This window comes from Engystomops pustulosus, chromosome 7, assembly GCF_040894005.1.
Source record: "Engystomops pustulosus chromosome 7, aEngPut4.maternal, whole genome shotgun sequence".
NCBI classification, from domain to species: Eukaryota; Metazoa; Chordata; class Amphibia; order Anura; family Leptodactylidae; genus Engystomops; species Engystomops pustulosus.
The window spans coordinates 145,813,205-145,869,390 of NC_092417.1; the positions used below are offsets into that span (position 1 = coordinate 145,813,205).

The 56,186-nt window shown below is 40.1% G+C and overlaps 1 protein-coding gene across 1 annotated transcript; it reads left to right on the forward strand.

Moving 5' to 3' along the window:
* Nucleotides 1–562: 562 nt before the first annotated feature.
* LOC140070974 (uncharacterized) lies at nucleotides 563–50,797 on the forward strand. Its single transcript, XM_072118128.1, has 40 exons — nucleotides 563–684; nucleotides 804–836; nucleotides 1,332–1,376; nucleotides 4,206–4,467; nucleotides 5,402–5,516; nucleotides 6,148–6,238; nucleotides 6,961–7,067; nucleotides 8,720–8,936; nucleotides 9,398–9,523; nucleotides 9,994–10,111; nucleotides 11,620–11,758; nucleotides 12,939–13,049; nucleotides 13,133–13,202; nucleotides 13,881–14,018; nucleotides 14,260–14,424; nucleotides 14,696–14,790; nucleotides 15,294–15,420; nucleotides 15,853–16,108; nucleotides 17,261–17,310; nucleotides 17,754–17,854; nucleotides 19,840–19,991; nucleotides 21,772–21,910; nucleotides 21,997–22,107; nucleotides 22,215–22,394; nucleotides 22,507–22,746; nucleotides 23,711–23,867; nucleotides 24,111–24,239; nucleotides 24,574–24,724; nucleotides 25,923–25,963; nucleotides 26,985–27,374; nucleotides 29,205–41,303; nucleotides 42,773–43,096; nucleotides 43,216–43,314; nucleotides 43,932–43,972; nucleotides 44,927–45,055; nucleotides 45,386–46,009; nucleotides 46,269–46,397; nucleotides 46,758–46,812; nucleotides 48,615–48,747; nucleotides 50,271–50,797. The coding sequence occupies exons 1-40, from the start codon at nucleotides 612–614 to the stop codon at nucleotides 50,440–50,442; spliced, it is 17,934 nt and encodes a 5,977-aa protein (XP_071974229.1). The 5' UTR covers nucleotides 563–611; the 3' UTR covers nucleotides 50,443–50,797.
* The last annotated feature ends 5,389 nt before the right edge of the window (nucleotides 50,798–56,186 follow it).

The following is a 56,186-nucleotide window of genomic DNA, read 5'->3' on the forward strand; positions in this document are numbered from 1 at the left end:
GAGGTCCTCCCACTGCCATAGACCAGTGTAGCTGCATTGTTTGCCCGATAGTTAAAGTGACCCTAAATATGAGAGGCGTTTACAGAGAACGACATTATGGGAAGAATTAAAACAATTCCTAATTATGGATACATTGACTGGTGACAAGGACGTGTTCACACTCATACTATGTGCATGGCACTGGCCACTTGAGTCTCTCCGGCAATGACCTGGATCCTTCCTTTCAAGATGGTTTTATAGAAAGAAAAGGAATCTTTACATAAAAAGACTAAACATAGTCTGCTCATTTGTAATACAATGTCACTGATCCATTGTCACCTCCAAGACTTTCCTTGTGAAAGTAAATTTCATCCATCCACCAAAGAGCAAACATCCTGGGTCACAATTCTCCATGCTCCCATAGGGTGAGAAACATGCGTGCACAGGTTGGTCCACACGAAAAAAAAAAAAAAGTCCACCCACAAAGCTGTTTACATCCTCTATGATGTAAAAGTGACCTAGGTAGGGATACGTTTTCTCTATAAAAAGGCAGCGCCGAGGTGTTGAGGAGTGTCACCACCTCTGAATATAGTCAAGTTCAGTACCTAAAGTGGTCACTGAACTCTGCAGAAATGGGGACTTGGAGGGGTATGGGGTTAGCAACATGCACCCTAATAACGGTGCTGACCCAGTTAAGTGTGCAAGGTGAGTTTTATCCTCAATACAAGTAGTACTTACCCCATCCGTCACTTTCTCTAAAGTAAATTTTTTGTTTTACTTGCTTAATTCTTTAGAATGATACTTTATGTTTTTTTTTTAATCAGGTACAATGTCCTCTGACTATTCAATGCAATCTGGTAAGGATTTCAATCCTCTATTAGGATAAGAGAATATACAAATATAATCCCCAAAATGGCATTTGATTGTGTGTATATTAATTCTTATTACTTACAACAACCTTATACAAAATGTTTTCTTAAAAAGCAGCCAAAACAATATGGAAACTATGTAAATGTTACAATTTTAACGAATTCTCCCATATTTCAGATATGTACTCTAGCTCTTATTGACCTTATTCCTAAGAGCAAATATCTACTTTCTCAGTTGAACAGCGCAAATTCAACAAAACAGGCATACAAAACACTTACAGTAGATTCACACCGTTCTGTACTGACAAAGCAATATTTGCAGCTTAGATAAGGGTCACATTATGGTTTACTGACATAGTTATTCATTTATTAATCATGAATTGCAATTGTTAATTATCTTGTCTTTGGCAACGTTAATTTTTAAAATATATTTCTATAGTTTTTTTTTTCCAATCAAGTGAAAATTTTGATTTTTTTCTATAGGAACACAAATAACATACATTGGAACTCAAGCTCCAGTTATGAAAAGTAAGTACATAACATGAATTCACTCAATATCCAACCTCTACATACACAACAAAACCTCTATATACAAAAAGAAACTATAAATGGCTGTGTATAGTACAATAAGATACCAACTCTGTTGTAAATGTTATTTTCTGAATGTTATAATTTGCTGATTTTGATAGAATGAGTAAGATAGCTCAAAATAAAGAAAATATAGTTCTAGGTGGGAATGCAACCTAAGAACCTGTTACTGTGCCCCTGATATTGGCCCATGTATTTATAATCTAGAGGCTAAGGTATTAGAGATAAATGTATGGTTACTGTGGGTATTATGAATACACAATATTGCTCCATTCATGGCTTCTTGGACACATCGCGAAACCCTACACCAACAGCCCAATATAGAAAGTGTAGCCAAGGGAAGCCATAGGGAGACTGTGACCCAGTTCTAATAACTGGTGATGCTCCCAGCAGCAAGGCTCTGATTATTTACTTCCTATACTAATGAGAGATTATGTTTTACATGTTTTATATTTAAAGGCGTGTATGAAATTAAAAATAGTGGTTGGCGGGAGATATTAACCTTTTAAAACATATGTATGGTGGGCATTTGTTAACTCTATGTGGAGAGGGCGCACAGAAAAAAATTATACCATAACCGGTTCCGTACAAAGAAGTGTAAAATTAGGGGTATCAGAAAATGATAACATGAGCCAAAATAAAAAATAAAAAATGGATAAACTAGGGACACTGACTCATAGATCCAGGCACTGTGACTGTGGTAATATTCTTATATGTGTTATCCATGACCTCCTTGCTTCTAAAATAAACTTAAAGAATGCTAATGTACATCACCAGTGCCCCTCTGTGCTGTAGGGGAAAAAGTGTAACAGCCTATGAATTTACAGCACAGACGGGTTTAGGCAAAGTTCCTTGAGCCCTACTGACTCATTAGCATAATTTTAAAAGTTGATTTTAGAAGGGCGTAAGTCAGTTACAAATATAAGAACATTTTTAGTCATAGTGCCTCAATCTATGATTAAATGTTTTTGGTTTATTGATGCTTGATTCAGAAGGTAGTTTTCCAAGTATTAAAACATAACATTGTTCTGCTGTCCACTTTCTCTCCTCCGACATATGTTATCTGAGCTGTTGATTCATGCTGTGTACTGTGGATAATATGCACTATGATATACATATTATGCTGTAAAATATGCACTATAATATGTATATAATGGTGCACATTCTCTATTTTTTAGTGTGTCAGATCGGATGCCGGGGCCCCCTGACACTATAGGCCCCATAGCAGCTGCTTTGGCTGTAGTTACTCCATATAAAAAACTTGAATTAATTTAAGGGTACCATTGTGGCTTACATTAGATATACTTTTATTAAGCCTTTTGATTTATTATTTTTTATGCAAAATGATTGGAAAAATACAATTCCAATGTTTATTTTAGGTTTTAAATTTTCACCATTGAATTAGTTTGAAGTGCCAAATTCTTTTGATGAAAACACTCTCCAAAAAACCCTTTTTTAAAAAAATATTTCCACAGTTGCAGACTTACTATAATAAGCTGTCCTGGGTCTGGTTGATTCCTCTTTTGCCTTCTGGCACATAAAATGACAATGCAGTGGAGGAAAACAGCAGTTCTGTAGGATGAAAGAATTATATCAATGACAAATAGTTATATTTTATATATGTTACCACAAGATAATCTGAACTTTAAATTAGTATTATTTTTTTTTACATCAAATTACCCTGTTAAATAATTCTTTTTTTTCAAATTTAAATGTAATCAAAAATTTTTATTGGATTTTTCAAATAAATTCCCTACTAACATCAAAATATATGTCTATATATATATATATATATATATATATATATATATATATATATATATATATATAAAGTATGCCTATACCCTGCCTATTCTTATAGAATGCAAGCTGTAATTTTTATTGGTAAGGTTTTACAAAATCAAACATTTTTCATTTCATCATTTAGAAGTTGGAGAAGAACAATAATATTAGTTGACATTTTTGGCAGGTTCTATAAATGAAACTTTTATTATAAATTTTTCATTAGTTTGGGTGACCCTGCTGGAGACCCACATAACTCATATTAGGGAACAGGATGTCTTAGTTTCAGAATTTTTAATGCTGCCATGCGAGTTTACTGCAAAGGGGCCCACTGAGCTTCTGTCGCCCAGGGGCCGACAGAAACCTGGTGCCGACCCTGGGTTCAATAATATAGATATGGATATTATATATGTTTATAAGCCTAACAGATATGGCGTAAACGGACAATAATGGAATTAATCAAAGTCCATTAAAATCAATTGGCATTTTATCAGATCTGATAGGCTCCTGTTACTATTTCACATACAATTTTTGTCCAAAGTGAATCAGATAATATTCAGATTCAATTTGGTGCCTGAAAATTGCCAGATTCATAGCCGATCTAGAAATTGACGTAGATATTCACTCATCACTAATCACATTATAAGCCCAACTTAGCATGGTAGAATTATGAGCCATTGGTAAACCTTCAACTGGAATAACAACTCATTGAAACTTCAAAAACGTTCGTACCATGGGCCAATGATGTTTATAAGGCATCTCCCCCATCTGTCAACCAATCGATTAACCCTGGAAAAAGAAACACAGCCATTAGTAGTAACCTTAGCCATTCAATTAGGAATTACAACAGTAAAATATATCTCAAGAATTTATTGCTTTTCTGTACAAAATAATATTGTCTTTATAAGCATCTCATTCATCATATTACACTATACAATATTGTAAATATCAGATGAAAATTATTTACTTGCCCCCTTCCACCACCAGGTACTCTTACAGCCCACAATGGACAAGTTTGCAGCACCTGGGGCAATAACTACTTTAAGACTTTTGATGGTGATATATTCTATTTCCCTGGGACATGCAACTATCTCTATGCCTCAAACTGTAAGAACAGCTTTGAGGACTTTAACATTCAGATGAGGCGATCCATTGTAAATAAGCTGCCAACCATCAGCCACGTCACCCTAAAGATTGACGGAGTTTACATAGAACTGCAGAGTGGTGCAATTACAATTAATGGACAACCGTGAGTAACCTGATTTGATCTTCACTTCATTATGTAGCTTATGTTATAGCTATTTACACGCTTTAGGCTGGCAGAGATTTTAGAGCCAAAGTAGATACATAATAGAAGACGTGAACCGGTATTCGCTCGTTCTTTCACTCGATCATGTTAAAATGTGTATGAAAAATTGCCACATACCGTATTTTTCGGACTATAAGGCACACAAAAAATCCTTAGATTTTCTCAGAAATCAAAGGTGCTCCTTATAGTCCAGTGCGCCTTTTATAAGAACTGTACTTACAGACAACAGCTGCCTTGAACTGTGCACAGGTCTGCCACCTGCTGTTCATTCATCCTTATAATCCGGTGAGCCTTATATATGAACCTAGACGTTTTAGCAGGCATTTATTGATGGTGCGCCTTATAATCCGGTGCGCCTTGTAGTCCGAAAAATACAGTAGTTACATATATCATATTGGGAAATATTGATAACAACAGAAAAGAGGGGTGGGGGGGTTGTTGAAGCGCCGGACCCTGATCTGGATAGAATCCAGTGGAAGTATATGCAAATGGTAAAAAGGACGTGACGCGCTTTCACCAACAACGCGTTTCAATAGCAATTTAGCGTCATCAGGTCAAATATACAATCCAATCCAATGGAGTGGAGCCGTTTGGATGTCGGATACCGACATTCCAGACGGCTCCACTCCATTGGATTGTCGTTGTATATTTGACCTGATGAAGATGCCAATTCAGTGTTGAAAACGCTTTGTCCTACAAAATGGACCAATAATAAAAAAGATTTTAATATGCCAACAGTGTTTCTTGTAGAAAGTCCCTGATTTATCCATGCTTTATTTTGATGGTAGATTTCCTTTAAGGAATGTAATGTAATATAAAGTAATGGTTAGCAGAGAATAGGGGACACTCATGTGTTCCTATCTGTCTTTCACAGGGTGGACATCCCTTACAGCTATTCTGGAATCCAGGTTGGCAGGTCTGGGATGTACATTAAGGTTGCAGCACGTTTAGGTATCCAGCTGTTGTGGAACGAAGATGATGCTCTCTTGGTAACTTTTTTTTGTTATTGTGAAGAAAATACAATAAGCTATGTGCAAATTTGGGTGGAGCTTTCATTGTTCTGCTCTATTCTAGCTTAGGGAAACCTTTGGTGTTTAAAAGGACATAAACCAATAGAACACAAACAATCCCATTGACAATAACAGGGTCTATTGAGCCTCCATCCAGGTGCCCTGCATGCAGAATTGTTTGGTCCGGGATTTTGGATACGATCTGCATTAAATTCTCCTAATCGAACGTCAAAGAAAGACCTGAACCTAGTCTTGTTTTAAAAAATGTCACTTCTGGGTGGTCCTTGATCATTCTATAGAGCAGGAGAGAAGAGCTTGACTCTTTTTCTAACCGATTACCCCCAAGAATGTAGTAACATTTAATGAAAAGAATAGCACATCCAACACGGCACATTATTCTTCCTGTCATAAGTAATTCTTCCTGACATACTGAAAGCAATAGAAACCAGGAGAAGCTGCATTTTGTAACACACTTTCCCTCTACTATATATATGACCCCAAAGGTTAGCGTTGTGGTTCTTCAGAGAACCCCCATAACCTGCTTCTTGCATATATTCTCCAGAGAGAAGCTCAATACAATTTAATTTTCATCTTTTAATTTTTTTTGTAGTTGGAACTGGATCCAAAATTTGCCAACCAGACATGTGGTCTTTGTGGGGATTTCAATGGAATTCCTGTTTATAATGAGTTCATCACCAACAGTAAGTTCTTTATGATTCAACAATTCAGAAAACAAATTTAACACTGGCCTTTAGTGATCTCTTCGAAATAGCCGTTTAAACCCCCAAAGGGGTTGCGAGCCATGGGTATAGGACCGTTGATTTAGAGGCATATTATCTTATCGCATCTTGTGTCTGTGCACCAGGATTTAAACCTCTCCTAGCTAGGAGGAGCAGATTTCCGATATAATTTGCAGGGCAGTACAATTTTTCCCAGATAATGGTATATACATTGTGTGGTGGAATTAAATATGGTCATGCATCAAATTTATAATTTTTTAGGCATTTTTATACCTTACTCAACCATTTTAAAAGTAGAGTGCACAGTTTGTATGTTCTCTCCGTGTTTGCGTGGGTTTCCTCTGGTTTCCTCCCACACTCCAAAACATACTGGTAGGTTGATTATATTGTGAGCTCCATTGGGGACCGGGACCGATCTGGCAAGCTCCGTGCAGCACTGCATAATCTGTGTGCTCTATATAAATTAAGGACTTATTATTATTACAGCTAATATGTATAGGCATCAAGTAATATTTTAGGGACAGATTATTAGTGTTTCCCCTCACCTGCCTTGAAGTGCCATAAAATTTACCACTTGAATTAATTTGGTAAATTTGCATTTGATCCAACCCTTCCTATCATGTATTCTCTGATTCTATTGATAAATCTTCTCAGATGTCTTATTATTATATAATGCTTTGCAGATGTTCAAGTGACTACAAATCAGTATGGAAATATGCAGAAGCTGAATGGACCACGGGAATCTTGTCAGGATGTGACTGAAATTGCTCTGAACAACTGCACGGACACGGTAAGTCAGCAAAACTAAAGAGGACTTCCCTAAAAACAGGGTAGTACATAGGGGTTGGATATGGAGTGGCTCTACTCCTTGCGATTTTGTCAGTTAATCGTCTGCCCTCTGCTGGTGATAGGTTAGCTTTACAGGGGATATTATAGCCCAAGAAAAAATAAATTAAAAAAGCCAGCATAGTGCCAGCTGCCAGCATAGTGGGGTAAATATGTTGAAGAATATTAATAACAAATGTTGGGTCACTTTAATTGTAATTAATAGACTACCTTCACCCACAGCAGATTTCTTTACGCCATTTCTGTTGCTGAATTTTACTTGTAAAAATCCCTCCACTTCTCTATAAACCCCAATTGTAGAAATCTCTTCAATAAATCTGGCAGCTAGTGAATACTGTTATAGTTATGTACCTAAGAGACTAAATAATTTGGTGGGAACTGGTTTCAAAATGTATAAATCTAATATGGTGACCTTTGTTGGACTTACCTGAACACCAGAAAATCTTTCAGTAGGCCCAAACTTTGATACAATAATAGACCCTGAAGCAATACATGTTACTCTGGAGAACAGTAGGTTACACAGACCAACACCACAACTTTTTCCCTTAATAAAGCAAACCTGACTTACAGACGACCCATAGTTACAGACGGACCCCTCTGCCCACTGTGACCTCTGGTGAAGCTCTCTGGATGCTATTACTTTTGTCCCAGGCTGCAATGCTCAGCTGTAAGGTGTCTGTAATGAAGCTTTATTGATAATTCTTGGTCCCATTACAGCAAAAAATTTTGAAAATCAAATTGTCACTGGAGCAAAAAAAAAAAATTGTCTGGAGATACAATTATAAGACATAGAAATTAAAACTAAGTGCAAACCTAAACAATCGATCCTGCCTGTAACCCAGGGACTGTCTGTATTATTATTAATTATGTATTATAGTGAAACTATCACCAGATTTTACTTCGTTACACTACCAAGCCCCTTGGGTATAGTATGAAATGTCCTTTCTAGAATTCTCTCTTTTTCTGTGAAAGCTCAGACTAGAATAAATGGAAGTATAAAAAAGTATAAAAAGTTATATAAAAATGGAAGTGCCCCTGTCATAATTTATATGGCCCTTTTTGGACTAGAATTATATAGATGTGTCCTTTCATATCTCTCCATCAAGCTTAACAAATTCCCTCATGTATGATGCCAGATGACAAGTTAAAGGAGATCTACCACGAGGATGATTGGTTGTAAACCAAGCACACTGACATGCTGGTGTGTGCCCCCTCTGGCAGGATCTGCTCTTCTGGCTTCCTATACTCTTGTTTTTCTGAAAAAAAACCCTTAAAAATTATGCAAATTATTATTATTAGCACCCATGGAGCTTGGAGACCCTCAAGCTCATTTGCCTACTTTTAAAAGGCTTTTTCTTTTGTAAAAACCAGGGCATAAGAAGCTTAAACAAGAGCAGATCCTGTCAGAGGGGGCACACCAGTATGTCAGTGTGCTTGGTTTACAATCCTTCATCCTTGTGGTAGATAAAGTTATAAAGTATATATGTCATGTGTTACTACCTAATGGTTGTAGTGTGGATGACTACCTGTAGCTGTGTATTGAATCTGTATTGTGTACATGTAATTCTCCTATCATACCTGTATTTTTCTCAACAGAAGAAAATATGTGAGGTGGTCTTGACAGGTTCAGCCTTTTCACAATGTAACACTTTGGTGAATCCAGCTCAGTACATTGATGCCTGTGTCCAAGATCTGTGTAGATGTGGAGAAGATGCCATAGGATTCTGCTTATGTAACACCTTTACTGAGTATTCCCGTCAATGTACTCATGCTGGAGGAGTTCCAGAGAACTGGAGAACTTCTCAACTTTGTCGTAAGTGCCAAAATGTCCTACTCTAGATCAGATGTACTAGTCATACCCATTGTATAATCATGGCGCACTAGAGTTATTAGCAGCTTTTATATCATTACTACTTAAGAATAAAATAAAAGGCTACAATATTGTGGATGTGTATATTATATTGTATCCATTGCATACGACTATAAGAAGGCTTTTTTCATGATGTGCCTGGGTATCACAAGCTATATGCACTTGATGGCACTTCTGCCTTAAGTTGAAATGGTTGTACCAAAATTACAACTTTTCACCTACATACAATTAAGGTTACAAGTGTTGATCACTGAAGAACCCTTCTCAATCACAAGATCAATTATCTCATAGATAGCTGATAAAATGTGATTCTATGAGCTATGGCATGGTACGCAGATGGAGGTTAGATTGTCATTGGTGAGGTTCTATACACTATACACATTAATATGTCTTTCTTTTCACAGCATTGTCATGTAATTACAACATGACATATATGGAATGTGGCAGCGCCTGTCCTAATACTTGTACCAATCCTGAGCGCTCATTAGTTTGTGACAGCCATTGCATAGATGGATGCTTCTGCCCTGCAGGTAAGTCCATGTTTGATGTTTAGGAGTTCACCACCAAGGTCAATCACTCTTTAAATTTTCCTGCCATGTTAGACTTTATTTGATTATTAATGGGCCGTACTATCATATGGTTGAAAAAAGACACTTGTCCATCAAAATCAACCAAGGAAGGGAAGGGATTGGATGAGGAAGGGATTTAGGGGAAACAATTCTATATAATATAACCATCAATATTATTTGGGTGTAAAAAGGCATCTAGACTCTTCTTGAAGCTCTCTGCTGTCCCCAGCACCTGAGGCAGGCTATTCCACAGATTGACAGTTCTCATAGTAAAAAAGCCCTTTCGCCTCTGGGATCTCTTCGATCCATAGATTGTGGTTTGGGTCCAAGTCATTCAGTTTAAATGGGAAATTATTCAATTATTACCTAGTCTTAAGAAGATAAAAGATGGGATTGAGAATCCAAATATCTATATTACTTTTCTCATGCAGGAACTGTCTTTGATGACATCAACAACTCTGGATGTGTTCCTGTACAGCAGTGTTCCTGTACTTATAATGGACAGGTATATACCCCTGGTACCGGATACTCCGCCCAGTGTCACACATGGTAAGGCACTTTTAGGTTTTTTATGACATTGATCTCATTGGATCTTTTTTGTGGAACTATAGACAAAGGTTTGATTCCATGTTTAAAGTGAAGATCTGGTTTACTGGATGTCACAGGATGCGCAAATGTGCCAAGTGGCATCACATATAGCAGGAATGTAGAATAATATTCAGAAAGAGTAATAAAACAGCTTTATAGTATAATTGTTAGGAAACCAAAGATGGACAAGACATCAGATACATGTACAATTCAGGTTCTTGTGGCCCCACAATCTCTTCAATTCTTCAAATAGTTATATCTTAAAATGGGAATAGGGAAGAAGGATACCAGCAGATCAAAAATCCTCACACTAGTTCAATTCTATCGAAGTTGTAAAAATATTTTTAAATCTGATTAATTTATTGTGGAAGTCATGTTCAAAGTGAATGTTGATTTTTGGAATTACATTTTATTATTTATTTATTGTTATTTATTTTATATGTAATACATTTATTTTAAATGTAATTTAATGTTCATTTTTCTATATTAATCAGTTAAATATACTATCAGTTTAGTGATGCCCAATTGGGAAACTGAAAATCGGGAAACTGAAGTTTCTGTTCTTTTTGGGGAGCTGTGCCAAGTATTGAAAAACTCTGAAATATTGATAGCCTATGCTTTGGATAGATCATCATAATACAGGATTAAAATGGAATAACCACATTAAAAAATGCCATTCTGGCATCCTACACCCACCATTAGAGGGAGTTTACAGAACCCTGACATATATTCAACACAATAATAACATAGATTGCAGTTAGTTAGTCTAAGCTCCCTCTACTGTTCACTACAGGATGTTGTGATTGCTGGTAATTTGTACATGTTCAATAGGGGCCTGGATGCCTTTCTGGAGAGCAAAGATATCAAATGGTTATGGGTAGTGATGAGTGGATACATTTGTATTTGGGTCTGGTGGACCAAAAGTCTCTTAAGTGGGTCTCCTCACCCACTGGGAACACATGGGTGTTATTCTTTAAATCTACCTGGGATGTCACAGGAAGCTACAATCCTCTAGAAAATGGCATGGGATCATTGTTCCCCTCAAAGGGCGTCTTCAAACGGGGCATGTAAAGGATAACCCATGCGATCGGTGCCAGCACAGGTGTTACCGTGGTGGGAGGGGGGTGAACTGATCCCGGACTTCTGACTGAACATTGCGATTTGAATCCGCCCATCACTTGTTATGGGAACATAACATTTAGTGGATGTGGATACAGAGTTATTCTCATTGCCATATTTGGGGTCTGAAGAAAGTTATTCCCAGTGATATCACTATTGTAGGGTGTTATTTGCAATCCTCTGGAACGACACTGTAAGAATCATAGGTTGGACTAGACTGACCTATGTCTTTTATCAACCTTAGCAACCATGAAATTTTGATTTTTAAAGCTTAAAATGAAAGCGTCACCAAAGTGGGACATTAAGTTTACGGGTTTGCTAATGTATAAACAATGTCCTTTTTTCATCAGCACTTGTTCAGCTGGCAAATGGAGCTGCTTAGAAAAGGCTTGTCCAGGATCCTGCTCAATCGAGGGAGGATCTCACATCACCTCCTTTGATCTTACACGTTACACATTCCACGGAGACTGCAGCTATGTTCTATCAAAGGTCAGTAGGAGACTATCAATTTATTGCTTGAAAGTGGGTTTTATAGGTTTTTGCAGAATATGATTACCCAGAAATAAAAAGATCATGCCTCAATAGTTTTATTTCTGAATTTCTATATTAGGATGTGTCTTCTATCCATCTATGGTATCAACAACTTATAGTTGTTTGGTGTTTTAATATGGCTCCTGCTCCATAGCTGACCCAGTATTTGGAGGAGAGGCTCCCCTTGACCCCTTATTCAGTGCTTTCCCCATGACATAATTGGTTGTTTTACATCCTGAGGACCACTTCCTTTTTGTAGTGAATCACATTATAGCAGAATTCTGGCTTAACTGCAATACTCAATGGAGGGAATTTATTAACCCTGGCATAATGTCAGCATTAAATTTCCTCCCATTGGCGCTCCGCTGCCCGGAACTAGTAAGACGCTGCAGTCTGATCTGGAGGAGATTTCAGCTATAGTCTCTGGGGTGTTCCAGCCCTGACCTGACACACCCAAAGTGGTGCGCAGACTTAAAAACGCTCTGAACCGACAGGGATGGGGAGATTTAGATGCCTTCTCTGGCAGAAAACTGGCGGGGAAGGCATAGTATATCCCCCCAATATATTTTCCCAGGAAATCATTCTTGATGGACTTTATCTATTCTTTTTGACCCCTTTTAGATTAGCCATGGGATACAATGTTGTCCCATGACTACAGTCCATCCTAATGTAACCAAAGCATTATGTCAATTTACAAACCATTGGGATGCCATGGCGCTATGATCTTGTTAATTCACTTGGAAAGTAACGTGAACACAAATAATGATTACCATAAATACCGTACCTAGCCAAATTACCATCGGTGCTGTCATTGCTAGATTTTTTTCCTGTCCTCCTGTTGAGTCTACTTCTAAAATTAGCCAATCCCGGGGATAAAATTGGACCCTGCGTGTCAGAGATCATCCTGATCATCCTTCTTCATTGCTTCGCTCCCATTCCTTCTCACAGCTAAACATCAATGATGCGCATCCTTTTATCTTCTGCAGGTTCACATAACCCAGAGTAAAGTGTCAAAGCTCAAAATGGGTCTGCAGTACCCACAATGACTTAATATAATGAACATTAAAGCAACTTTCATTACCTGTTTATTTCCTCCAGTTCTCCAACTTCGTGTCTTTAATTCTTTCTCTCCCACTAGACATGTTATAACACCACGTTCAGCGTTTTGGGAGAACTTCGTAAATGTGGTCTGACCAGCACTGAAACCTGCCTAAGGAGTGTGACCCTCATCTTAAATGATGGGAAAGATGTAAGTTTCAGCTACACAAACATATGTCAAATCATCATTGACTAGTCAAATGTTGGAATTAACAGGATATTTTGCTTTGACAGCTGATCTATGTGAAGCCTTGCGGTAGTGTCTATGTGAATTCACTCTACACCCAGTTGCCAGTCTCATCAGGTATGTTAGTGGCTTATAAATCAGGATTTGCATTCAATGTTGGACTTCTGTAATGCACACTGGCGGCTGTCAGCTCTGCATGGGAATTTTTACTGGTGGCCTTATGTCTACCCATTGAGTGAAATAGAGCAGAGATAAAGTGGTACAGCCATTGCCAAAGAGTATGTCTATACCATGACAGCCTCTTCATATTTCTTTGATTTATTGTTGTGACAATTCTTTAATGTGGAAGGCAATTATCATAAAATCCAATATTGTATTTATTAATGAATTTATTTATTATATTTAAGAATATTGAGTTTGCAAATCTCAGTCAGCTCCATAGAGATGAACAGGGCAGCCTGCACATATGCAACTGGCTGCTCCGGTCGCCTCGGGGTGCAATCGGAGACCCCCACCGATCAGCAAGTTAGGAAAACCCTTTACATATCAGTTTTTTGAGCTTTATTTCACCATTCTATATTTGAAAATTCTGAGATCTGCAGGTTCTGTGTCTACCATATTATATTAATTAAGTTTAGTAAAAGAGAAGAAGATTTATTGCAGTGCCACATATTTTCAGTCGATGTCTCTGTACAGATATTATAGTTTGGATGCCATTCTAACACAGAATTACCCATAGTATGAATACATGTATAATAACAACTGACAAAAATCTATGTCTTCCTTGATCCACAGCTAGTGTTACAATCTTCAAGCCTTCATCATTCTTCATCATTGTACAGACCACATTTGGGTTACAGCTACAGATCCAGCTGGTGCCCACTATGCAGCTCTACATCAATTTGGATCCATATTATCAAAATGAAGTTTGTGGTAATTACCCATTTAATATCAAATCCGTTTCACAAAGACAATGGAATCTTATTAATGAATAAGTACATTACTTGTGTACATAATGGGGGGGTAATAAAAGAAGGAATCAATTTGGTGGGAGAAATGGTACCAAAACTCAGACCCCATCACAGGCCCCCAATCACAAACACAAATTAAAAAGCCCCTATTCACAGCCACCCCCAGATCATACCCCTAAAAATACAGTTTTCTTGATTCACAGGACTTTGCGGCAACTTCAACAACATGCAATCTGACGACTTCAAAGTCCTTAGTGGTGTGATTGAGGGAACTGGGTCTTCCTTTGCCAACACCTGGATGACCCAAGCAGACTGCCCCACTATTTCAAACAGCTTTGAGAATCCATGTGCCCTCAGCGTTGAGAACGGTAAGATGCTCATGTCCCACACGTCAAAGAATACGGCTGAGAGCTAACGGTGTAGTTATAGAAGGTGAAATAAAACCTATTTCTTGGACAAATTCAAAAATATTTTTTAAGAATAATAGAAAAGTTTTTGAAAGACATTTTTCCATATTTATTTATGTAAAATAAAAATATAGATTAGCTTTTAATATATTATTGTGCAAGAACAAAGGAAGATAAATTAATCTATAGATTATCACTATATTAATACTACGTACTATATTTTCCTCCCCAGAACTGTATGCTAAACATTGGTGCTCCATGCTAACTGATACTGCAGGGCCCTTTGCCGAATGTCATTCTAAAGTGAATCCCGATGTTTACACTCAGGTAAATATAATATATCATAAGTTACAATCAAGTTAACTGGTTTAAAAAACATGAAAATGTATAAATGTATTAAATGAATAGTATATAATGTCAATTAAGGGAATCTAAAATTAAGGGAGTCTTAATTAAGACATCTCCCGAGTCCTTGCAGTGTGGAGAAAACCAGTGTTGCTTAAAGGAAATCTACCACCAGGATGAAAGATTGTATGCAAATGAGCCTGAGGGGCTCCAGGCTCCATTAACACCCAAGGAGCCTGGAGCTCCTTAGGCTCACTTCCATACAGTACTTCATCCTGGTGGTAGATGCCCTTTAACCTAGTAATGTCTGATCAACATGACTCATTTCAGGGTGTAGCAGTGCAGATCATCTAGAATCAATAAGCAAACACTAAACAAAATCCAGTAGTACTAAAACACATTACTTGGGACAGTAGCATATAATAAAGGAAGTCACCGGGTTCTATGTCTTCAAATCTTTCTAATTGATATCATTATTTCTCTAGAACTGTATGTTTGACTCCTGCAACTGTGCTAAGAGCGAGGAGTGCATGTGCGCCGCCCTGTCCTCCTATGTGCACGCTTGCGCTATGAAGGGAATCATTCTGCAAGGATGGCGTCAAAATGTCTGCAGTAAGTAAAATATTCTAAGATCGCCCCCTCACTGGGATTGACCGTCCTGCCTCCAGGGATATCACTAGCCATCAATCCTAAAGTTTGTTGAATAATGTTAATCCCAAGGAAGGGGCATTCTGAGGTAGGGAGTGGTTGACTTCATTGCTCAACCCGTCACCAGGTCTGTGAGCCAATTGAAAAGCATGTGTGGTAGCATTGAACCAATGGCTAGCACGTAGCCCAAAAAGGGGCTCATGTGCATGTATGTAATCTTAATGATCCCATTGCTTTGTGGTGCTTACACACCCGTCTATTTGTAGTAACATTTAGCAAGACAGCTTTCCCATAAAGTGTGAAACAATATATTAATGTTCATAAAAAGAAAATATTAGACTGTTTTTGTGATATGAATTGGAATATTTGATGGTAACATCTACATTTATATTCCAGGTTCATATATGTCATCCTGTCCTGCATCTTTGAGCTACAGTTACTCCATAAGCACTTGCCAGCCCACCTGCCGCTCTCTCAGTAGCCATGACATTACCTGTGACATCTCCTTTGTCCCGGTTGATGGCTGCATTTGTCAGAATGGTACCTACCTGGATGACAATGGTAGATGTGTGCTCCCATCAGCCTGTTCTTGCTACTACAAAGGCACAGCAGTGCCACCTGGAGAAGTGGTCCATGATAATGGCGCTATATGGTAAGAACCCTCTTTAATAATTGTAATAGGATGTAAAAGGCATCCATTGCACTAATATAGTCTACATTAAACATCAGTGTCTATACAGGGAAATCGATGGGGAACCTGTATCTTAAATCTCTGGCTTTGATGGTCTGTTTCTTGGCTTTTCTGCTAGTCACATGTATTTTACTAGTTATTGATACATGTGGTGTCTGGTCTTTATTAAATCTTGATTTTTAAAAAACAAAAGTTGCAAGAACTCGCAAATAGGTACTAAGCTAATTTCTATACCTGGTCAGGATCAGCTGCAGAGTTGTGCCAAAATCTGCGAGTTGCAACTTTTACATCTGGACTCAGGTGATAACTCAGGGAACACTGCAGAAAACCAGACAAAAGCGAACTTTGAAGGGAGACGATTTTAGGCGCAAAAAAAGTCACAAATTAAAGAAAAGGGCAAGCCAGAAGTGTGATACATGTCCCCCATAGTGTATGTATATAAAGTAAACTTGATCTCTTCTATGTTTATCAAAATGACATCTTTGGGTGAAACGTTAACAAACTCATACACCATTTTTAATTTAAAGTATTCGTATTTTTACAGAAACAGCACCACACATGTCCATGGACTTTACCTAATAGTAGGTGCAGTTTGCCAGTGTAGTTTGCAGGGTGCGCCAGATTCAGGATTTGTGGTGCACTTTCTTCATGAATCTTCATGAATCTCTGCACTGCTCCAACAGAGTGCTACAACTTGTTTTTGGTGCAGTTTTAACATAGGATGTGCGACAAAATACTGTTGGACACTGAATGATAAATGTGTTGCTGTGCACCAAAACGCCCCTTTTAGTGCAGAATTTTGTGTCATGTTGGGTATAGTGCAGCTGCGACACAAATGTGTCTCGGACACTTCTTAAATACATGCACAAGCAGTTTGCACTAAAAAGAATTTACAAAAATCTGCTGCAGGGGCTTTAGTAAATGTGGGCCATTGTGTTTTCATTGAATTTACATTGCGTTATAAACACTGTGTTTACACCATGTTAACACTGAATTTACATCAATACACCACGTCCGACCTGGTGTACTTTTGCGTAAAAACCTGAACATTAAAGTTTGTAGGTTTTTAAAAAGTACTTGTTAGATGTTCATGTTTTGCCTGTTATTTTTCAGCACCTGCTCCTCTGGAAGATTAGACTGCATTGGAAAAACAGAGATAACAGGTGTGTATGCAGAGTTTGTTTCCTAGAAAAAAGTAAAAAAACTGAGGATTATTTGTGTGTGGATATAAGAGAGGTCATTAGACTGTATATTTATCTCTTAATATACTTCGTATTATAAAGCAATTAATGAATTCTTACTACAGAATGAAATGGTAATGGTAACTACCGCGGTTGGTCTTGGCAGTGATTGGGTCAGTTAACCTAACAGTACTGCGTATGGGAGTTACCATCTTGGATGGCTGATAAGCGCCACCCTTGTGACATCATCGGAGAGCCCCATAGCTATTATTTGGCAATATGTATACAGGACTTCTTTTAATCTGTAATAGTAGATATTGAGATTCCACAGCTAAAAATGTCATTTAAACATATGTTCAATTCCAAGTTTTATACATACATTTTTTTTATAATAAGCTAATATAATATTTTGATGTATGTTATAGCGTGCGCATCTCCTAAAGTTTACTTTGACTGCACAAACAAGACAGCAGGCACAAAGGGGGCAGAATGCCAGAAGAGCTGTCAGACTTTAGATATGCAATGTGTAAGTGTATACTTAATTTTTTTTTATTTTGGTTCATTTATACAAATTGTAAATAGCAGATTTTAATGTCTAAAGCTGATATCACATATATACAGTTTTTGAGTCCAAACTAATAGAGGTCCTCAAGTACAATAGACAGCTCCGTCCGAGATCTTTACTGCCCCATCACCAGTGTAGCAACGTGCAACACCACTACAAGCAGCTCATCAGTGGGAGTGCCAGTTGTCCCTTTAGTACTAATCAACTACTAATGACATGTATTCTGATAAGCCCTGTCATTTCTTTTGTGAAAACCAATATAACCAATATTCCTCAGCACAGAGAATTTGTGAAGGCAAACATTGGGGGAAATGTATCAATCTTTCTAAGCCAGAGTATTTGTAGCTGAAATGTTGTGAACCACATTTATTGAACATTTTAGACCATTTTTAGGCAGTTTTCTGACTCATTAAAAAAAAAGACATGTGGGAACTAGGCGGTCTGACTGGATGGATAAAGCACCAAAAAATTCAGTTTTTGGTGCAAGTTTGTGCACCATACAATGTTGAGCTGCAGCAGAGAACTGTCTAGTTCTACTCTGCACTGGTCTAAAAACCAACACATTAATGCAACTCCCCAATGGTTGTAAATACTCTGATTAGTACACTGGATTGAAGAAAAACTATATATACACAAAGTAAAAAAAAATGTGCCTGGTTACCTTAATATCAAACTTGTCACATGGTCTGTCATGGAGTAGTTGGAACAGCAGAATAGACAACGTAAGAAAAATTAGGGAATCCCAGCGTCCTTAAAAATTTCCATATTCTATACTAAAAATTCATAAAATTACATGGGGGTACAACAAAAGGGGTTGAGGTTAGCATTTAAGGAAAATTCAACCTTGTGATGCCTTTCCAACTAACAATGAGTTCTTTGCTTAGCAAGTACTTGATAGTTTGAAATTGAGGCAATGTCGGATTTCTTATTCCTAAATGCCTGCCTTCACACCATTTGTTTTCCCCCCATGTCATTTTATCAATTTTTAACAGATTTTCAATAAAGAATCTGAAAGTTTTTCTAAGATCTCCACCAACTTATAGCTAATTTTCCATGAATAATTTATCTTTGCACACTAACCTTAGAATAAACATGATGATGCTTTAACTTTCCATCTTCACGTCTCCTTCTCTAATGTTTACATGCATGACCTAAAGATCAATCAATGTTCCTCCCTAATCTGTTTGTGTAGTAGATGCTAAACACCCATGACAGTTCTGCCTCAATGCCTTCCTTCTCACTAGGGTTTTGCCATATTTACACAGATTTGTGATGTGGCACTGGAAACTGTAAGATCTCCAATTTAGAAAGACTTTTACTTGACTCCCTTCATACAATCCCATTTCCCTCCACACCTCTTCTTAACAAAGCCTTACTAGATCACTCTGCATGGAAAATATGGACCAATTTATTGTAGCAGAACATTAATTATTTAATTATCCTGAAAACCCTGAGGACATTGGTGCCTTGCTGCATCAACACCAGTTATACCATCCTGACTCATGTTTTACAAATTTACACCTTTACAGAAAACACCTACACTTTGTTCTCACACTCAAGTTCCTTGGGACCTTATCTATTTTATCCAAAATGCTTACCTTAAAGAGGAGTGGCTACTTATCTGCCAGAACCCCAAAACCCTATTTAAAAACTGGTCCCCGTGATTTCCTTCCTGGTGGCTTCACTGCTCATAGTCAATGATCACAGCATAAAGCCTCACTACCTAAGGTCATGACCAATAGTATGGTCCCAAAATCTTACCCTTCTGGTATTTCTCTCACTCTTTCTGATTTTATTTTCTACTAATCTACTAATTGTTTCTCTAATATGACCACAATCTTCCATTATCTTGGTCCTTCCATTAACCCGGGGATGCCATACATTCCCTTATCAGTGCCATACCCTCTATAGGCTGCCACTTTATTTCTTCTCCATGTCTTTTACAGTATAGCACCCAGTGCTTATCTGGCTGTGTTTGCCCAGATGGACTCATATCTGATGGTCATGGAGGATGTGTGACATTGGAGCAATGTCCATGTATACACAACAATGAGGTCTATGCTCCGGGCTCAAATATCAAAATGCTCTGCAACACCTGGTGAGAACTTTAGCCTCATATGTTAAAAATTAAATGGTAAAATGACTTATGGATGGCTACTAACCAAATTGTCTATAGTCCAGGACATGGATGAAAAAGAAGTTAATAACCACTCAGGACTACCGGTATATTCTAAAAGTCAAAGTAGTAATTCAATACAAGATTGGTGGCCTTGGCATAATGTGATATATTACATTTCCAATGATAAGGAAGGGAAATGCTAAACCCTTCCCTTGATAAAATAACTACACTTAGCCAAATTTTCTGTTATTTCTCTTAGAAATGTGTTAATTAATTTAGAACTAGGTGTTATCAATCCCTTAGTAAACGGCTGTGCCCCTCCAGATACATGGATAAATCTGGCAATATCCTCCTTTCCATGTAGTCATACATTTCTAGGTGGATCTGGTAAAATGTCAATTGATTTCAATGATTTCAATATTATTATTATCTGTTTGCATCACGTCCTTTAGGCTTCTGTTACCATGGTTTTAGTGAATACTGTAAATAAAAACATGTAAAATAATGAAATAAGATAAGATTTTTATTTAAAGAAAACATACTGTTTTATAATACTAAAGGGGGTTATATACCACTTTCCAGGAACATTGATCCAACTTAATATATTTGAACCTGAATCTAATCTTACAAAAAATATTGAATGAATATTGAATGATTCGCTCATCTCTAGTTGGATCCTAAATTACTTTTCATATACTGTATCTGCAATAGTTGTAGTATCTACAGAATTTGCTACATTCTCAACTTACATACCCGTATTTTCCGGACTATAAGGCGCACTTAAAAGCCTTGGATTTCCTTGGAAATCCAAAGTGCGCCTTATAGTCCGGTGCGCCCTATATGAGGGCAGCGGACCCTACTTACATCCGACAACACAAATAGGAAACAATAGAAAGAAAGCCACCGCTCACTCACATAAGCTGCATCCTCAATATAGACGAGGTCCTATTCCTCCTTAGCTCTCGGTGCACGGAAAGGCAGTCCTGCCGGTTGACTGAATGATGCACAATGAAACGAAGGTATTCCAGCACTCAGAATCTTCTTTAAAAAAATATTTGAATTTTTATTTTGTAAATATTAAAATTGCAAGGTCACATCCTGGCATATCATCCAAAAAAGAAAAGATCTACGCGTTTCGGACTAGTGTGCTTGCGTCCTTATTCATGATCAGATCATGAATAAGGACGCAAGCACACTAGTCCGAAACGCGTAGATCTTTTCTTTTTTGGATGATATGCCAGGATGTGACCTTGCAATTTTAATATTTACAAAATAAAAATTCAAATATTTTTTTAAAGAAGATTCTGAGTGCTGGAATACCTTCGTTTCATTGGACCCTACTTACATAGGTCCCCGCTACCGGAGACAGCAGATCTCCAGCGGGAACTGCAGACCACACGGCACGAACAACTTCTGCCGCGCGGTCTGCAGTTCCCGCTGGAGATCTGCTGTCTCCGGTAGCGGGAACCTATGTGAGTATGGTCCGCTGCCCTCCTCCACCTCCCCCTCACCTTCCCCACTCACCTTCCCCGCGTCTCTTCTTGGCGTCGCGTTCCGTCGGGTCTCCGCTCCGCCCCCGGACCTCCGCCACGCCCCCGACCCTGCGCCTTATAGTCCGATGCGCCTTATATATGGAATTATTACATATATAAGGCGCATCGGACTGTTGCGCCTTATATTCCGGTGTGCCTAATGGCCCGGAAAATACGGTATGTTTCATTAATTTTGGTAATTAATAAACTCGTTTTTTCCCATGTAGTACTTGTGTGAACAGAAACTGGCAGTGCACTAGTGATGAATGTATGGGAACCTGCGCTGTATACGGAGATGGTAACTACATCACGTTTGACACCAAGAGATATATCTTCAGCGGAGACTGTGAATACACATTGGTTCAAGTAAATAATGGATTCTTAATTGTTTATCTTCCTACCCGATTTTTATATTTGTGGTGAAAAATTATTCTATTCTCTTTTAAACCCAGGACTACTGTAGTGGCGACTCCTCCAATGGGACATTCCGCGTTATCACAGAGAATATTCCATGTGGATCCACAGGCACTACCTGCACCAAATCCATCAAAGTCTTCCTTGGTGTAAGTCATACTGTATACTCATGAATTGTAAGAAGTACATTTTATACACATTTACTATGAAAATGTGAATTGTCTTCTGGAATGAATCACATTTCTTGTCTCTTTAGAATTATCAACTTATCCTGAGTGATCAGAAATTTGAGGTTGTAAAACTTGATGTTGGAGAGTATGTACCATACAAGGTGCGGCAAATGGGTCTCTACATGGTTATTGAAGCTCTCAATGGATTGGTTTTAGTATGGGATACAAAGACTACCATTTTTGTCAAGCTGGAGCCAAGTTTTCAGGTATCTTATCAGATGATAAAATTGAAAAAAAAAATTTCTGCCATTCAAAATGGAAGATTCAATACACTGGTTTTATGACTTGTGTTAATAAAAATTGTATTTTAATTTATAGGGTAAAGTGTGCGGTTTGTGTGGAAACTTTGATGGCAATGCAGTAAATGACTTCACCACTAGAAGTCTGTCAGTAGTAGGAAATGTGGTGGAGTTTGGAAACAGCTGGAAGCTCTCTCCAAGTTGCCCCGATGCAATGACACTCAAAGATCCCTGCTCTCTGAACCCATACAGGAAATCCTGGGCACAAAGACAATGTAGTATCATCACCAGCTCCACATTTAGCTCTTGCCATGCACTGGTAAGACTTTCTGAATTATGTTTTATAAATATATAAATGTACTTTTTAGATAACTAATCAAGTTGGTATAGGAGGCATGTAATCTGAAATAATATACAGAATCAAATAATACATCTGCAAAGGCTTAACCTTTATCTTTGACGCTATGGGGCACATTTACTAAGGGTCCGCAGGCCGCATTTCCGTCGTTTCCTGAATATTTCCGATTTGCGCTGCATTTAACAGGGGTTTTTGGCGTACGCGATCAGATTTTGGCACAATCGCGCCGACTTTCATGCGACACAAATCGGGGGGCGAGGTTGTCGGACAACCCAACTAATTCGAACTAAGCGCAGGATTTAAAATTCAAATTGCGTTGCAAGCCAAGCACTCACATACATCAGGAAGAAGAAGGTGAACTCCGGCGGACCTCAGCGCAGAAGTGCCACGTGCAGGATATCGAGCGCACAATCTTGGTGAATCGCGCTGGACTTCATCCTTGACGGACAGTCCGGATCAGGGAACGTGACAGGACCAGGTAAGTAAATGTGCCCCCATGTCTATTCAGCAATCTGTTTGTTCAACATAACAGGTTCCCATACTCGATTATAATGATTTACCTCTCAGAGTATGTAGGGTTTAAATTATCAACTCCATAATAAACAAAATTTAAAAAATGTACACATACCTGAGATTTCATCGAAACACTCTAGAACAATGGACTTGTTGATCTCATACAATAAGATTTGAAAGGGCTTTACTTCCAGTATTCTACCACATCATCTCTGCTGTTAGAGATGGATTTCTCTTTACAATATTCTTATATTTCTTATACGAATAATCAGGCCATGCACTTTTTCCATATCTTAATTACAAGCCTCTTCCTTTGCTGTCTTTTGGAAACACTTAATTATATATGGACTGTTTAGAATATAGCGGTCACAAAACTTTACATTGCTCTTCACTAAAATCTGCACTACTTTAGGTGGACCCTCTGAAGTATTACGATGCCTGTGTCAGTGATGCCTGTGCCTGTGATACCGGTGGAGATTGTGAGTGCTTCTGTACTGCGGTGGCATCATATGCCCAGGCTTGTAGTGAAGCTGGAACTTGCATCAGCTGGAGAACCCCAACAATGTGCCGTAAGTATAACCTTATCCTATGTAGATGAAAATGGAATGGAATTTATATAGTTTTATACTAATAAATTTGATTTCTTTATCACACACGTTGGCCATTTTAAAATATAACCAACCCCTTAAAAGATTGTTGCCAATGCATTGAATGTTACTTCAGTAGGGTCAGCTGGTTTGATTGATTTAGATCTATCATTTACCCTTTTAACTTTTTGTGATTGATGAATTCCAATATTGTTTCCAATGCAGCGGTTTTCTGTGATTTCTACAACCAAGAAGGACATTGCGAGTGGCACTACAAAGCCTGTGGTGAACAGTGTTTGAAAACCTGCAGGAACCCTGGTGGAACTTGTTACCATAATCTCCCTGGCTTAGAAGGTGAGGCATTGGCTAAATAAATTTTCTCTAAAGTCAAAAGTTTACATGGAAGAGGTTATTATAATGTCATTGGCTAGAGCAACAATGAGTTTTACGCAAATAAAAGATCCTAAAAATCTAAATTCCAAGTGATCCTAATTAAGAAAGAGATGACTAGGGATGATCTCCCACATATGTGAGCTATGGAGATTTCGGTGTTCTTGACCTGTTTCTTCCATCGCAAGATTCACAAGTTAATACGCTCCCTTCAGGATCATAAAATATCTAGCTATGCACATTCACTATGTATAGTGAATGTGCACAGGTTGACTGTGGCTCTGTTTTGTCTACAAAGGTTGCTACCCTAATTGTCCAAAGGAAACTCCTTACTACGATGAAGAGACGCAGCGATGTGTGCCAAAGTGTGATTGTTACGATGACTATAACAAGAGATACCGCATAGGTGATATAATGCCAAGTTACACCAATAACACATGCACAATCTGGTGAGTACTCTGCATGCCCTGGGCCATTTGGTTTACAGAATTTCAGCATAGTAAACCTTGTGAATTACAGTACTCTCATATAGGCAGACTAAACTTTACTCTATTGCAGTACAGAAAGGGCTGTTAGATACTTGCATGCTAGGTCAATTTCCCCCAGTTATCCAATGTGTATGTCTATTCCTTCTATACTTCTTCTCCCTTTGAACCATTCTTCTTTCCTCTGTCCCTAACAGTGTCCTGCGCCGTGCTCACTCCATGCCGTGGCCTTGTTTATTTACAGGGGCATGGAAGCTTCTCTTAGACATCTTCCCATCCATCAGGTGCTGGCATATGGTGACTGGTGGGCATGCCTGGAAGATGACTGAGCGGAGCTTCCATGCCCCTGAAAACAAACAGTGAATGGCATGGAGAGGCAGGAGGAAGGCTATATATGGGACAGGAGCTAGCTTCATACGAGGGCAGGAGGAAGGCTATATATGGGGGCAGGTGATGGCTATATCAGGGGCAGCTTCTGCCTATATAAGGGGGCTGGCCAGCTATATACAGGGGTAGGTGCTGGGTAAATACTTGGGCCTGGCTATATACTAGGGGGCTGGCTAGCTATATAATGAGGGACATGGGCTGGCTACCTATATACTGGGGGCTGGCAGGCTAGATACTTGGGGGCAGAAGGCTGGCTAGCTATATACTGGGGGTCATGGGTTGGTGCCAATGCATTTCCTAACCTAGGCTTATACTTGAGTCAATATGTTTTCCCAGTTTTTTGTGGTAAGGTTAGGTCGGCTTATTCTACAGTATAAACGGTAACTCTCGGAGAACATAATTAACCTAAATGGACTGCCCAGGTCGTTAGGAATTATTTAAAAAACAAAGTGGAAGTAGGTATGTGTCTATAGCCAATTGGTAAAACACTGCTGATTTTGATATGCAGCAGCAGTCATCTGTGTACAGATATCTACCTGCTCCATCCATGTAAAGGAACCCCATTAAGGAAGACCATTTCAAGGCTAGAGGTGTTTTTTTAACCATAACCTTCTTCTAATGTTGTGTTTTGTTCTCTGACGGGCCCTTTAAATTGTACACTCCAAGACTTTCTCTGACCACACAAAGGGAACATCGATTTAGAGATATTTAGTAACTACTGACCACAAGCATTTTATTGCCTTGTTCTTAATATCAATATAATTATTTTAAACAGCAACTGTACAGAGGACGGCAGACAATGTTACAACCTCACTGGTAAGGAAATATTTTTTACTTACTAAAGTCATTCATAGCCATTTATCTGAATGACTGGCATTCAATACTTCAGATGAAATGACTTTCTGATGATCCACTGGGGGCTGTTGTGGCTTCATTTTATAAAAGTACAACTTTCCAAAAATACAATCGAAGTGGTTGTCTAAGTTCACCTGTTCCATCTACGTCTCTAGGTCAGCTGCTCATTTGCATGTAACACAGCTATAGGTTTTGATGGCAGTTCTACAGCGGTCACATGATTGCCAGGCTTGATTCAATGTAGCAATTAGAAATTCTTCTGATGTGATGGAAACCAAATACTTATAACTCATACATCAACTTACAGCAACAGGATCCATCGTGATCACCTAGCTCTAACACTGAAAAGGTTATCTCAAAAAATTACGATCCCTTTAATTGGCTGGAGTGCCACAGCTAGCACCTAAACTCTACGGCGGGAAGCCAGCAACTCCTCCATTTTGTTTGTGAGGTTTCTATCACTAGTGTACATGCACTATAAATGATTTTCCCTATTCCTATTCCTTTGGTTTTTATTCGCTGATCTTACCCCTGCCCCCTTCCTCCCCCATGTAACATAAATCTTCCCAGCTCCCTACCTACACTTTCTTTTTCTGTTCAAGTGTAGTTGCCCTTCCTTTAGGTCACTACCTTTAAGGTCTTTGACCTGAGCTTACGGCCTAAGTCCCTGAAATAATTTTTGGGGATCTTTCCTCTACCTCTTACTTTGCCATTAGTTCCAGTGTGGACCATGACCACTCACCAGCCCCTCCCAGTAATTTGTAAACTCGTTTCGCATTATGCAGAATAGCTATATAGCATATCTCAATTCCATCAACTTCCCCCCTCATTGTAACTACAACAGCAGTGACAAGACTTCCGTACATATTTCTTATATAGATAATGTTAGCTTTCTTTTGTAGTAGGTGTATACAGTAACATATTATACAAACATAATACAAAGAATATTAAAGCTTTACAAACTTATTCTGCATGTCCACAGATTGCTGTATGTATGCCAGAAAGATGTATAGGAATAATGACACAATCTACAACACCACGGATGGCATTGGAGGCTGCATCACCGCCATTTGTTACAACGGAGAAGTCACAAGAATAAACGAGCCTTGCACAACAACACCACCCTCTACAACATTCACCTTTACTACTACCTCAACAGTCACCACTCCAAGCTCAACAACAGTCAGTTCCACTACTACAACAGGCACCCCTCCAAGTACAACGACCAGCAGTTCCACTACTACAACAGGCACCCCTCCAAGTACAACGACCGGCAGTTCCACTACTACAACAGGCACCCCTCCAAGTACAACGACCGGCAGTTCCACTACCACAACAGTCACCACTCCAAGTACAACCATCGTAACAACTGGTAAGTATTTCAAAATTCATAGCAACAGAATAGATCAACATTACTGGTTCTCTGTTCCTAGTCATATCTACATAAACAAAAACAGGATTTTATACCGAAAATTTTTGTGCCTAGTTTAAAATGTAAACACACAAATACTAAATAACAGTGGACCGAGTGCAATAATAACAAAACACAAAGCTGGCTATTTTAATCCTTTTAAATCCCTAAGACATAACTTTTATTCATTAAAAACAATTCTTCTTACATGAAAATTTTTGCGCCCAACTCCCATTGTGTATTAAATGATCAGCTGGGGATGTGTGTTGAACAATTAGTATATACTGCATTGATGTCAGTTAAGATATTGGGGGTCATTTACTAAGGGCCCGATTCACGTTTCTGCGACGGGTTAACCGAATATTTCCATTTTGCGCTAATTTTCCCTGTATTGCCCCGGGATTTCGGCGCACGCGATCGGATTGTGGCGCATCAGCCCCGGCATGCACGCGACGGAAATTGGGGGCATGGCCGTACGAAAAGCGGACAGATTCGGAAAAACTGCCGCATTTTTTTAAAAAAAGTGTCGCTGGACACGCGCTTACCTGCACTCGGCCCGGCTTGGTGAAGTTCAGTGCAATCCGATGAACTTCAGCGCAGCAGCGACACCTGGTGGACATCGGAGGAACTAACCTTAGTGAATCGCCGGAAGACCCGCTGGAACGCGAATGGACCGGGTAAGTAAATCTGCCCCATTATGTACTCTGAGGGGGGGGGGGGGGAGAGACAATTAGTATTTTACCCTTTTTACCTCTGTCTGAATGAAGAAGAGCAGAGTTTCAACAAGGGCTCTCCACTGCTTATCCCCCTCTACCCCAGTCCCATAGGGTTGTACAGGGGATCACTGTTGGGTTGGGATCATTAAAATAGGAGTCACTTGTAACTTGTTTCAATGTAAAGACACAATGCTTAATGTGAAGTTTCACCTATCACATCTATGTCACATTTTGTTGACATTTTATGATATCTTTCTGTTTTTCCACAAAAAAGTCATAAATTCCTAGGTTTATTAATAGGAGTTTTTCCACAAATGACAATCGAAGAGGCTTCAGGTAGTCAGCATCCTGAAATAAGATATATATTCCCTATCCAATGGATCCTCTTGCATGCACTTACTCATAGCAAGAGTTAATGACCTTCTGACTTAGTATTTTATTATGGATTTTAATCATGAAGACATTGAGATTCTAAGCACCACCATGTAGTGGCACCTGCATTCTGCTAACATGTTATCCTACAACACTGGAGGCGAACCTATGGCACTGGTGGGCACCCAGGCCATCGCCCCAGCACACCAGACAGGACTCAAAGAATCTTCCTGCAGTTCCAAGCAACTTAAAAGATGCTGGTTTCAGTCATATTTGGATACTTAATTCACTACTTGGGACTGTAGGAAGAGGGAGAATGAGTAGACAGGGCCGAATTATCTTTGGAGGACCTCCTGCTGGCCCAACAATTCTCTGTGTACAGAGGACACTGGAAAGAAGCTAAAATGATGCAAATTTTCCATCTTTCTACTGCTGTCCTCATGAGGCCAATATGATTGAAAGTTGTTGAAGAACAGGGAGCAATAAGTTACTGCTTTAATTTTTGGTTGGCACCTCGCAATAAATAAGGGGGGTTTTGGGTTGCTTTTTGAGCACTCGGCAGCTAAAAGGTTCACCATCACTGTCCTATAATAATATCTCTGTGCAAGGGATCCAGAATTTTACATGTATATTTCTTTATTTAGTAGTTAAAGCTAACTGGTAGCTCAATATTGTTTCTAACTCATTACTTTCTGTTTTTCAGTATGTGCAAATTGCACTTGGTCGCGGTGGTATGATGTCTCTTATCCCATCTATCTATCTGGCAAAACCGATACTGGGGACTTTGAAACCTTCAAAAACATCAGAGACGCTGGCTATAGCATTTGTGAATCGCCACGCAGTGTCAAATGCAGAGCAAAGGCATTTCCTGAGGATGACCTAGAGAGTTTAGGGCAAAACGTGACCTGTAGCAAGGACATTGGCTTGATCTGTTATAACTCTTATAACCTACCAGTATGCTACAACTATGAAATAAGCATTGAATGTTGTGACTCTCTAACTGAATGTAGTCCAACAACAACCATCCCAACAACAACAAGCCTTCCCAGCTCAACTACCTTGATATCCACAACCACACCAACAACAACTCCCACCTGTAGAACCACAATGTCTTGCCATTACAGCGGATGGTTTGATCTGCATGCTCCTACTTCCAATATTAATGATGGTGATAAGGAAACCTTACAGGAAATTAAGTCCAAAGGTTATCAGGTTTGCAACGCTGATGAAATTGAAACTGGCATCCGATGTGAAGCTGTAGTATATGGAGGTAATGCACCGAATCAGACATATCAGTGTGACCTTCAAAATGGACTAGTCTGCAACAATATGGATCAAAAAGATTCACAAATTTGCTACAATTACAGAGTACAATTTAAGTGCTGTTCTACTATTTGTGAAACAACAACTCCTACAACAACAGAAACACCTCCCACGACGCATTCATCAACCCCTATAACTGAGACTGAAACAACAACAACTCCAGTAACTATATCAGAGACAACGCCCACATCCACAACCACACCAACAACTACCACTTGCACCACCACAATGTATTGCCATTACAGTAAATGGTTTGATTTACATGCACCTACCACAAATATTAATGATGGTGATAAGGAAAGCTTAGAGGAAATTAAGTCCAAAGGTTATCAGGTTTGCAACGCAGATGAAATTGAAACAGGTATTCGATGTGAAGCTGTAGTCTATGGAGGTAATGCACCAAATCAGACATATCAGTGTGACCTTCAAAATGGACTAGTCTGCAACAATATGGATCAAAAAGATTCACAAATTTGCTATAATTACAGAGTACAATTTAAGTGCTGTTCTACTATTTGTGAAACAACAACTCCTACAACAACAGAAACACCTCCCACGACGCATTCATCAACCCCTATAACTGAGACTGAAACAACAACTTCAGTAACTATATCAGAGACAACGCCCACATCCACAACCACACCAACAACTACCACTTGCACCACCACAATGTATTGCCATTACAGTAAATGGTTTGATTTACATGCACCTACCACAAATATTAATGATGGTGATAAGGAAAGTTTGGAGGAAATTAAGGCAAGAGGTAATCAGGTTTGTAACGCTGGTGAAATTGAAACAGGCATCCGATGTGAAGCTGTAGTATATGGAGGTAATGCACCAAATCAGACCTATCAGTGTGACCTTAAGAATGGACTAGTCTGCAACAATATGGATCAAAAAGATTCCCAAATTTGCTACAATTACAGAGTACAATTTAAATGCTGTTCTACAATTTGCGGGGCAACAACTCCAACAACAATGGAGACTGAAACAACAACTATTGTAACTATATCAGAGACAACTTCACCAGTCATCACAACTACTCCTTCAGAATCTACCACAACAGTGTCCACTACAGCTTCAAGTTCTACAACAGAATCCACACTAACCACAGAGATTATTCCACCACCATGCACATATATGGACTGTCACTATACTAAATGGTTTAATTTAGGTACACCAGTAACAGGTGAAAATGGTGGCGAAACTGAGTCTATTGTTAAGATAAAATCCATCCAAGGAGAAATATGTGCACAAGCAGAAATTGCAACGAATATTCAATGTCAGGCTATAAATAACAAGACAGTAAATAATCAGATTTATCAATGCAACCTGGAGAATGGCTTGGAGTGTAAGAATGTGAATCAAACTGATTCTCAAACATGTTACGATTATGAAATAAGAATTGAGTGCTGTTATAAAGTTTGTAGGCGATCAAATGAAACAACAACAGAAACACCTACCACGATAGTGACCTCTATACCAACTTCTACAACAACAACACCAACCACAGTCAATGTGACAGAAACAACAACTCCTACTTCTACAGTGTCAACAACTTCAGTGACTACCACAACAACTGGCACAACTACTACACCAACTACAGTAACTGTTACAGAAACAACAACTCCTACATCAACAGTCTCAACAACTTCAGGGACAACTACAACAGGATCAACTACTACACCAACTACAGTAACTGTGACAGAAACCACAACTCCTACTTCTACAGTCTCAACAACCTCAGAGACAACTACCACAGGCTCAACTACTACACCAACTACAGTTACTGTTACAGAAACCACAACTTCTACAGTCTCAACAACCTCAGGGACAACCACCACAGGCTCAACTACTTCTTCAACTACATTCACTGTTACAGAAACCACAACTCCTACTTCTACAGTCTCAACAACCTCAGGGACAACCACCACGGGGTCAACTACTACACCAACTACAGTCACTGTAACGGAAACCACAACTCCTACGTCTACAGTCTCAACAACCTCAGGGACAACTACCACAACTGGATCAACTACTTCTCCAACGACAGTCACTGTAACGGAAACCACAACTCCTACTTCTACATTCTCAACAACCTCAGAGACAACTACCACAAGATCAACTACTACACCAACTACAGTCACTGTTACAGAAACCACAACTCCTACGTCTACAGTCTCAACAACCTCAGAGACAACTACCACAACTGGATCAACTACTACACCAACTACAGTCACTATTACAGAAACCACAACTCCTACTTCTACAGTCTCAACAACTTCAGGGACAACTACCACAGGATCAACTACTACACCAACTACAGTCACTTCTACAGTCTCAACAACTTCAGAGACAACTACCACAGGATCAACTACTACACCAACTACAGTCACTGTTACAGAAACCACAACTTCTACTTCTACAGTCTCAACAACCTCAGGGACAACCACCACAGGATCAACTACTTCTCCAACTACAGTCACTGTTACGGAAACCACAACTCCTACTTCTACAGTCTCAACAACCTCAGGGACAACCACCACGGGGTCAACTACTACACCAACTACAGTCACTGTAACGGAAACCACAATTCCTACGTCTACAGTCTCAACAACCTCAGGGACAACTACCACAACTGGATCAACTACTTCTCCAACGACAGTCACTGTTACGGAAACCACAACTCCTACTTCTACATTCTCAACAACCTCAGAGACAACTACCACAAGATCAACTACTACACCAACTACAGTCACTGTTACAGAAACCACAACTCCTACTTCTACAGTCTCAACAACTTCAGGGACAACTACCACAGGATCAACTACTACACCAACTTCAGTCACTTCTACAGTCTCAACAACCTCAGAAACAACTACCACAGGATCAACTACTACACCAACTACAGTAACTGTTACAGAAACCACAACTTCTACTTCTACAGTCTCAACAACCTCAGGCACAACCACCACAGGATCAACTACTTCTCCAACTACAGTCACTGTTACGGAAACCACAACTCCTACTTCTACAGTCTCAACAACCTCAGGGACAACCACCACAGGCTCAACTACTACACCAACTACAGTCACTGTGACAGAAACCACAACTCCTACGTCTACAATCTCAACAACCTCAAGTACAACTACCACAACTGGATCAACTACTTCTCCAACTACAGTCACTTTGACAGAAACCACAACTCCTACGTCTACAGTCTCAACAACCTCAGAGACAACTACCACAACTGGATCAACTACTACACCAACTACAGTCACTATTACAGAAACCACAACTCCTACTTCTACAGTCTCAACAACTTCAGGGACAACTACCACAGGATCAACTACTACACCAACTACAGTCACTTCTACAGTCTCAACAACTTCAGTGACAACTACCACAGGATCAACTACTACACCAACTACAGTAACTGTGACAGAAACCACAACTCCTACTTCTACAGTCTCAACAACCTCAGGGACAACCACCACAGGATCAACTACATCTCCAACTACAGTCACTGTTACTGAAACCACAACTCCTACGTCTACAGTCTCAACAACCTCAAGTACAACTACCACAACTCAATCAACTACTTCTCCAACTACAGTCACTGTTACAGAAACCACTACTCCTACTTCTACAGTCTCAACAACTTCAGGGACAACTACCACAGGATCAACTACTACACCAACTACAGTCACTGTGACAGAAACAACAACTGCTACTTCTACAATCTCAACAACCTCAGGGACAACCACCACGGGCTCAACTACTACACCAACTACAGTCACTGTGACGGAAACCACAACTCCTACGTCTACAGTCTCAACAACCTCAAGTACAACTACCACAACTGGATCAACTACTTCTCCAACTACATTCACTGTTACGGAAACCACAACTCCTATTTCTACAGTCTCAACAACCTCAGAAACAACCACCACAGGATCAACTACTACACCAACTACAGTCACTGTGACGGAAACCACAACTCCTACTTCTACAGTCTCAACAACCTCAGGGACAACCACCACGGGCTCAACTACTACACCAACTACAGTCACTGTGACGGAAACCACTACTCCTACGTCTACAGTCTCAACAACCTCAAGTACAACTACCACAACTGGATCAACTACTTCTCCAACTACAGTCACTGTTACGGAAACCACAACTCCTATTTCTACAGTCTCAACAACCTCAGAAACAACCACCACAGGATCAACTACTACACCAACTACAGTCACTGTTACAGAAACCACAACTCCTACGTCTACAGTCTCAACAACCTCAGAGACAACTACCACAACTGGATCAACTACTACACCAACTACAGTCACTATTACAGAAACCACAACTCCTATTTCTACAGTCTCAACAACCTCAGAAACAACCACCACAGGATCAACTACTACACCAACTACAGTCACTGTTACAGAAACCACAACTCCTACTTCTACAGTCTCAACAACTTCAGGGACAACTACCACAGGATCAACTACTACACCAACTACAGTCACTTCGACAGTCTCAACAACTTCAGGGACAACTACCACCGGATCAACTACTACACCAACTACAGTAACTGTGACAGAAACCACAACTGCTACTTCTACAGTCTCAACAACCTCAGAGACAACTACAACAGGATCAACTACTACACCAACTACAGTCACTGTTACAGAAACCACAACTTCTACAGTCTCAACAACCTCAGGGACAGCTACCACAACTGGATCAACTACTACACCAACTACAGTCACTATTACAGAAACCACACCTACTACTTCTACAGGCTCAACAACTACAGGGACAACCACCACAGGATCAACTACTACACCAACTACAGTAACTGTGACAGAAACCACAACTCCTACTTCTACAGTCTCAACAACTTCAGGGACAACCACCACGGGGTCAACTACTACACCAACTACAGTCACTGTGACAGAAACCACAACTCCTACGTCTACAGTCTCAACAACTTCAGAGACAACTACTACAACTGGATCAACTACCACACCAACTACAGTCACTATTACAGAAACAACAACTCCCACTTCTACAGTTTCAACAACATCAGGGACAACAACCACAGGATCAACTACTACACCAACTACAGTAACTGTGACAGAAACCACAATTCCTACTTCTACAGTCTCAACAACATCAGTGACAACTTCTACAACTGGATCAACTACTACACCAACTACAGTCACTGTTACCGAAACCACAACTCCTACTTCCACAGTCTCAACAACCTCAGGGACAACTACCACAACTGGCACAACTACAACACCAACTACAGTCACTGTGACAGAAACCACAACTCCTATTTCTACAGTTTCAACAACTTCAGAAACAACAACCACAACTGAAACAACTACTACACCAACAACAGTCACTGTTACAGAAACTACAACTCCTACAGTCTCAACAACATCAGAGACAACTACCACAGGATCCACAACTACACCAACTACTGTCACTGTGACAGAAACCACAACTCCTACTTCTACAGTCTCTACAACATCAGTGACAACTACGACAACTGGATCAACTACTACACCAACTACTGTCACAGAAACCACAACTCCTACTTCTACAGTCTCAACAACCTCAGGGACAACCACCACAGGATCAACTACTACACCAACTACAGTCACAGTGACAGAAACCACAACTCCTACTTCTACAGTCTCTACAACTTCAGTGTCAACTACCACAACTGGATCAACTACTACACCAACTACTGTCACTGTTACAGAAACCACAACTCCTACCTCTACAGTCTCAACAACCTCAGGGACAACTACCACAGGCTCAACTACTACACCAACTACAGTCACTGTGACAGAAACAATAACTCCTACTTCTACAATCTCAACAACTTCAGTGACAACCACCACAACTGGAACAACCACTACACCAACTACAGTCACTGTGACAGAAACCACAACTCCTACATCTACAGTCTCAACAACCTCAGGGACAACCACCACAAGCTCAACTTCTACACCAACCACAGTTACTGTAACAGAAACCACAACTCCTACTTCTACAGGCTCAACAACCTCAGGCACAACTACCACCAGCTCAACTACTACACCAACTACAGTCACTGTGACCGAAACGACAACTCCAACTTCTACAGCTTCAACAACATCAGTGACAACCACCACTACTGGCACAACTACTACACCAACTACAGTCACTGTGACAGAAACCACAACTCCAACGTCTACAGTTTCAACAACCTCAGGGACAACTACCACAGGCTCAACTACTACACCAACCACAGTTACTGTAACAGAAACCACAACTCCTACTTCTACAGGCTCAACAACCTCAGGCACAACTACCACCAGCTCAACTACTACACCAACTACAGTCACTGTGACCGAAACCACAACTCCAACTTCTACAGCTTCAACAACATCAGTGACAACCACCACTACTGGCACAACTACTACACCAACTACAGTCACTGTGACAGAAACCACAACTCCAACGTCTACAGTTTCAACAACCTCAGGGACAACTACCACAGGCTCAACTACTACACCAACTACAGTTACCGTGACAGAAACCACAACGCCTACCTCTACAGTCTCAACAACCTCGGGGACAACTACCACAGGCTCAACTACTACACCAACTACAGTCACAGTGACAGAAACCACAACTCCTACTTCTACAATCTCATCAACTTCAGTGACAACCACCACAACTGGCACAACCACTACACCAACTACAGTCACTGTGACAGAAACCACAACTCCTACCTCTACAGGCTCAACAACTTCTGTGACAACCACAACAACTAGCACAACCACTACACCAACTACAGTCACTGTGACAGAAACCACAACTCCTACTTCTACAGTCACAACAACCTCGGGGACAACTACTACTGGCTCAACTACTTCCCCAACTACAGTCACTGTGACAGAAACCACAACTCCTACTTCTACAGTTTCAACAACATCAGTGACAACCACCACAACTGGCACAGCTACAACACCAACTACAGTCACTGTGACAGAAACCACAACTCCAACATCTACAGTCTCAACAACCTCAGGGACAACTACCACAGGCTCAACTACTACACCAACTACGGTTACCGTGACAGAAACCACAACGCCTACTTCTACAGTCTCAACAACCTCAGGAACAACTACCACTACTGGCTCAACCACTACACCAACTACAGTTACGGTGACAGAAACCACAACTCCTACCTCTACAGGCTCAACAACTTCCGTGACAACCACAACAACTGGCACAACCACTACACCAACTACAGTCACTGTGACAGAAACCACGACTCCAACTTCTACAGTCTCAACAACCTCAGGGACAACAACCACAGGCTCAACCACTATACCAACTACAGTCACTTTGACAGAAACCACAACTCCTACCTCTACAGGTTCAACAACTTCCGTGACAACCACAACAACTGGCACAACCACTACACCAACTACAGTCACTGTGACAGAAACCACAACTCCTACTTCTACAGTCACAACTACCTCAGGGACAACTACTACTGGCTCAACTACTTCCCCAACTACAGTCACTGTGACAGAAACCACAACTCCTACTTCTACAGTTTCAACAACATCAGTGACAACCACCACAACTGGCACAACTACAACACCAACTACAGTCACTGTGACAGAAACCACAACTCCAACGTCTACAGTCTCCACAACCTCAGGGACAACTACCACAGGCTCAACTACTACACCAACTACAGTCACTGTGACAGAAACCACAACTCCAACGTCTACAGTCTCAACAACCTCAGGGACAACTACCACAGGCTCAACTACTACACCAACTACAGTTACGGTGACAGAAACCACAACTCCTACCTCTACAGTTTCAACAACCTCAGGGACAACTACTACTACTGGCTCAACTACTACACCAACTACAGTCACAGTGACAGAAACCACAACTTCTACTTCTACAGGCTCAACAACTTCTGTGACAACCACAACAACTGGCACAACCACTACACCAACTACAGTCACTGTGACAGAAACCACAACTCCTACTTCTACAGTCACAACAACCTCGGGGACAACTACTACTGGCTCAACTACTTCCCCAACTACAGTCACTGTGACAGAAACCACAACTCCTACTTCTACAGTTTCAACAACATCAGTGACAACCACCACAACTGGCACAACTACAACACCAACTACAGTCACTGTGACAGAAACCACAACTCCAACGTCTACAGTCTCAACAACCTCAGGAACAACTACCACTACTGGCTCAACTACTACACCAACTACAGTTACGGTGACAGAAACCACAACTCCTACCTCTACAGGCTCAACAACTTCCGTGACAACCACAACAACTGGCACAACCACTACACCAACTACAGTCACTGTGACAGAAACCACGACTCCAACTTCTACAGTCTCAACAACCTCAGGGACAACTACTACTGGCTCAACTACCTCCCCAACTACAGTCACTGTGACAGAAACCACAACTCCTACTTCTACAGTTTCAACAACATCAGTGACAACCACCACAACTGGCACAACTACAACACCAACTACAGTCACTGTGACAGAAACCACAACTCCAACGTCTACAGTCTCAACAACCTCAGGGACAACTACCACAGGCTCAACTACTACACCAACTACAGTTACGGTGACAGAAACCACAACTCCTACCTCTACAGTTTCAACAACCTCAGGGACAACTACCACTACTGGCTCAACTACTACACCAACTACAGTCACTGTGACAGAAACCACTACTCCTACTTCTACAGTTTCAACAACTTCAGTCACAACCACAACAACTGGCACAACCACTACACCAACTACAGTCACTGTGACAGAAACCACAACTCCTACTTCTACAGTCACAACTACCTCAGGGACAACTACTACTGGCTCAACTACTTCCCCAACTACTGTCACTGTGACAGAAACCACAACTCCTACTTCTACAGTTTCAACAACATCAGTCACAACCACCACTACTGGCATAACTACTACACCAACTACAGTCACTGTGACAGAAACCACAACTCCTACCTCTACAGTTTCAACAACCTCAGAAACAACAACCACTACTGGCTCAACTACTACACCAACTACAGTCACCGTGACAGAAACCACAACTCCTACTTCTACAGTTTCAACAACTTCAGTGACAACCACCACAGGAACAACTACCACACCAACTACAGTCACTGCGACAGAAACCACTACTCCTACTTCTACAGTTTCAACAACTTCAGTCACAACCACAACAACTGGCACAACCACTACACCAACTACAGTCACTGTGACAGAAACCACAACTCCTACTTCTACAGTCACAACTACCTCAGGGACAACTACTACTGGCTCAACTACTTCCCCAACTACTGTCACTGTGACAGAAACCACAACTCCTACTTCTACAGTTTCAACAACATCAGTCACAACCACCACTACTGGCACAACTACTACACCAACTACAGTCACTGTGACAGAAACCACAACTCCTACCTCTACAGTTTCAACAACCTCAGGAACAACAACCACTACTGGCTCAACTACTACACCAACTACAGTCACCGTGACAGAAACCACAACTCCTACTTCTACAGTTTCAACAACTTCAGTGACAACCACCACAGGAACAACTACCACACCAACTACAGTCACTGCGACAGAAACCACTACTCCTACTTCTACAGTCTCAACAACCTCAGGGACAACTACCACAGGCTCAACTACTACACCAACTACAGTCACTGTGACAGAAACTACAACTCCAACATCTACAGTCTCAACAACCTCAGGGACAACTACCACAGGCTCAACTACTACACCAACTACAGTCACTGTGACAGAAACCACAACTCCAACATCTACAGTCTCAACAACCTCAGGGACAACTACCACAGGCTCAACTACTACACCAACTACAGTTACCGTGACAGAAACCACAACTCCTACCTCTACAGTCTCAACAACCTCGGGGACAACTACCACAGGCTCAACTACTACACCAACTACAGTCACTGTGACAGAAACCACAACTCCTACTTCTACAATCTCAACAACTTCAGTGACAACCACCACAACTGGCACAACTACCACACCAACTACAGTCACTGTGACAGAAACCACAAGTCCTACTTCTACAGTCTCAACAACCTCAGGGACAACCACCACAGGCTCAACTACTACTCCAACTACAGTAACTGTGACGGAAACCACAACTCCTACGTCTACAGTCTCAACAACCTCAGAAACAACTACCACAGGATCAACTACTACACCAACTACAGTCACTGTTACAGAAACCACAACTCCTTTGTCTACAGTCTCAACAACCTCAGAGACAACTACCACAACTGGATCAACTACTACACCAACTACAGTCACTATTACAGAAACCACTACTCCTACTTCTACAGTCTCAACAACTTCAGGGACAACTACCACAGGATCAACTACTACACCAACTACAGTCACTTCTACAGTCTCAACAACTTCAGGGACAACTACCACAGGATCAACTACTACACCAACTACAGTCACTGTTACGGAAACCACAACTCCTACGTCTACAGTCTCAACAACCTCAGAAACAACTACCACAGGATCAACTACTATACCAACTACAGTCACTGTTACAGAAACCACAACTCCTACTTCTACAGTTTCAACAACTTCAGGAACAACTACAACAGGCTCAACAACTACACCAACTACTGCCACAGAAACCACTACTCCTACTTCTACAATCTCAACAACCTCAGGGACAACTACCACTGGTTCTACTACTACACCAACTACAGTGACTGTGACAGAAACCACAACTCCTACTTCTACAGTCTCAACAACTTCAGCCACAACCACCTCAACTGGTACAACTACTACACCAACCACCATCACTGTTACAGAAACCACAACTCCTACTTCTACTGTCTCTACAACTTCAGTGACAACCACAACAACTGGCACAACCACTACACCAAGTACAGCCACTGTTACAGAAACCACAACCTCAACTTCTACAGTCTCAACAACCTCAGGGACAACTACCACCACTAGTACTGCATCAACAACTTCAGAAACGCCATCATCCTCCACTATAACTTTGACCGAAACAACTACACCTGTTAGCACTGAGACAACTTCTTCCAGTATAACCTCCTCAACCACTCCTAGCACATATTCTACTACTATAACTTCTACCTACACTGTTACTGTTACATCAACATCTGGAACGACAACGTCTCCAACCCCTACTAGTACAATCTTAACTTCTTCTACGTCACAAACTACAAGTACCTCTCCGCTGACAACAAGCATTTCCCAAACTACAGAATACTCTACACCTTTGTCTTCAACCCTAACAGAATCATCACCGACCACTACTACAAGATGTTTCTGTAGAGTGAATGGTCAGCTATTCTCACCTGGTAAGAAACAACTCTATTTGTATGCAGTGTTAAATGCCAATAGCAATAGCACAATATAAGCTAAAGATGGTTTTAAATGTTTCAACCCTTTCAGGACTTTTTTGGTTTTTTTTCGGTTTTTGCATTTACTCTTTTGACTCTGGACCTTCCACAAGCCACATATTTTTGATGCTTTAATTTATTTGTGAGGTTCAGTTTTGTGATAGGTATGATCATCGAGATACCACATTTAAAAAGTTTGGTTTAATTCTTTTAAAAACCAAAAAAAAAACATGCATCACCTTATTCTTTCACTTTGAACTTTTTCATGTTTTGGTGTACAGAGCTTGGTAAGGTGTCATTGTTTTTGGGATGCGAGGATGTTTTCTTTGATACCATGATGACGCTTGACACCTACTGCTTATGGAGATAGCTCAGTCAATCAACCAAATATTATTAACTGTATTTTATCAACTGTTTGAATAACATGACATTTCCATTGATACCATTTTGGGGACAGTACAATCTTTTGATCACCTTTTATTGAAATTTTTGTGGTGGAAAAGTGGCTTTCCGGAAATTGGGCACTATTTTCCGTTATGGGTTAAATCAGACATTTAGGGGATACCTAAAATGTTAATGATTTTACTTGTTTATTTATTTTTAAATTTGTTCTAGGGAAAGGGTGTGTGTTAAAATTTTTATGATTTCCAAATGTATTTACAATTTTTTAAAACTTTTTTATTGAAGTATATTGTGAATATATTGCTTCTATATTACAGTTTGCCTAATGACGATTAATAGAGATATATAGATCCCCTAATGACAGCTATGGGAACCTTTAACAGGCTCCCAGTTGTCATGGCAATCGATCAACAGCCTCTGATGCGTTATCGGGAGGTTGCTGATTGACCATCCAAGCCCAGGTAAAGCACCGCGGTATAATACAACTGACCACTACCACATATGGAGAGGGCTTAGCCAGTGAGCTTTCTCCATACTGCCATTTCTGTTGTACAATGCATATGATCAAGTTATTTTGGGCTTTAAAGTGGTTGTGTAAGGCTTGTTTCCAGCTTCATGTGACATTGACCATGATGTCACTATCAATGAATTTTCTGTTGACTTTGACCTAGCTGCTAGAGATCTAGTCACTCTGACTCCCTGCTCCCCCTCCGATCTGCATGTAATTTGAAAAAAAAAAACACAAAAGAAGGAAGGAAGGAAAATTGTACAATGAAACAATTTGATCTCATTAGATACTGTAGAGACTCTTTTGTATTCATTTTTGTACTATGAATTTCTGCCAAGTATGTTGGAAAGTTTGCGACCATTTAAGGCTTTCCAACTTAATATAAATATATTTTTCATAATACAATTTTTTATTGTATTATAAGCATTTTAATTATAAATATTAAATACATTTATGATAGTATAAACTGTGATATAGTTTACATCATAATGTCTAACAATTAGACCTTAAATTCCAGGTGAAACCATCTATAGTATTCCTGACGCTGAAGACTGTCACTATTATGCAATCTGCAATGATGCATGTGTCACAGCGAGATATGCAGAGAAATGCACGACAACTGGTGGCCCTACAACTGTTTCATCAACTACACCTACCTCAGAAGAGACAACAACACCCACTGTAACAACTTCAACAATCCCAACAACCACAGAAATTACTGGATCCACATCAATATCCTCAACTTCAGTAACAACTGGAACCTCTACAACTGAAACTACCCTTTCGACAATTGTATCTACAACAACCCCATCAACTACCCTAAACATTTCTAGCACAACACGTAGGTTTAACAAATAATATATCCAAATAATTAGATAAAACTTATTAGAATGCATCATGCACTAGATTTTCAGCCTCGGCAGAACAATTCTGAGTTGTTGTTGTTTTTTTTTTCACCAGCTTGTGGAAAATGTGATTGCCAAATGCCCAAATGTGAGCCAGGCTACAAAGTGGCTACCTTTACTCCACCAGGTGCCTGCTGTCCAAACATCACCTGCGGTAAGGACATTTTTCTAATTTCTTTAGCCATGCCATTCTTATTTCTAACTATTTTTCTTTTTTATAAAATATAACAAATTATTAATCAAACTCCTCTGCCCCTTCCATGTAAAGATTCATGATCCCCATGGTCCATATGCTTCCAGTAATTGCCTATAGCAGTTATTATTTTACTCCTTTCTACTGTATTTCCAAAACAATACTTATAAAATAATGAAATAACTGTGATTTCAAATCAATTAAAAAGATTTAAATCAGACATAGCTGAAGACTCTCAGAGTTAAAAAAGATATTTTAACACCACAATCGACTCCAATTCTTTGCAATCTTTGCTGATTCTGGTACAGTTGCATTTTTTACTCTGGCCTCCACCATTTCCAAGTGATCAATGCCATTATGTTTTGCACCCAATATGCTCATTAATATCTCAATATCAATTTGGTGCTCATAGATTGAAACATGACAGTGGAGAGCCAAGTAAGCTTTTTGGAGGGCTGAAACTAGTAGAAATTAATGGATGGAAATAGCATAGGCTACAGAGAAAAATTAAGTACTGCAATCAGGGATGTAGTATGTGGAGGTGATACTTAAAATTATGTCCTTATGTTATTTTTTAGTACCTGAATCTGTCTGCGTGGTAGGAAATGAGATATACCAGGTAAGATTTATTTCACTAACTGCTTATTAAGTTATTTGCTTGTAAAAAAAGAAGAAGTGTCTTTAGAGGCCTAAAGGCCTCTTGCCCACGAGCAAGTTTGATGTGCCCAACTCGCATCATGTGTTTGCTGGAATGTCCAGCCCAAATGCTCAGGAAACGGAACTGAACTGACATGCCGAAGGTCAGTTCGGGTTGGTGAAAGTTTGGCCCGGAGTTTGACACATCAAACTCGCTCGTGAGGAAGAGCCTTAGGATGTCCAAGCTGATTTTTAGAATGGTTGAAAAATTACAATCATAGTATAGTAAGATTAGACTGGATAAAGATGTCGATTCATCAAGCCCATCATATAATCCTACAGTTTTAATCCTTTGGAAGGCAAAAACCCCTATAAAGCAAATGCCACTTGGCTTAATAGGAAACACAACCAATCTAAACAATCTAGTTGCCATCCTCATTCTCTTGGACTTGTTCATTGTCTCAACTCCCAGTGTCTCCACTATCACAGCATCTATAACAGCGGGTTCCAATAGCATCACTGCTAGTCCCTTGACTACCCTCATCCTCCTCCTTTGCACCTCATCAATTTGAAAACAGGTGTTGAGTGCATAAACAGTAGGTTTGGGCCTCCACCAGCCTACATTAGGCCCAGCACGGGACTGGAATCATATGTAGGTGAGACATGCAGGGAGCAAATTATTATTGTAGTCTCTTAATTGTTCATCATGGTGTTACTCAAAACTGTAAGAAGGTAGCAATAAGTTTCTTCTGTGCACAATGCCAGAATGTTTACAGTAAAATTGTACAATAAAGTCGTATTGTATTGTATGACAAAAGGAATGACTGATTCCTGATTCCAAAAGTATATTATATAGGTAAAACTAGACTGTTACTGGATATTTTTTCATATATATATCTCAACAGCCTCCTAATATTGATATACTTTCTTTCTTCAGCGTGGCTCAGATATTCCACAACCAGCAGGTTCCTGTCTGAGATGTACATGCTCTTACAACATGGACAGGAATGCCCTATTTTATGCTGTTGAATGCCAACAAATCAAATGTCAGACAACGTGCCAGAGTGTAAGTATATTATTGACCTTGACGATAGCATGATAGTTTTCTGATCTATTTTCTCGCCCAGTGCTAGAATTGCTTCTCAGGATGAGAAGGTCTTCACAAATAATGGAACAAACGAGAACCCCATGCCATATTTTGCCATAGCACCGGGTGTCTGCAGATATGTGCTGCTAATCTTTCTTTAGCTTCCGCAAAAATATTGTTTTTATTTAACTGTTGTTGACTGTTCTAAAAAATGTGTCATGTTACTATTCTAATAGTTTTCACATTAGTTGAAATAGATATAATAAGTGTTTTTTTAGATATTATAAAGTAAATTTTTCTTCATTTTAGGGATATACCTATAGACAAAAATCTGGAGAATGCTGTGGAGAATGTGTTCCATTGCAATGTACAATGACCATAACTAGTAAAGGAACAACAAGTGGCTCAACAGGAAGCTCAACCGATGGCTCAACAGGCGGCTCAACAGGCAGCTCAACAGGTGGCTCTACTGGCGACTCAACAGGCAGCTCAACAGGTGGCTCAACTGGTGGCTCAACGGGCGGCTCCACTGGAGATTCAACAAGTAGTTCATCAGGCAGCTCACCTAGTGGATCAACAAGTGGTTCATCAGATAGCTCAACAACCAGTTCACCAGATGGTTCAGTTATTGGTTTAACAAGTAGTGCAACAGTTGGCTCACCAAGTGATTCATCCGGCGGATCAGTAAATGGCTCACCAAGTAATTCAACAAGTGGCTCAACAGGGGATTCATCAAGTGGTTCATCTAGTAATTCAACAGGTGTCTCAAGTGGTTCATCGGGCAGCTCACCAAATGATTCAACAAGTGGCTCAACATCCAATACAAATGGTTCTACAAGTGGTTCAAGTGGATCAACTAGTGGTTCAACCAGCAACACATCAAGCAGCTCAACTAGCAGTTCAACTGATACCACCACCACTGTTAACATTCCAGTAAGTAATAAAAAAACATAAAGTAAACTATGAGAAAAAAAACTTCACAATTAAATTAAGTATATGAGAAATTACTACAAATATCTATTTCTAATTAAAGCTATTTATTATTGTACAGTTTATAATATTGATTTTTCTTGAGCCATTTTGGACAAGTATTATCTTTTCTAAGAAAAAGTATTCTGAAGTTTAAGGGCAATTGACATCCAGAAAATGTAAAAAATAAAAATAAATTAAGTTTGAGTTTTTTATTTTACAGATTGGAAGTATTTATCATGTACCAAACAACACCTGCGTGTATTATGAATGCAATGAAGAAAATGGGGTTCCTGTGTTGACCAAAGTGCAGAAAGTCTGCCAGATATTGGATTTAGCTACTTGTGAACCGGTAAAGATTTCAAAAAATATATATTTTTCTAGATTTCTACAGACTATACTGTATTTATATTGTACCTGTATTGTCAAACATTATAGCTGCCATTTGGTAAAAAAGAATTCCAGTTACAAATCCATATCTGTACTATAGGGGTTTCAAGTAGTGCTCTTTTCAGATGACAGGAACTTTGGTGCACTACCAGGCATATCCTGCTGATAAATGTGGTGCTGTTACTTGGGAAAAAGCAGAGACCTTTTGTTAAAATCTTAAACAGACGTTTTATTTTATTTTCCTATAATGAACATATCTAAGAAGTATTTAACATTATACCACATTCTACAGCATTTTAATGTATGAACCCCATTTTTACAGGGCACCGTTAAATTTGATTCCGATGGTTGCTGTCAGACATGTACTCCTAAGAAAGGTAATTGCGCTTTGTCTACAAATGGAACTATTCCAAGCCTCATAATTAAAAATTAAAAACAAAAACTACAAATAGTACTAAATATAATGTATGCATGTCAAAACAAGCTGCAATAATGCATGGCCTGCAAAGAAGTCACTTATTTAGCTGATTCAAAGCAATAGCTTATATACTTGACTGCCTGCACCTAAGAAAAGCACACTTAGTGGACAGTGTAGGGCAAACTAACACTTCTGTGGAAGGAAAAGCAACAATGGTGCCTAAGTGTAAGGATAAAGAAGTAAGGCATCCAGAGAGGCATTACCTCTCGGTTTCTGTGTGGAACACTGCTTGACTTTAAATGCTCCAACGGTGGAAGTGCCAACCATGACTTTATGAAAGCTGTAGGTCAATGTGGAAGATTGGCTTGCTACAGTCCTACGCGTTTCAGCTGTTGTGGCTGCCTTCATCTGTAAAGAAGAGTGTCCTTCCTCTTGCCTTTCCATAGATGTTAGCCATACAGAAACCATAACTATTATAAATGGCAGAACTTTTGTAGTCAGCACAAGTTTAGACATAATTATCATATGTAGGAGTATAGACAAATCCCTGCTTGTTCTAAAGGTCTCAATTTTATTGTTTATGAACAATTCCATTGGCTTACTTAGATATAAGAAATGACCAATTACGGAAGTAAGGCCTCAAACATGCAGCCATTTGTGCATTCAACAAATACGTAAACGGTGGAGCTAATATTAATCTGTGATGTGGTCTAGGACTAGGAGCTCTCCTTCACTCCCCAAACGCATCAAATGAATAATGTCCAAGAGCAAAACTGACCACACAAGTTTTCTGGATAAAATCTTCCTTTTACTTCATCATTTCGCTACCTTGTGGTCTGAAAATGCAAGCTCTTTGAACTTTATCATAGTGAATATATGGTCAGCACCAGGATACATGAGTTGTTTAAAAGGACATTCATAGGATGGACTGTGATTATGCTTATGCAAGTTTACAAATAAGTTTACAAATATGTTAACATACTCACGTTACCTTGTGGTCTCAGAATGCAAGCTCTTTGAACTTTATCATAGTGAATATATGGTCAATTTATCAAAAAATGGAAGATTTCATCCAGAAAACTTGTGTGGTCAGTTTTGCTCTTGGACATTAGCCATTTGTGCATTGCCTGGTGCAAACAATGTGCCCGGGTACTGAAGCCGCCGCCCCTGCTCTCCCCAATTTCAAAAGAATAATAATGCATGCCACAAGTTATAGATCAGGATATGCTCCATATTGAGGCCTGGGTTGCAGTGAGGGCCTCACCACACTCTGAATGTGCCCACTATAAGGCTATGTGACCATGAGTTAGCCACAGTTTGTAAGGCAAGGTCAGTTGAGGCCTAAGGTTGTATTTAATGAACAGTAGAAAATCTGAAGCATTTTAGAATTTTCTTTGAGGACATTCCCTGACTGTAGGTATTGCAAAGACTTATAAAATGCTTTACTTCCCCCAGAACCAAACTTCTTTGTAAGCAAAAAGTAAACTTGAGCCAGATGTTCCTTATATGACAAAAAAAGGGAATCATTTGTTAAAAGATCCATCCTCAACAGAAAACACTAGAAATGTAGCAGTTCATTAAGAACTTATGGTGGAACGCCGTCTGACAACTAAGCAATTACCTTCTCTTTACTAACTGATGTTGTCCAAAAGCCAATCCAGACATCATCCAACTTCAAAAACTACAGTAATATATGGTAAATGTCATCTGCGCTATTTCTTCTTTAAAATACTTCATGTGATTTTTCTTTTATCTATGCAGTTAATATCGTAAATGTCACCACTGTGGTAGAAGATTGCAGTGCTCGGAAGAATGAGACAATCTTGAAGGATGAAGACTGTGAACTCCTTGTGGAACTTACATACTGCGGAGGGCCATGCATGGGATCTTCTGCGTAAGTCACTAAGAAACCTGAAAAAAATGACAAATCCAAAGTTACACATTTTCAAGTTCTTGGTAGCTGGTCCTACAATGCCTGGCCTTGGGTTGTCACATGTGGAATCTTGTTTTTGTACTACTACCACCTATAAAAAAACAAAATACCGTATATACTCGTGTATAAGCCGAGTTTTTCAGCACAAAAAATGTGCTGAAAATCCTAAACTCGGCTTATACACAAGTCAATAGCCAGCCCAGCACTTAAAAAAAAAACTTATATACTCCCGATGCGCAGCGCTGCTCCCCCGATGTCCGCGCGGGTCCTATTCTGTCTTCTATATTCTTCTTTCTCCGCTAACATCCTGTAGGGCGCCGCCATGTTCTTCTCCCGGCTGTCGCATAGTATGACGTTAGAAGTGCCTGCTGGCCAGTAAGAACATGGCGGCGCACTGCGGAAGACAGAAGACAGAAGAAGATAGAAGACAGAAGAGGACCCACGCTGACATCGGGGGGGGGGGGGGGGGGCTGTATACTAGTGGGGGCAGGCTGTATCCTACATGGGGTAGGCTGGTCTGGCTGTATACTAGTGGGAGCTAGCTGTATACTACTGGGGACATGCTGGACTGGCTATATACTACAGGGGGCGGGCTGGGCTGGCTGTATACCTAAGGGGGCAGGCTGGGCTGGCTGTATACTACAGGGGGCAGGCCAGGCTGGCTGTATACTACAGGGGGCAGGCTGGGCTGGCTGTATTCTACTGGGGGAAGGCTGGGCTGACTGTATACTACAGGGGGAAGGCTGGGCTGGCTGTATACTACAGGGGGCAGGCTGGGCTGGCTGTATACTACTGGGGGCAGGCTGGGTTGGCTGTATACTACTGGGGACAGGCTGGCTATATACTACTGGGGACTTGCAGGCAATATACTGGGGGGTTCTGTGATCAATACATTTCCCACCTTCAGCTTATACTCAAGTCAATAGGTTTTCCCAGTTTTTGGTGGTAAAATTAGGGGTCTCAGCTTATACTCGAGTATATACGGTATATTTCCATTTAATATATTTTTGTACTAATGGTTCAAATGCATATTCTTTTTTTCCATTGTCAAACTCAAAGAGACAGGACTTTTATTACCTTTAATTTTTCAATTAAGTTTTATATGAAGTTTTATATGTTTTTTGCAGGACTGGTCATATTTTTAGTGGCACTTTAATCCCTTGTAATTACTTATTTGGCCTTTATTATTTTGTTCTGAGAGTTAGTGTATATCCAAAAATAATCAAACTGTACACCCTGATTAAAAAACTAAATTTCACCCCTGTATTAATCATTGTGTACACTAATTAAGAAACTGACCACACTTTTTCCTTATCGTGCCCCTAAATAAATGAATACAATAAATGTTCTAATATCCTTAAAGCCTAAAAAGGAACCCGGCCACCATATTGAATCCACTATACATATTGATTTGTCTTTGCCTATTTTGTCTTTTAACAATAGATAGAAACCTGATTCTGATTTCCTTGGTTGTTTCGTTCTAGGTTTTCCATGGGACTACAAGCAATGAATCATCAATGCTCTTGTTGCTCAGAGCTGCAAGTACAAGAAAAGACTGTCCAACTGCTGTGTGCAAATGGAACATACAAGAGCTACACCTACACTGACGTGGTCAGCTGTGGTTGCGTTGGAGCGTATTGTCAGCCAAATGTGTAAACATTAACTAGGAAGCCAACGACAATCTTAATGTATAAATGTGGCATTTGCTAATTATTTAACTGGTGGTACATGTCAGCTAATTCCAAGTAGTTATCTGTAGTCTTAGACCTTAGTTTAGAGTAGACTAAAGCCATCACAAGAAGAGTTATTCAGCAGAATGAGAACCCAGCATTGTTATTAGTGTGCTGTGCTAATATTGTGGTGTCAATCTCTGTAGACCTGGATACACTGTATGAACAATATTAAACTGGCATGTTAACGAGAACGAAGATTTAGTAAATGCCACCAAATTATGTTACTTTTTAATAGTTACTATAGACAGTAATAAACTTCAGAGTGAAAAGCATTTTAACTACATGAGTCATTGTTTCATAATTCAATTAATTGCAAAGATAATGCAATAAAATGGGATGTAACGGGCTGTTCTAGCCAGAACCTGCATTTTACATGCTCATTTCAGAGTGAGTGGATTTGGTGGCCCCCTTTCAGGCATCCAGGAATCTCATTTATTAGTTAGTGTGCAAAGAGGCTTCAAATATTCTCTTACTCTCTGTAGGACATATCACATACTGTAGACATCTTGCTCTCAAAACCCTGTTATCACAACAAAATATTTATAATTCTTTCCACATATATTCTTCATTAATTTGAACAATTTTGGTCTCCGAGAAGATCACAAATGTAGACGCCAAGCTAGAGATGTCCTAACCACAGGCGTGATGAAACTGCAGGTGTTAACTGTTTATATGCCACTGGCAAAGTCATGAGCGGCATTTAAATTAAGCCACCATTTTGGGGAGGTTCATTGCTCCAGATTCTATAAGTGGGGAGCGATGATATGGGGGCACTATGCAGCCGGCATGCTAATACTGGAGATCGCGGCCACAGCGATTTACATGTTGGTGGCGACTTTGCCAGCACCATTTGAAGAGTTAACACAAGGGAGACTGAATTTGCTCAGTTCAGTACATATTTGAACTTTGTGGTTTAGGTCCGCTCATCACTAGCCAATAGGGGACATGTATCTTATTTTTTTTTCCTTTGGTGTATAATTGATACTTTTGGCATTTCTTTTTTGTGCCTTTTTTCTTGTGATACATGTTTCGTTTTTTCTGTCCTGGCAGGTGCGGCCACACATGACATTTGCAACATGTTTTTAAAATCATTGCAGAAACGCAAGCATTTGGTTGGTTTGAAAGCATTTCTCTTCATTGTTGAAAGTGTAAGCAGTTGTGATAACATTTTCAAAGCTGCTTACACTTCCAACAATGAAGAAAAACGCTTTTAACCCCTTAACGCTCTGCGCCGTAGCTCTACGGCGCAGAGGTATAAGGGATATATGAAGAGGGCTCACGGGCTGAGTCCTCTTCATACAAAGGTGGGGGTTTTTGCATAATGCATAAAACCCCCACCGCTAATAACCGCGGTCGGTGCTAGCACCGATCGCGGCTATTAACCCCCCCCCCCCCGTTGCGTGCGGGCGCCGCCATCTTTTTTTCGATCGCCACGCCCCCGAACGTCATCGGGGGGCGGCGATGGGTTGCCATGGTAGCCTCGTGTCTTCTTTTGACACAAGGCTATCTGGCAGCTGCAGATTCGTTACAATGAGCCAGTGGCTCATTGTAATGAATGTGCTGCAAAAATGCCATATATTGCAATACAGAAGAAAAAGAAAAAAAAAGAAAAAAAAAAGTTTAAAAAATAAAAAAAATTAATAAAATATTAAAAGTTCAAATCACCCCCCTTTCCCTAGAACTGATATAAAACATAATAAACAGTAAAAATCACAAACATATTAGGTATCGCCGCGTCCCAAAATGCCCGATCTATCAAAATATAGAAACGGTTACGGCCGGCGGTGACCTCCGAGGCGGGAAATGGCGCCCAAATGTCCGAAATGCGACTTTTACACCTTTTTACATAACATAAAAAATGAAATAAAAAATGATCAAAATGTCGCACAGACCTCAAAATGGTAGCAATGAAAACGTCGCTTCATTTCGCAAAAAATGACCCCTCACACATTTCTGTACGCCAAAGTATGAAAAAGTTATTAGCGTCAGAAGATGGCAAAATTTTTTTTTCTTTTTTGTACACATTCGTTTAATTTATGAAAATGTATTACAACACAATAAAACCTATATAAATTTGGTATCACCGCGATCGCACCGAACCAAAGAATAAAGTAGGCGTGTTATTTGGAGTGAAGAGTGAAAGTCTTAAAAGCTGAGCCCACAAGAACGTGCGTTTTTTTTTCAATTTTTCCACATTTGGAATTTTTTTTCAGCTTCGCAGTACACGGCATGTTAAAATAAATAACATTACGGGAAAGTAAAATTTGTTACGCACAAAATAAGCCCTCACACAGGTCTGTACACGGAAAAATGAAAAAGTTATGGATTTTTGAAGTTGGAGAGCGAGAAATGAGCCGAAAAACCCTCCGTCCTTAAGGGGTTAAACCATGGTAAAATGTAAACACATGCGTTTCATCTCAAAGGCCACTTGTGACCGCACCCTTAAAATGTGAATGCCAACATTTATAAATTTAAAAAAAGAAAAAAACTGACTTTCAATGCCCATATTTTAAAATTTTTATTGAAAAATACCTGTCAACATACAGCAGACACAACATACATGTGTGCATAAATATTAGTATGTCACACACTTTAGATAAATATATTTACACAAAAAACTTATACTTCACTCAGCACAGCAACAGAAGGGGACTTGGGTGCAGCTGGAGGTACAGAATGGTGAGCCAAATTTTCCCTTCACACCCCACCCTGCTCTCCATCCTGTTTATTAGTCAGTCACTTCCTGTGAAAGAGGATCCTTGGAATGGAATGCAGTTGATGTTCACTAGATTTTCTCTCACTTATTTAGATGCTGCAGAGCAAAAACCTTGATTCTTTAACCTACAGGGGATTCCTTCTCTGCCTCTTCTAGAGAGACACCAGTGGTAGGGAGCCTTTTGGTGAAGGGGTCCCTGGGCACTTGCCCAGTGTGCCCCCTAATGTCAGCATATCCTGAGTATATCACATCTATAGTCCCGGTGATTGTATATCAAGAGAAGTTAATAATCTTCTATTAATAATGGGCCCCTTGGTGGCAATGGTATTCCTTTCTATACAGTACAATAAACTAACTCACGAAAATGGCAACTGTAAATATTAATCTGAGGATTAGCCAATGAAATCTACAGCAGGAGGATACGAGTGTTGCTTATAAAATGAGCCAGTCACATCCATGTTTCTGAGGATAAAATGCAGTGTTATCGCGAACACACTTTACAGAAATTGTATAAAGTCTCACAAAAAAAGTAGACAGGGTGGTTCTGAGCAACCAGTACCAACAGCCCTGTACAAGTGTCCATTTATTAGTCCAATTCTTAGCCTGAAAAGTCCAATATGTCATTGGTCCAGTACATTTCAAAATAACCAGTGCCAACAGAAAAGAATCAACAGTTATCCAGATGTTATTTCAAGCTGTTACATTGTAGAGAGGAAAAAGTTAATAAAAACTGTACTTAATAAGTTTCCCTGCAGACCTTTGGTCCTTGTTGTTATATGCCAGGGATCAGCCAAAAGTATGACAGGTCCACTGTAATTCCAAATGACCAGTACCAGCAGAACACCAACAAAGATGTTAAGGGGAAAGAGTTAATTAAAACTGTACTAAGCCAAGGCATTTCATATAGTTTTTGACAGTTGTAAGTCACTGTTATAGCCTCCTAATAAATAGTTAATAGGCAGCTAGATTCCTCTCTTTCCTGAATAAGCCTTATAAAAGGATCTCTCAGGGCGATGTGGGACACAAAAGCATCCACAGGTCCTTATGCACCTGGTGGTTTAGTGTCCCCAATCGCTCTTTATACTTACCTAGAGATGGGTCCCATGTAGAGATGAGCCAACATACTCGTCCGAGCTTGATGCTCGGTCGAGCATTAGCGTACTCGAAACTGCTCGTTGCTCGGGCGAATATTTCGCCAGCTCGAGAAAATTGCATCTCCCGTCGTTTTGATTTTTGTCGGCCAGAAACAGAGCCAATCACAAGCCAGGAGACTCTGCACTCCACCCAGCATCACGTGGTACACTTACACGTCGATAGCAGTGGTTGGCTGGCCTGATCAGGAGACCCTGGAATAGACTAGCCCCTGCCCGCGCTGCTCGGATCATTCTCTGTCTGGATGCCGTTAGGGAGAGATCTGCTGCTGCTGCAGGGATAGCGTTAGGGTGTTATATTAGCTTACTGTTAGGCAGGAGTGAGTCTACAAGAACCCAACAGCCCTTGTTAGGGCTAGAATATTTTTTTTTTCTTTGCTTGTGGCTGGGCTTGCTGGCACTAGTAGTGCAGCTAGTACCATATTGTGACGAATTTGCAGGGAGACTTGCGAACATTCAATTTAGCTCTTAGTGACACACATATCCATCTCAAACACCTAAGTAGGACAATTTATTAGGGGTTTGATTGAATTAGGCAGAGTTTGACGATTTATTATTTTTTTTTTTCAAAACTAAAAGTCATCACAGGCACAGCACAAAATCCTGTTGTGTGCTGTCAGTGTAGGTTAGACACTAGCCATACAAGAACCCAACAGGCCTTCTTAGGGCTACAATAACGTTATATATATATTTTTTTTTTATTTGCTTGTGGCTGGCCTTGCTGACACTAGTAGTGCAGCTAGTACCAAATTGTGACGAATTTGCAGGGAGACTTGCGAACGTTCCACTTAGCTCTTAGTGACACAGATATTCATCTCAAACACCTAAGTGGGACGATTTATTAGGGGTTTGATTGAAATAGGCACAGTCTGCCGATTTTTTTTTTTCAAAACTAAAAGTCATCACAGGCACAGCACAAAATCCAGTTGTGTGCTGTCAGTGTAGGTTAGAAACTAGCCATAGCAATCATCATCATCTTCTGTGGTTCCTGTGTGACTTCTTCTGATTGTTTTGTTCAAAAGAAAAAAAAAAAAAAACACAAAAAAAAAAAACAGTTTACACTTTAATTTTGAAAATGTTGAACCCGAGGGCTAGGGGTAGAGGACGAGGGCGTGGGCGTCCAACTACTGCAGGGGTCAGAGGCCATGGTCCTGGGCGGGGTGAGACACCTGCTGATGAGGGAGCAGGGGAACGCCGCAGAGCTACACTCCCTAGCTTCATGTCTCAAGTTACTGGGTCTCGTGGTAGAGCACTGTTGAGGCCAGAACAGTGCGAACAGGTGATGTCGTGGATTGCGGACAATGCTTCTAGCCATTTGTCCACCAGTCAGTCTTCCACGCAGTCCACCCATGTCACCGAAATCAGCACTCCTTCAGCTTCTCCACCTCAGCCTCCTTCCCCCAGTCTGCCCCCTCCCAGGAAAATTAGGCATACTCTGGGGAACTGTTTTCTGGACCCTTCCCAGAGTCACAAACAACTTGTTCAGTTGCTGATGAGCTCTTTCCCGATGCCCAGGTTTTCCACCGGTCGCAGTCTGTGGGCGATGATGACATTGTTGACGTAGTGGAAGAAGTGTGTAAAGAGGTGTCGGACGATGAGGAGACATGGTTGTCAGACAGTGGTGAAGTTGTTGTCAGGGTAGGAAGTCCGAGGGGGGAGCAGACTGAGGGATTGGAGGATGATGAGGTGACAGACCCAAGCTGGGTTGATAGGCTGGGTGAACACAGTGCTTCTGGGACGGAGGCGAGTCCTCGACGAGAACAGGTTGGAAGAGAGAGTGGTGGGGCCATACGGAGAGGC

Excerpts from the sequence above, each read along its gene's own strand:
- LOC140070974 (XM_072118128.1), top strand. The coding sequence starts at position 612 with ATGGGGACTTGGAGGGGTATGGGGTTAGCAACATGCACCCTAATAACG. Across the intron at positions 19,992-21,771 it reads AAAATGCTCTGCAACACCTG|TACTTGTGTGAACAGAAACT; the intron begins GTGAGAACTTTA and ends TTTCCCATGTAG. Across the intron at positions 43,973-44,926 it reads TAGGAAATGAGATATACCAG|CGTGGCTCAGATATTCCACA; the intron begins GTAAGATTTATT and ends TTCTTTCTTCAG.